At 36.2% G+C, this 64,500-nt stretch overlaps 1 protein-coding gene across 1 annotated transcript; it reads right to left on the reverse strand.

Annotated features, from left to right (window-relative positions):
* Window positions 1–12,960: 12,960 nt before the first annotated feature.
* On the reverse strand, window positions 12,961–60,459 carry LOC148312331 (diacylglycerol lipase-alpha-like). The gene is made up of 17 exons (XM_088277497.1): window positions 60,378–60,459; window positions 60,183–60,287; window positions 58,378–58,479; window positions 55,074–55,239; window positions 53,762–53,845; window positions 51,518–51,653; window positions 50,399–50,497; window positions 48,072–48,175; window positions 46,815–46,914; window positions 44,665–44,781; window positions 42,236–42,314; window positions 40,076–40,298; window positions 37,500–37,641; window positions 36,788–36,892; window positions 35,927–36,051; window positions 29,879–30,011; window positions 12,961–14,652 (listed from the first exon to the last, which is right to left on the reverse strand). The coding sequence occupies exons 1-17, from the start codon at window positions 60,382–60,384 to the stop codon at window positions 13,036–13,038; spliced, it is 3,444 nt and encodes a 1,147-aa protein (XP_088133623.1). The 5' UTR covers window positions 60,385–60,459; the 3' UTR covers window positions 12,961–13,035.
* Window positions 60,460–64,500: the final 4,041 nt, after the last annotated feature.

A 64,500-nucleotide genomic window follows, 5' to 3' on the forward strand; every position in this document is an offset into this window, starting at 1 on the left:
ATGCTATAAGTACCAAATATTTAGTGTCCTATGCAAAATTACATGAAAACAATGAATATATGGAGGTAGAAAGAGAGTATACATGTTTTTTTTTTAAAGACTGGAATAAATCTGTACAGTAGTGTTGAGGATATATAGTCTAAAATATGAGGTGATATTTAAAAAATTAATATAATTCAAATAGCACTAAATAAAATATTACAAAAAATGCATTTTGACTAGGTTAAAAATAAAATTATAACACTAATATATAACAAAAAATAAATAAACGGAGAATCATAAATAATATCACAATTAAGAAGGTACGTAAAGATATTTACTGGGATTTGGTTTCATCACCCATCCTGGTTAATGAAGGGTTTGATTTCATCACCCATCTCGGTTAATGAGGGATATGATATCATTACCCATCCTGGTTAGTGAGGGATTCAATTTCATCACCCATCTCGGTTGATGAGGGGTTTGATTTCATCACCCATCTCGGTTAATGAGGGATATGATATCATCACCCGTCCTGGTTAGTGAGGGATTCAATTTCATCACCCATCTCGGTTGATGAGGGGTTTGATTTCATCACCCATCTCGGTTAATGAGGGATATGATATCATCACCCGTCCTGGTTAGTGAGGGATTCAATTTCGTCACCCATCTCGGTTGATGAGGGATTTAATTTCATCACTTGTCTCGGTTAGTGAGGGATTTGATTTCATCACTCGAACCAGTACCAGTTAACCCTAGATTAGGGACATTCGTAAAATTTACGATGGACATTCAATCTGTGGTGATCACCGAGGCAACATATGTAAAGAATGTAGTGACAACTAGCATGTCTCTTATTTTTTTTACCCATATTTATGTTCGTATTTATATTAAATTCTAAAAAAAACAGATTACAGTTATTTAATTTTTTTAAATAAAATTCTTTTGGTAATATCGCTCACTCCTTCAAGACCGTCATAAATCAAAAATCGTCAATTTTCAGTTATGCATGTTTTCGGAATGCCCAGAAAATGTACTTTATCCCAGCAAAAGAGGCGTATTTTTAACTTAATATTTACCCGCTACAGGGCAGAAAGTGTTGTTTTTGCATTTTGAAGAAAAGGTATTGTTTAATATTTTTTTTAAATAGACTAAACATTTTTCAAATGGAGAAAAAACCTTCAGGTTTTACCTAATAAGATGTGTTGGACAGTAAAAAGTTCAATAAGTGGATTGATATTTATTTTTAATATATTGTGTTTTATTTTTAAACTTTAAAAAAGTTCTCCTGTAAAATCAAGTTTTTTGATTTATGACGTTCTTGAAAGGAGTGAGCGATATGTGAAATTTTTCTTATCGTTCATTTTACATCGAACATTTTACAATAGTCCCGTATTCAAATAAATTCAAACAAGTCCCGTGGTTTAAAGTTAAGGGCTTTGATTTCATCACCCGTCACCTTTAATGAGGGATTTGATTTCATCACCTGTCACCTTTAATGAGGGTTTTGATTTCATCACCTGTCACCTTCAATGAGGTATTTGATTTCATCACCCGTCACCGTCGATGAGGGATTTGATATCATCACCCGTCACCATTAATGAGGGATTCAATTTCATCAATCGTCCCAGTAAATGAAAGATTTCATTTTACTCTCTATCCCAGTTAATGAGGAATGTTATTTCATATTCTGTCCCGTTAAATGATGGATATCAATTCTCTACATGTCCCAGATGATGAGGTATGCTATTTCCCATCAATCCCAGTAAATGAGATTCTACTTTACATTAAAAATGCTTAAACTATAAATAATATCTTGGCTTTGACTAAAAAATACAGGTAAACAGGTTTCAATCAAATAAAATTATAATTTTAAATTGAAATTTTACTTGGTAAATACCGCTATTACTTTAAAAAATCTATTGTGACACGTGTTTCCATGCATTCGGCTTCACTTTCAAACACCGTATGTGAATTGTTGGGTAATGGATTGAATTCTACTTTATTTACATAAATGATATGTTACGCGTTTCGTCCTATAAAGACATTATCGAACATGTGTTTGATAATGTCTTAATAAAACATATTATCATATATAATTATGTAAATAAAAAAAAAACCCTTATCCGCACCCCAATGGTGCATAGGGCACTGTGTCACATAAACGCAGTGTTATCTTGATCATTTAAGGAAAGGTGATCAGCCCTCCGCTTCAGGTACCAGTCCATGGTAATATTGAATAAATATTATATTATATATTAATCCCTTACCGCACCCCAATGGTGCATAGGGCACTGCTTCATATAAACGCAGTGTTATCTCGATCGATTACACATGAAGAAAAGGTGATCAGCCCTCCGCTTCAGGTACCAGTCGAGGGTAATATTGAATAAATATTACAGTGAAAAAATCACTTCTATTTATTTTACCTCCCTTGGGAATCGAACCCGGGACCTCCAGAACGGTAGCCGAGCGTGCTGACCATTACACTGCGGAGGCGGACAAATGTACCTCATGTAAATAAAAGTATAATTAAATCCAGTAACCGTGTTTAATTCTGGATATATTACCCAACAATTCAATATGGAATTGTACCAACTGTCTGCAGTTACAATAAACCGTATGTGAAGCTTAGCCTAAATTTGAGAGTTATAACCTCAGATAATGCAGATTTTCTAGAAGCAATATTTACCAAGTAAAAATTCAATTTAAAATGAATATGTAAAATATTATAATTATTTTTATGTGGCTACTAAGTATCGGTAGGAGCACTCTATCATAAACTTCTGTGAATATAAAATGATTCTTCAATATAATTTATCAGCAATAACTGTATGCATAATTTTTAAAATCTATATAAAAAATTGACCCTTCGAACCACCATGAATCATGTCCAGAGAATTAAAAAAATTACCTGAGATTAGAGTATTACCGTAGAACGGAGCTACTTGGACTTTGATGTGTTACTTGAGCCCAGTAGAAAAAAAAAATTTAGAACTGTATTTGGTCTAAACAATAATAACAATAATGAACGTATGGACATGATTAATTGTTTCACTGACAGGTGATTGTCGTCACGATAGGTTCATTATTGTAGACCAAATAATAATAAATAAGAATAAAACCCTTATCTGCATCCCAATGGTGCATAGGGCACTGTGTCTTATAAACGCAGTGTTATCATGATCGTTTTACACATGAAGGAAAGGTGATCAGCCCTCCGCTTCAGGTACCAGTCCATGGTAATATTGAATAAATATTACAGTGAAAAAATTACTTGATTTTTTCACTGTAGACCAAATACAGATTTCAATCTCTTTTTTATACTGGGCTCAAGTAACACATCAAAGTTCAAGTACTGAAATTGATTAGACTGGAAAATAGAGGGTCGACGGTGTGGACAACGCCAGGCCACACACATATTTGAAGACGCGCCAGGAGCTTGGATGGGAAGTTTTTATGCATCAACTCTATATTCCAAACCTGGCACTAAGTGACTTCTACCTGTTCCTGCCTATGGCCAAACCACTTGGGGGTACAAATATGGCCTCCATAGAGGCCTGTGAAAATTGGTTGTCCAAGTTTTTTGCCAATAGGGACAAAAGCTTCTACAAGAGAGGCATTATAAAGTCGTATTCTTGTTGGCAACAAGTTACCAAACAGAACGGCACAAATTTGACTTAAATCGGACGATTGTAAAACTTTTTATTTGGCATTGAAATAAAGCTGAAAATACAAGATTACTTTTTTCCAAATTAGTTCATGTCTTTAAATACGGCGAAGGCGATACTGGAATGCACATATAAACAGAATGTCAGATGACAGACTTCCACGTATCGCCCTCCAAGGCAACCCTGAAGGACGCAGACCCCCAGGCAGACCTCCGAAAACACGGAAAGACAGCTGGGAGTCGACATCCCAAGAGCGACATGCGGAGGCACAAACAGATATCACTAGGATCTACAAAAAGAAGAAGAAGAGACTTTATCCTCAGCCTAATATTCCCATTCCTTCTCTTCCACGCATTGTGAAAATAAACATTCTCAAAATGTGTGGTTTCTATTTTCTTTTCTTTACCATTTGCTCAGACTGATCCAAGGCAACGTGCGGCCATGTAGAGCTAGTTATGAACAGATACAAACCAAGAAAATGGCGGTACCAGCAGAGAGTTGAGAGAATTGAGAGTCAGGACCAATTTGAATCGGAATCAGCTTGCAAACGGACCTAGCTTGATTTGGAGGACATGCTTCACGAGTGCTTAGAAGCGCCAACGCTGGCAAGTCGGCTCAGAGGTATAGTCTATATTTAATGAACGCCATTTAGGATTGGACACCGTTAGCTTTATAATTGACCAAAGACCCTTCATATCATAGAACCTACATTTGTTTATTCTCTAATAATCTAAAACAATCACATATCCTTCTATAATTACTAATTCAATACACTTGTGCTATTGACTGACAATACCATTCAAATCAGATTAAAAAGCACTATATATATATATATATATATATATATATATATATATATATATATATATATATATATATATATATATATATATATATATATATATAATCCGGTCAAGGTGTCGTTATAAAAAAATTCATTGTTTGATCCCTAAGGGATATGTTTAGCATACTTCTCTCCATTGCTCTTTATATTACCCGGAGTTTTTATATGCTTCCTTTTGTTAGGTTGTTAGTTAAATTTCTTGCGTCCAACAGAGAACTGTAGAAGTCCAAGAAGGAGGCCTTTGTTCAATACTGGACACAAGAAAAAAAGCAGCAGAAAAGAGAAAAAATATACGATTTAGAAATGCGGTATCGGAGGCGCATGCTCCGAATTCCGTGGACAGCTAGACGCACCAACGAGTCCATTCGCCAGGAAATACATTCATATGGCTTGACTCTGGCCAATGTCTGTACACGACAGTACTTTGGACATAATGCGCGTGGCAACTAGGATAGCCTGGAAGGACGGTTGGGATGAGTAGCCTGGAGGAGAAGAGAGGGAGAGGAAGATCCCCACATGATGGACCGATGGAGTTAAGGTGGTTGGAGCGCTACGTGCAGCGCAGTCAAGGGATAGCTGGAGAAGAGGCATTGCTTCTACAAGGGTCACAACCCTCAGCAATGAGGAATAAGACGGAGAATATGAAAGACACAAGATGAAAGCTGAACAAGGTGTCCTATCTGGGGCATGTGCTGAGGAGACAAGTACGAGCTGTTGCACCTAGTGGAGGGTCCACGAGGTGTGGGCAGAGGACAGATCTCCTAGATCAAAATTGAATGCATCAAATGATGTGACGTCCAAATATTACTAACCTACAGTATTTTAACTGAATATTTTTTTTGTATGCTGGATTTTAAGAATGCTGGGAACAGGGTGAATGGTGCACTGAAATCAGTTTTAGCAAATAAAAATCTATCAGCGAAAGCTAAACTGGCAGTACACAACTAAGTTCTAAGTTCCAACCCTTATGTATGGAAGCGAAGCAAGTTGGCAAAAGGAGGATGAAAGCAGACTGAATGCAATCGAAACGCGATCCCTCAGACGAATGTGTGGCCAAACAATGTTCGATAGATGTTCGAATGATGAAATAAGGAAAGAATGCAAGGCTGAGATAAGCATGATCGATAAAATTAAGAAAGGTGTGTTGAGATGGTTTGAACGGTTAAACAAATTTATGAGGCGAATGTAGTAGTTGGAAAAAGAAGCAGAGGAAGACCGAGGAAAACTTGGCACAATCAGGTATGTCAAATACTTGAAAGCGGCCGGGTCAGGAGTCGTAATAATCGTCGAATATGTATGAGGAGATGCATGAATGTAGAACAGGCGAAGAATGTTTGCAAAGACAGAGTGGTGTGGCGTTCGATTCTCTCTGCCTACCCCTGTGGGGAATCGGCTTAATGGTTAGTTAGTTCAGTTTTTTTTTATGTTGATTTTACTAAAATATTATTTTTTTTAAATCGTATGCACCTGATATAACAATGATTGGTTAAAATTTCAATACTATTCGTTGTAAAACAGAAACTGTGTAAAAAATTCCCTCCGAAGATTTGTATAAAAATAGAAAAATACGAAAACGGCATCTAGTTTTATATTAAAAGTGATGAAAAATTGTCAGTCAATAAACCAAGTATGGGAGAGTGGGGTATATTGGACCGTCGGGATACAAAGTGTACCATTGGATTACATTGTACCATTTCATAATTTTCACAGAACATTGTACCAATAGGTTTGCATTACTGTACAAATTCATGATCATGACCAAATTTTAAAATAGCAATTTTTAACTAAAATATACATAATTTTATTTTTGTTCTTCTTCTTACCCTCAATGGTGCATAGGGCACTGCGTCAGATTTACGCAATTTTTGGTTGATCGTTAATTAAATGAAGGCAAGGTGATCAATCGTACGCTTCAGGTACCTGTCCAGGGTAATATTTAATAAATATGTTTAGTGAAAACACACATACATTCATAATTTTTTTGAAAATAAAACATAAATAATTATGTATTTATACACAGTATGGTACATTGAAATGGTCTTTTAATAAATCGGCCAAATGTCAATGTCAAATGTTTTGAAGAGATACAGTGCCCTATGCACTATTTGGTGCGGTTAGTAGGTTAGTTAGTTGCGGTAACTTGGCTTAAACATGAGTTGTACTCACTAGCCATTGGAAACATAGGTGAACTCCGCGCATATTTAGTTGGAAGGACAGGTACTCTGAATAAAGATTGAGACGTGTGACGGGTAAGGTAGCGGTAGTGATCAATATAACACTGTGGCAATATGATGCAGTGCTCTATGCACCATCGGGTACGGATAAGTGTTTAAAGAAGAAGATTTATCCAGATTGGCAGTGACGGGAGTAATGAAAGCTATCAAATGTGAATTAACAGTAAAAACAGGATACAATTTTGTTTGATATTTTCTATAATTTTCATAGTTAGTTCATAAAATAAGATTGCTTTGCAAGAGAGGTCTGTCGGGAAGCCTAAATGTTCCTGTATTCAATTTAGGAGTGCAGTTAGGACACCTTTCGATATCTTTCAATGGTCCAATGTACGCTACTTCCCCCTGACATTATTTAATACACTATTTTATAATGCAATAAAATGATAATTTAAAACAAATTGTTCAAATTCATATTACGTCTAAGTTATTTATTTTAATTTAAAATCCTTTTAATGCTATTCGCAAATAGCTAAGTGTTTTTAGATATTTATATTTTTAATTAGTTATCGCTTTAAACATGCAAAACCGATGCTATTTAATTATATATACATATATTTTTCGACTTCCAAGCAAAGGTGAAGAAGAATATGGAAGTCTGGGCATTTACGGGGCTGACGACCGTCATATGCTGGTTTAAGTGAAAACTTTACACACGTGTAACATTCACAGATTCTACCCATAATTGACAACCACACTACTCATATTTTGGAAACTTCTAGATATATTGATCAAACTAGTATGCGCAAACAATAGCCATATCTATGGTGGGATGAGGAAAGCTTTCATTAAGCAGAGACTCTTTGCATTCGTATGTGAGGTCCGAATCTTGGATTATATTTACATACTTGAGAAACGCTTGAAAATATCATTTTAAATTCAATTAATTTTAGCTTAACATTTGACCAGTTAATTTATTTACAACATTTTGAGTGTGTCCAAATACTTGTTCACAAATCTGGATTATATCCAGATTTATATGACTGCCGCCTCCATCGGTCCGTCGGAACAAAGGCAAAATAAAGGAATGGGTAAATGATCAAGAGTTAGTTCTATGAAAATTGTAAAATGTTTATATTCTTAATTTTTCTCTCTTTTTTGTGTCTATATTATGTTAAAATCGTTAAAAACAATACAAAATGTATTCAAGAAGAACTCCACCGACAAGACACACATTTTAAATATGTTTAAAATTGTAATTTAAATAAATGAATACAATTTATGTTGAACTTCTAAGAATTTGAGTAGTGTGGTTGTCAATAATAGGTGGAATTGATGAATGTTACACGTGTGTAAAGTGATCACTTAAACCAGCCTATGACGGTCGTCAGCCCCGTAAATGCCCAGACTTCCATATTCTTCTTCATCTTTGATGAGATAAGATAAGTATTCCATATCATTGTAAATATTGCAGAAAACGAAAAAATATATATATCTGAAAACGAGTATGTTATAAATTAATTTAATTCCCATCCGTATTTAAAAGCAGCTTCTGAGGAGCGAGTGGAGGTTTGTGGGCGCTTATTAGGTTTGTTTTAACCCTTTAACCGCGTTCACTTTGTTCCTGAGAGAAGCCCGTGCGCGGCGGTATTTCGCCGTTTTTTAAATGATTACTTTTATCATGTATTTAGTTAAGAAAGTATTAATTTTCCCAAACAAAAACGTTCAATGGGATTCATTGTGCCTTTTTGGTACTCTATAATACACTCGTGTCACATTATTCTTGAAATATATCGTAATATAAACAAATAAGATCGTAACATAAATAAATCAAAGCACGCATCGTGTGTCACTCTTACCCACTGGCGATGCGTAGCATCGAGAGTGAGACAGATATAGGGCATGATTATGGCGCGGACTAATTACCGACCGTAAGAAAAATCAGGGATCTGTTCTTTTATTTATCCTTGTGATGTTACAAATTATTAGTCAGATATTTCAACAGATGTCATAAGGCCGAGGATTGACGTATTATTTTATCTAAAGTCCCACACCATGGAAAAATCCCTCCAAGTTGAACTGAGGTTGGAAACTTGGAGCAAAGTAAAAACACATACGGTTATGTCAGCCGCGTACGGGGAATGTTTTGTGAAAACACATCCGTGGATCAGGTTAATAGGATCTGCATCGATGCATGTTTAAAGCGATTTTTAGGGCAAATTTAAAGTTGATATAACTCCTATTTTACGTACATATGTCTTCAATGAGGTTCAACACTTAAACTAAGCATTTACAAATATAGTATATCGTACAAATAACAAGTATATCCACAATACAAAATTTCCTAATTTAATTTCACATAAGATTTTTTACTGATACCATAGTCATACAGTAGAAAGTGACCAAGATCATTGACTAATTGATATCTTACTAGCTTAATATTGCCCTGAAAAAAATCCCAAAGGATTTTAAACTTGAAAGTATTATAAATTGATTTCTTAAAAATGACTAACTGCATGGATGTTTATTTTGTTGCCAAGCAAAAGTGACCTAAATGGCCCTCCTGAATATTTTACGTTTTGTTAGTTGGTCACTTTCTCCTGTACGACTACGATATATCAACACAGATGGAAAAGAATATGCAAGTCTGGACATTGTCGGGGCTTATGACCTATCATGGTCCGGTTTAAGTGATCACTTTATACACACATTGACTATTCTACCCATGGTTATTTTACGTACCAGGGGACGCCTGAAAATACCGCTGTCAATTTTTATCAATTTGATTTTGGACCAGTATTTTAATCACAATATCTTGAGTTGACCATATGAAGGTTTCTTCTAGTGAATTTCTCTGGCTTATTTAAACCATAGATGTCGCCAGTAAAGCTACATGCACTTGATTTCAAGTAAAAATTCCAACTAACTAACTAACTAACCCTCACATTGCTCACCGCAAGGGTAGGCAGAGAGAATATAACACCATACCAATCTGTCTATGTAAACAATCTTCGTTTTTTCCACATTCATGCGTCTCCTCATACATACCTGCCGATTATTCCGACTCCTGACCTTACCACATCCAAGTAGGTACATATTTGAAATACTTGATCTTGCCAAATTTTCCTGGTCTTTCTCTGCTTCCTAGGCGCCTCCGTAGTGTAATGGACAGCACGCTCGGCTACCGTTCTGGAGGTTCCGGGTTCGATTCCCAGGGGGGATCAATTAAATATAATTGATTTTTTCACTCTGATATTTATTGTCCGCCTCCGTAGTGTAATGGTCAGCACGCTCGGCTACCGTTCAGGAGGTCCCGGGTTCGATTCCCAAGAGGGGTAAAATAAATATAAGTGATTTTTTTTCACTGTAATATTTATTCAATATTAACATGGACTGGTACCTGAAGCGGGGGGCTGATCACCTTTCCTTCATGTGTAAACGATCAAGATAACACTGCGTTTATATGACACAGTGCCCTATGCACCATTGGGATGCGGATAAGGGTTTTATTATATATTATTAATATTTATTGAATATTACCCTGGACTGGTACCTGAAGCGGAGGGCTGATCACCTGTCCTTCGTGTGTTAATGATCAGAAAACACTGTGTTTACATAATGTAGTGCCCATGCACCATTGGGGTGTGAATAAGGGTTTGAATTGAATTCTCTGCTTCTATTAGCAACCACATTCGCCTCATAAATTTGTTTCACTATTCTTTCTTTATTTATTTGTTCCACGTGCCCAAACCATCTTGATAAACCTTTTTTAACCGGTTAACTGCCAAAGGCGTCTTAAGACGCATAATTTTCTGTGAACGGAGCGCCACTCATACAAAAATTACGTCTTAAGACGCGCCGTTTTAGTTGGGCTTTTACTAAAGAAAATCCATTATTTAAAATGCACAAATATATTGAACGCATAGTGACATCTATTGAGAATATCTTTGCATACTTAGAATAGAAACAGAATTTGTTTTTACCGCTTTAAACGTAAATTAAAGATTTGTCGTCGGAACAACTAATGGCGCTCAGGGTTGTCCAATAATCCCCGAGTTGCCGTCACTGCCGAATCTGATGACAGTGATTTTAGTGTCGATTCTGATGATTTTTTATTTTTATTTTTTTTTTAATCATAATGTGTGTGTGTGTGTGTATACTTTTAATATTAAACTAACATAAACAATTACTTTTGACATATAATATAGTTTTCATATTTTCTAAGACAAATTTTGTGACAACCCTGCACCATGAACAATTAATTTTTTGATTATGGATAAATGACTGCACGACTGGCGCGCTCTTCATTTATTTGGTAAGTTTTATAAATAAACGTTATTACACTTTCAATAACAATATATTTAGGTTTTATTTTTGTGGTAAAATTGGCGGCGTGCTGGCTACCGCCATACATGTACCTGCCGGCAGTTAACCGTTTAATTTGATGGATAGTGCTGATCTCAGCATTGCATTCTTTCTTTATATCGCCATTCAAACATCTGTCATCTAGTATAAATACGGCTTCTGAAATTTAAGTAGTGTGGTTGTCAATCATGGGTAGGATGGTGAATATAACACGTGGGTAAATATTATCATGGGTAAGTTGACGGGAGCACAAGCTGCTCGCCGGCATTACCATTGCATAGGGGGGCCCAACATCTTGGACATGCCCCAACCCAAGAAGACCGAGAAGACCGAGAAGAAGGCGCAATAATACGGCGGTTCTACTTTCCCCCCTTCAGACTCAGCCGATTGACGATGTTTTATCTTTAAAATGGCACTATATAAATCGTTGGGTAATATATCAAAAATAAAACAAGGTTTATTGAATTGAATTCTAAATTTTTTTTTGTAAACCCTCATCCGCACCCGTTGGTGCATAGGGCACTGCATCATATAAACGCAATGTTATCTTGATCATGAAGGAATGGTGATCAGCCCTCCGCTTCAGGTACCAGTCCAGGGTAGTATTGAATAAATATTAGAGTGAAAAAATCACTTATATTTATTTGACCCCCCCAGGGAATCGAACCCGGGACCTTCAGTGCGGTAGCCGAGCGTGCTGACCATTACACTACGGAAGCGGACATTTATTTAGGTATATGTTGATACGTAACACTCATTTGTGTTTTGATAATGTCTTAAGAAGACGAAACGCGTCACGTATTAACATATACATAAATAAATGTAGAATTCAATCCAATTAACCTTGTTTAACCGGATCCACGCGGCTCGCATAACCGTATGTGTTTTCACAAAACATGTCCCATACGCGGCTGACATAAGTGTGTTCTTACATTGCTCCAAGTTTCGAACCTCAGTTCAACTTAGAGGGATTTTTTCATGGTGTGGAACTTTGGATAAAATAATACGTCAATTATTGGCCTTATGACATCTGTTGAAATATCTGACTAATAATTTGTAACATCACAAGGATAAATAAAAGAACAGATCCCTTATTTTTCTCGAGGTCGGTAATTAGTCTGCGCCATAATCATGCCCTATATCTGTCTCACTCTCGACGCTACGCATCGCCAGTGGGTAAGAGTGACACACGATGCGTGCTTTGATTTATTTATGCTACGATCTAATTTGTTTATATTACGATAAATTTCAAGAATAATGCGACACAAGTGTATTATAGAGTACCAAAAAGGCACAATGAATCCCATTGAACGTTTTTGTTTAGGAAAATAAATCATTTCCTAACTAAATACATGATAAAAGTAATCATTTAAAAAACGGCGAAATACCGCCGCGCACGGACGTCTCTTAGGAACAAAGTTAACGCGGTTAAAAGGTTAATTTTGGATATATTACCCGACAATTCAATATGGAATTCTACCAACTGTCTGCAGTTACAATAAATAAGCTATATAAATCATTCAAGATTATTATTATTATTGTTACACACTGCATAGTGATCACTCATATCCGGCCAACACAAGCCCAGACTTCCATATTCTCCTACATCTATGTTGAGATATCGATATAAACCGAGAATTCGCAAATAAAAATTTACAACATTTTGAGTGTGTCCAAATACTTGTTCACAAAATCTGGATTATCTCCAATTACAGGAGTTATTTTCATATTATTTTTGACATCTCATCAAAGATGAAGAAGAATATGGAAGTCTGGGCATTTACGGGGCTGACGACCAAAGTAAAAAGATCACTTAAACCAGCCTATGACGGTCGTCAGCCCCGTAAATGCCCAGACTTCCATATTCTTCTTCATCTTTGATGAGATGTCAAAAAATAATAAAAATTTATATTTACACAAGGAAAATATTACAAGATTATACAAACTGTCGATAAATTGGAAGATTTTTCACTAGACGTCTCTTTATTATAAAGTTTCGTTCATTTCAAACACTGCTTTCTCCTTTATTAACTAAGGAATCAATCGGATACACATACTTTTTTCTTTTAACGTAGCTTATAGGAGGGGAATGTGTGACGGAACCTCCGATACTGCTGAGAAGAGGTAGAGATTCATTTTTTCTCGACAAGGCATTGCGATCCGCAATAGTCTTGCATTTCTTCTTCTGTTTTGTCTCTCGTTCTTTCGCGACGAGTTTCTCGGACTCGGAGTCTTCTAGAAGTCGTGCGCCCTCGCCGCGGCTCTGCCCGTGCAGGGGACTTCCTTCGGAAGACAGGCTGCTTCCGTAGACCAGCTTGGGCTTGCAATTCCCCGGACTCAAGTGCTGGATGTCGCACGACTCGTAAGAGTGCATCGATGTTTTCGTGCTTAAGAACAGCTCGCTGGACGTTGAGGCGTCTTTTGCGGAGACATTCGCTATAGTGTCTTGGAGATTGCGTTTTAGTACGCTGCCGTTTGCGTTTTTTTTCCCGGTTTGAGGTGTTTTTGCTTCGGCGGTCATGTCTAAGAAGTTCGGGTCGCTTTTGGTGATGAAACTCTCATCAGATGACTTGCTTTCGATGAAGTTTTCCGCAGAATGGAAGCCCTCTTTGACGTTTAAACAGAAGTCATCGGTTTGGTCGACGTCTGTCTTACGGCCCCGGAACGGACTATCGGATCTGTCCAAGGATGGCACGTATTTGAGCGGACTTCTCAGTACGGGAAGAGCAGTTCGTACGGTTGCCAGCTGTCCGGACTCCGCACTGGTAGCCGACTCGAAGCTAGACTCCCGGCTTGAGTTGCTCAGAGACCCGTCGACTCTTCTGCCAAGAAACCTGAAGTTCTGATTCATCTTCTGGTACTTGACTACGTTTTTTATATCGTCCGCGCAGTTGGCGAGGTTGCCCGTGATCTTGGGAGTTCTTCTCAGGACTTTGGGTGTAGACAGCGCGTATTCGGGGGTCGGTTCAGAGTCCGCGTCTCTGGATACAGAAGCGACTGTGATGATGTTAACGCATCTGTCATTGCCCCTGTTGAGGCTGGTACGAGAACTAATGCTGGACAGCTCCGAGAGGCTCTCCGGGCTTGCGAGCGGAGCTAATCCGAACCAATCATCATGGATTAAGTCCACTTTATCTTTTTCTTTTGTGAATACGGCTATATCTCCTTTCTGTTGGGTTCTTCCTAGAGGATACCCGAGGTTTTCCGTTCTATAGTCTCCGTTCGACATGTTGCCAAAGTTGTACACGCCTAGCGGTTGCTTCATATGGCGATCGCTAAACGCGCTAGGTGTTAGAGTCCTCGATGTCCCCGCCGCGTTGAATTGTTCGTCTAATAGCGACGCAAAGTCATAACTGAGGATGGAGTTCAACTGATTTGGCGAGTGGATCTTTGAGGTCATCTTAACAGTGGTCGAAGAACTGTTGTGAATGCTCTCCGTTACGGAGTTTGTCTTGGAGCTGTCTGGGTGTACGTTGACCGTCGGGCTTTGCAGGCTGGTAAAGGAGGTCTCTAGACACAATCGATGAGGAGGAGTGAGTCCTTGAAGATTCAAGGGTCCAGCTGTGAGATGATGACTGAGAGACGTCCGTTGCGGTTTCCGCGGACCCGTCTGAGTTACAACCTGAAATAACGAACATAGTATACATCACAATCTATTTTTTATTTCTTTAGTTACCTTACATTATATTAAATTCAAACTATTTTTAACACTCAATTTGCATCATATATTTATATCTTCTTACAGTAAACAATACATTTATTTTAAAATTCTTTCAGACTCTTTTCATTCTTCATACATTCAGGCATCTCATCACACATTTTCAAACCCTTATACATTATACAATTTTGCCACTCTATGAGCAATATATCAAATAAAATAAAACACTTTCCCAAAAAAAAACTAACTAGCTAACCACCATGCTACTTCTCTGCAGGGGTAGGCAGAAAGAATAGAAAACCACACCACTCTGTCTTTGCAAGCAACCTTCGCCTCTTCTGCATTCACGCATCTTCTCATATACTGACTGCTAAACTTGCTTACTGCTAGAGCTAAACTGTCTGTACACAACGGGGTTCTGGTTTCAACTATGATGTACAGAAGTGAAGCATGGAGTTGGCAAAAGAAATATGAAAGTAGACTGAATGCAGTCGGGATGCCATCTCTCAGTGCGGCAAGACCATGTATGGTAGATGTTCCAATGGTGATATAAGGAAAGGGTGCAAGGCTGAGATGAACACTATCCAGCAAACTAAGGAAGGCGGCTTGGGATGGTTCGGGAAGGATGAGAGTAGACTGGATGCAGTCGGGATGCCATCTCTCAGTGCGGCAAGACCATGTATGGTAGATGTTCCAATGGTGATATAAGGAAAGGGTGCAAGGTTGAGATGAGCACTATCCAGCAAACTAAGGAAGGCGGCTTGGGATGGTTTGGGAAGGATGAGAGTAGACTGGATGCAGTCGGGATGCCATCTCTCAGTGCGGCAAGACCATGTATGGTAGATGTTCCAATGGTGATATAAGGAAAGGGTGCAAGGCTGAGATGAGCACTATCCAGCAAACTAAGGAAGGCGGCTTGGGATGGTTTGGGAAGGATGAGAGTAGACTGGATGCAGTCGGGATGCCATCTCTCAGTGCGGCAAGACCATGTATGGTAGATGTTCCAATGGTGATATAAGGAAAGGGTGCAAGGCTGAGATGAGCACTATCCAGCAAACTAAGGAAGGCGGCTTGGGATGGTTTGGGAAGGATGAGAGTAGACTGGATGCAGTCGGGATGCAGAGTAGACTGGATGCAGTCAGATCAGGAGTTGGAATAATCAGCGGGTAAGTATGAGGAGATGCATGAATGTGAAAGAGGTGAAGAATCTTTACAAAGACAGATTGGTGTGGTGTTCTATTCTTTCTGCCTACCCCTGCGGAGGACCAGCATGATGGTTAGTTAGTTAGTTTTTGTTTAAATATAATTTTATGGTAAATTATTGAAATTTTTACGTAACAGACACGGGCAACCAACTACTATACAGTGCCTGACAGCTCTAGAAATAAAGCCAAAATAAGGTTTATAGTGTCAGTCACCAGTGGCTGACAAGGCGCATTCGGAATGTCCCGTGTAAGGCACCGATGGCTGACATGCCAGTCTACGTGTTAAATAATAAAAAAACACACTAAAATTAGCAAATTCCATTACGATTAGTATACAATCTACTTACAAAACCGCCGTCTAAATACAAAAAGCGCCATCTCCAAATTCAAATCAAATCTAATATACATCTAACATATCTTTGTCTACTATTGTAAAATAATCTTTTTATATACTATTGCTATTATACTATTTTTAAGATATTTTGTACTAAAATATTACTTTTAGTAATTAAATAAAACAATATAAAAAATTGGTACTACTTCATATTTTTACCGTATATGCTATTCGATAATCGATAATTGGACGAGAATTGAGAGTGAAACTTCAAGGGCGCGTCACATTTATTAGGTGCATTTCGTTACACGAGGGAGAAGAAAGATATAACTTTTTACATATCTGTGACATGTAAAAACTTTTTTTTTTTAAAACAGTTTTCGTGAGCACAATGGCAGCGCCATCTGTTCAACGTTACAGCAACGTAAGCAATACTGAAAATTGATCATGGCGGACAGCGTGCTTCTTGACAGCTGCAAATATTTGTATACCCGCAAGCGTTTTGAAATTGAACATTTTAGAAATGTATTTATTCCTCTTTTGTTTCTTTTCCATCTAAACAGACTGAGCCACAGCAACACGCGTAAAAATAAAAACAAAAAATATAAACTAAAAGCGATAGTTTGTATTATAAGTATTACGATAGAAGTTGAGAGAAAAAAATATAAATAATTTGAAATAGTGTAAATTTTTTTAAAATGTTATATGGGGTGGTGGAAAATAGGTTTATCAAATCAAAATGTAAAAAAAACAAGGAAGACAAAGAAGTTGGATCAGGTGAGGAGTTGAGGGGGATAGTAAGTTGAATCCAAGGGGGAATGGTTATATACATTGACAGAATATAAAAGTTTTTAAAAATTTGTCAAATTTTGAGAACACTTCTTTAGAATTTGTTTATTTTTTATTGATATAACAAAGTCTTTCATACAACATTTTGAGTGTGTCCAAATACTTGTTCACAAAAAATTATAATTATCTGGTCAAATTATGAGCTTAAATAATAAAAATGAAAATGGTATTTTCTGGCGTTTCTCACGTGTGTGATTATAATCCAGGATTCGGACCTCACATACTAATATATATGGAACTTCCAAGAATTTGAGTAGTGTGGTTGTCAATAATGGGTAGAATTGGTGAATGTTACACGTGAGTAAAGTGATCACTTAAACCAGCCTATGACGGTCGTCAGCCCCGTAAATGCCCAGACTTCCATATTCTTCTTCATCTTTGATGAGATGTCAAAAAATAAGTCTTTCATGATAACCCTTACTGGTCCAATGTGGAATCTCATTCGTCATTGATTTTTTCCTCTTAGGTCCCGTGTCGGGTGTTATTCCACATTTTTTTCATCATCAGTATTATTTATTTAAATTCCAAGCTTACATTTTTGTCACTCGTATAGATACGAGGGACCTAAGAGGAAAAAATCCATGTCGAATGAGATTCCACATTGGACCAGTAAGGGTTAATATAATTTACTACAGTAAAACCTCGATATACCGTCTGCCTCCGTAGTGCAATGGTCAGCCTGCTCGGCTACCGTTCTGGAGGTCCCGGGTTCGATTTCGATTTCGAGCAGAGGACAAGAGATTTTTTTCCAATTAGTATATAACTGTCTACCTAGATTTTTTTTTTAAATTTTGGGTTACTGTACAAATAGAGAACGAAACACGTACGTATTTTAAAAATGACCTTTAATATATATTTTTTTAGGTTGAAATTTATTTTAAGAAGTTGTTATTTGAAAAAATAAACATGCTTTTTATATGTATGTGTTTAAAAATTGACTAAACAGTTGATTCCGCTATATTGAGACGCATTAAGATGAGGAAATTTAGTTTAATCTAATCTGAATCTAGTGTAATTTAGGTCAATTGACCGAATCTAGTGTAAAACTAATCAAGTGTAACATCATCAAATCAAAAATGCAAAGTTTTTCCTGGTCAAAGATAAAAATTTCCATATCGCTCACTCCTTTCAAGAACGTCATACATCAAAAAACTTGATTTTTCACGAGAACGTTTTTAAAGTTTAAAAATATAATACAATGTTTTAAAAATAAATATCGAGCCACTTATGAACTTTTTACTGTGCAACAGATCTTTTTAGGTAAAACCTTAAGGTTTTTTCTCCATTTAAAAAATACCTTTTATTCAAAATGCAAAAACAGCACTTTCTGCCCTGTAGCGGGTAAATATTAAGTTAAAAATATGCCGCTTTTGCTGGGATATAGTACATTTTCTGGGCATTCCGAAAGCATGTAAGTTAATTTTTAAATAATATAAATATATTTATATATATATATATATATATATATATATATATATATATATATATATATATATATATATATATATATATATATATATATATATATATATATATATATATATATATATATATATATATATATATATATATATATATATATATATATATATATATATATATATATATATATATATATATATATATATATATATATATATATATATATATATATATATATATATATATATATATATATATATATATATATATATATATATATATATATATATATATATATATATATATATATATATATATATATATATATATATATATATATATATATATATTTATATATATATATATATATATATATATATTTATATATATATATATATATAGAACTAACTAACCATCACGCCGCTTCTCCGCAGGGATAGGCAGAGAGAATAGAGCGCCACACCACTCTGTCCTTGCAAACATTCTTCGCCTCCTCCACGTTCATGCATCTCCTCATACATACCCGCCGATTGTTACGACTCCTAACCTGACCACTTTCAAGTATTTGGCATACCTGATCGTGCCATGTTTTTCTCGGTCTTCCTTCTGCTTCTTTTCCCACTCGCCTCATTCGCCTCATAAATTTGTTTTACCGTTCTTTCGTCACTCATTCGTTCCACATGTCCAAACCATCTCAACACACCTTTCTTAATTTTATCGATAATGCTTATCTCAGCTTTGCATTCCTTCCTTATTTCACTATTCGCACATCTATCATACATCGTTTTGTCGCACATATATATATATATATATATATATATATATATATATATATATATATATATATATATATATATATATATATATATATATATGTATATTTATATATATACTAAACAATGTACTACACGGAGTCAACTGTATATGAATGTATATTAATTATAATTTTTTAAACTATGAAAAAAGTGTCTATAAAAATAACTATATAGTAAATACAAAGCATAATTTATGTTTACATATATGTATGTATATAAACGCTATATGTATATATATATATATATATATATATATATATATATATATATATATATATATATAAACATATATAAATAAATAAATATAAAATATCTTATTTTAAGTTAAGTTAGTAGAAAAATATACGAAGCTGTCAAATCGAAAAATGGAATAAAAGAACAAACAATCTGGCTATCATATTCGAATGTGGAAGAGGAGTAACAGAAAGTAAAAAAAAAAGAAACAAAAACGCATCACACGAGCGTGTGCACACGATTCTAGCCTTTATACCTTGTGTCGTTAGGGTCACTTTCGCTCGCTTGACCGCCGGCGCATGTGACGTTTTGAATCCTGTTGCACAAGTCCGCGCAATTGGTCGGGATGTCTTTGTGATTTAAAACCTAACGAGAAATATAAAAAAAATACGACAATGTTGCCATATCTGAGGTGGTTTAGTTTTTAAAATAGATATATATGTATATATTCGGCAATGGCGACATTCAGAAAATAAATACAAATTAAATTAAATGAATTTAAAAATCAACATGTAATATGTTTAATTTTAAAAAGCTGTTTAGACTACAATAAAATACATTTAAAAATATTTAAAATATAATTTTTTAAGTCACAATTAAATATTATTAACAGATATATAAATGTATTAGACATCAAACATTATTCTTATCATTCATTGATTACTTTGTGTAATACCACTTGAAAGTGAACGATGAATGATAAAGAGTGTGTTATTATTGTTTTATTACAATACCACAAAGATGCTTTAAAAATAATAAAAATTTATTAAAAATCAACCACTCTCCTTATCATTCATCGTTCACTTTGTGTAATACCACTTCGAAGTGAAGGATGAATGATATAGATAGTGTTATATTACAATACCACAAAGATGCTTTTAAAATAATAAAAATGTATTAAAAATCAACCACTCTCCTTATCATTCATAGTTCACTTTGTGTAATACCACTTAAAAGTGAATGATGAATGATAAGGAGAGTGTTATATTACCATACCACAAAGTAAATAACAATAATAAATTTGTAAAATAAATTACTTACCTTTTTTCTAATATTGTTAAATTATCTAAAAAAAATATATATTAAAATCAAAATATTAAAATAAGTAAAACATTTTTTTTTAAATCTTGCATTAAGCTTAGCGTCAGCAGCGTGTCATTGTAAAGACTTGTTGTTGTAAACTATACATATATATATATATATATATATATATATATATATATATATATATATATATATATATATATATATATATATATATATATATATATATATATATATATATATGTTAAAATAATTTATAAAGCGCCTTTTTTGTAAAACACTACCTCAAGGGCGATTAATAAAATCATTTCTTTATTATTTTTAAAAAAAAAGGGTTTATCTGTGTTTTTCATATTTATAAAAATACTTGAATTTAATACATTTTCTGTGAGTCTAAGCGGCTCATTATTAAAAATAGGTATCAAATTGTGGTAGAGTGGGTTCCAACCAAGAAACTTTGACTCGAGAGTCCGCGATACTAACCACGGGACCACAACCTGACACTATTTATTTAGAAACTCCCTGGGAATCGAACCCGGGACCTCCGGCTCGGTACCCAAACGCGCTAACCACTGAAATATGGAGACATACTGTCAACTACGGGCATTTAAAAACATTAAAAAAATATATATATCACATCGCAAATGCTTTAAATGTGTTTTTTAAAATTATTTTGATAAATTTATATATTTATTTTGGGATATGTACTCCAAGATTAAATGAACAAGGGAAAAATAAAAAAATAAAAATAAAATTATAAAAATCATTTTAATAACAAAAGCAATAACATAAAATAAATAAATAAAATAATTTACACTAAATATGGCAAATATGGTAATTGGCTTTAGATAAAATACAGTTGCATTTTTATTTCTTGTACTGAAAATCAACATTTAAAAGTTACTAAGCCATTTTGATCATACTGGGTCGATAGATTGGATTTGTATTTATTTTATTTTTATTTTCTTTTTGATTCTAAATAGTGGTAAATAAAAATTAATTCAAAATGGTATATATATATATATATATAGTAAGTATAAATTTAAGTAAGTAAAAATTTAATTCAAAATGGATGGATTTTACCACGAAGTGACTGCCAAATCAAAGAAGACATTTTTATAATTGAAGTTGATGTATTCACAGTTATAATATAGATATCATTGCTTCCTGACCACAATTGTCATTTTTGCAGAATTAAAAACAATAATAAAATGAGCGGCAAAACCATGTGTGATAGATGTTCAAATGGTGATATAAGGAAAGAATGAAAGGCTGAGATAAGAGAGGCATTATCCAACAAATTACATAATACGTATATCGCTCCCTCTTTTCTACGTCATATATCAAAAAACTTGATTTTTCAGGAGATCGTTTTCAAAGTTTAAAAATATAATGAAATGTATTAAAAATAAATATCAAGCCACTTATTGAACTTTTTACTGTGCAACAGATCTTTGTAGGTAAAACCTGAATGTTTTTTCTCCATTTGAAAAATATTTAGTATATTTAAAAAAATAATTGAACAATACCTTTTCTTCAAAATGCAAAAACAACACTTTCTGCCCTGTAGCGGGTAAATATTAAGTTAAAAATATGCCGCTTTGCTGTGATATAGTATATTTTTTTTGGCATTCGGAAAACATGCAAAACTGAAAATTGACACACATTCGCCTCAAAATTTGTTTAATTATTCTTTCTTCACTCATATGTTCCGCATGCCCAAACCATCTCAACACACCTTTTTTTTTTACCATATTAGGTCTATCGCGACCTGTCTCAACACACCTTTCTTAATTTGATGGATAATGCTTATTTCAGCCTTGCACGCTTTCCTTATATCACCATTGGAACATCTATCATCGATTGAACAGCATTGAAAAAATCCATAGTTTAAATGTTATAAAAAATTCAACTGTATTTCTTAAAAAATTAATAAAAAATTCTTATTAATAAAAACTAGAAATAATATAAATAAATAATACTATGTCAATACATAAATGCAAAAACAGTCAGCGTAAGATACGTAAACATATCGCTCACTCCTTTCAAGAACGTCATAAATAAAAAAACTTGATTTTTCAGGAGAGCGTTTTTAAAGTTTTAAAATATAACATAATGTATTAAAAATAAATGTCAAGCTACTTATTGAACTTTTTACCGTGCAACAGATCTTTTTAGGTAAAACCTGAAGGTTTTTTCTCCATTTGAAAAATATTTATTAAATTAAAAAAAAAAATGAAACAATACCTTTTCTTCAAAATGCAAAAACAACACTTTCTGCCCTGTAGCGGGTAAATATTAAGTTAAAAATATGCCTCTTTTGCTGGGATATAGTACATTTTCTGGGCATTCTGAAAACATCCACAACTGAAAATTGTCAATTTTTGATTTATGACGTTCTTGAAAGGAGTGAGCGATATAAGGTTGCAATACGTAAACATATGATAGTTGCAAAATTGAAACTCTCCACTTATATCAGTTTTCAATACATTCGGAAAATAATATAAAAATAATTTTGTAAAAACACATACTGTTAGTAAAATCATGTATGTTGGATTAAAAAAGCCTTTAAAATTGAAAATCATGTTTTCAGGTGTTTCGCGGTATTTTATAAAATTATATATTAGGATAATACAGGGTGGCACTAAATTAATGACCCTATCGGAAGATATCATAATTTTTGCAAATAGCGTTGTACGTCAATTATATTTGACATTTTGCTCACTCCTTTCAAGAACGTCATATATCAAAAATAGTCAATTTTCAGTTGTGCACGTTTTCGGAATGCCCAGAAAATGTACTATATCCCAGCAAAAGCGGCATATTTTCAACTTAATATTTACCCGCTACAGGGCAGAAAGTGTTGTTTTTGCATTTTGAAGAAAAGGTTTTGTGTAATAATTTTTTGAAATATACTTTATATTTTCAAATGGACAAAAAACATTCAGGTTTTACCTAAAAAGATCTGTTGCACAGTAAAAAGTTCAATAAGCGGCTAGATATTTATTTTCAATACATTTCATTACATTTTTAAACTTTAAAAACAATCTCCTGAAAAATCAAGTTATTGATTTATGACGTTGTCAAAATGAGTGAGCGATTTGTGAATTAGACAGCTGCAGTATACATACAGTAAACCCTCCTTACTAAACCGTTATCAGAGGGAACGTTATAGGGGGTAAAAGTTATTTAATTGTTTTTTAATTTATTAATGGCTAATTTTAGACATTTCCGCTGGTCAAAATGTAAAAATACAGTTTAAAACATTAACTAACTATAAAGTTCCCTACGATAACGCAATACCTATCTCAACGTTATAGGGAGGTTGACTGTTTTACGAAATAAATTAAAACATTTAAATAAAAAGAAACATTAAAAAATTTATTGAATATAATTTATATTTGAAGCACTAGCTTTGTGATTTTCCATTTTACAGTTAAAATGTAACTTTGTTTTAAAATAATTATAATTTTTTTCTGTTTTATAGTGATTTTAAAACAAAGTTACATTTTCATTGTATTTATTAATTAAATGTGTTATGTTTCATTCATTCAAACCCTTATCCGCACCCCAATGGTGCATAGGGCACTACATTATAAACACAGTGTTATCTTGATCGTTAACACACGAAAGAAAGGTGATCAGCCCTCCGCTTCAGGTACCAGTCCAGGGTAATATTAAATAAATATTGGAGTGAAAAATCACTTATATTCATTTGACCCCCCGAATCGAACCCGGGACCTCCAGAACGGTAGCCGAGCATGCTGACCATTACACAACGGAAGCGGACACAAAAAAAATGTTATGTTTACATAAATTAATTGAACAAGCGTAATTTTTGAGCATTTCCTTCTAGCAAGGAACACTTAATGACTATGTCGCTCACTCGTTTCAAGAACGTCATAAATCAAAAAACTAGATTTTTCAGGAGAACATTTTTAAAGTTTAAAAATATAACACAATGTATTAAAAATAAATATCAAGCCACTTATTGATCTTTTTACTGTGGAACAGATCATTTAAGGTAAAACCCGAAGGTTTTTTCTCCATTTGAAAAATATTTAGTTTATTTAAAAAAATAATTAAACAATACCTTTTCTTCAAAATGCAAAATCAACATTTTCTGCCCTGTAGCGGGTAAATATTAAGTTAAAAATATGCCTCTTTTGCTGGGATATAGCACATTTTCTGGGCATTCCGAAAACATACACAACTGAAAATCGACGATTTTTGATTTATGACGTTCTTGAAAGGAGTGAGCGATGTGTAAAAATATAAAACAATTAATAATTAAATTTATCTACAACAACAGTAAAACTACTAAACAAGCATTGATATAAGACATAAAAAGCAATAAATGCTAAATATTTATATAAAAGAGTAATTGTGTCGCCTACTTTCAAAATCCGCCAGATCCATGTAAATCGATTTTACAAAAAATACAAAATTCTCCGGGTAACATTTATGTTTTAAAGATTTGTCTATCTTTTGATAACATATTATTCACAACATTTTGAGTGTGTCCAAATACTTGTTCACAAAATCTGGATTATCTCCAATTACAGGAGTTATTTTCATATTATTTTTTGACATCTCATCAAAGATGAAGAAGAATATGGAAGTCTGGGCATTTACGGGGCTGACGACCGTCATTTCTCATGTGTGTGATTATAATCCAGGATTCGGACCTCACATACTAATATAAGAGTTTCTGCTTAATAAAAAAGCTTCTTTACATCTCACCAATAGATGTCTCTTGTGAAGTTCTAGTGATTCAAGAACAAGGTTTCTAAGTTGGTTCATTTATATATAGAACTTTTCCAAGGATTTGAGTAGTGTGGTTGTCAATAATGGGTACAATTGGTGAATGTTACACGTGTGTAAAGTGATCGCTTAAACCAGCCTATGACGGTCGTCAGCCTCGTAAATGACCAGACTTCCATATTCTTCTTCATCTTTGATGAGATGTCAAAAATAACATATTATGAAAAAGAGAATTTTTGAAAATTATTCAGTATTTAAAAAAAAAAACACAAGGCACAAACCGATAATGACGAAATCTTAATTTTTGACCTATCCCCGCTCTCTGATTGGCCGACATGGGTCAGAAGGCAAGTTCCATGAATATAGCGGAAATTGAAATACAACGCTGTTTTTATGTTTTATTTATCTGGGTTTTCAAATATACAATTATTTTAAACAATATAACCCACAGTTGGCATTTTTGAAAATCGACCTATATGGATCTGGCGGATTTTGAATGTAGGCGACACAATTATTATATCGTTGTTAAACTGGCAAAAAACATTGACTCTAAAATCTCTGTTTGAATAATCGCTGTTATTTAACCTTTTAACCGCGTTACCTTTGTTCCTGAGAGACGCCCGTGCGCGGCGGTATTTTGCCGTTTTTTAAATGATTACTTTTATCATGTGTTTAGTTAAGAAACAATTTATTTTCCTAAATAAAAACGTTTAGTGGGATTCATTGTGCCTTTTTGGTACTCTATAATACACTTATGTCACATTATTCTTGAAATATATCGTAATATAAACGAATACGATCGTAACATAAATAAATCAAAGCACACATCGTGTGTCACTCTTACCCACTGGCGATGCGTAGCGTCGAGAGTGAGACAGATATAGGGCATGATTATGGCGCGGACTAATTACCGACCGCAAGAACAAACAGGGATCTGTTCTTTTATTTATCCTTGTGATGTTTCAAATTATAAGTCAGATATTTCAACAGATGTCATAAGGCCAAGGATTGACGCATTATTTTATCCAAAGTTCCACACCATGAAAAAATCCCTCCAAGTTGAACTGAGGTTCGAAACTTGGAGCAAAGTAAAAACACATACGGTTATGTCAGCCGCGTACGGGGAATGTTTTGTGAAAACACATACGGTTATGCGAGCCGCGTGGATGCGGTTAAAGGTTTTAGCCTGAATAAAATACCATCTATTAAACTCAAAGTTGAATTTACTTGTAAAACCACATATATATGACATTTCAAACTACTTAGCGTATTTTGCCAGTTTATAGAACGTTGAAAGCTTCATAATATGCATCATTAAGTCAAAATTGCATACGTTTTATGCCAGTATACGCAGTATAAGCAGTAAGTGTTATTTTAACCTGTCCAGAAGTATGGACATACTTCTTCTTCAAACCCTTATAGTGATTGGCACATTTGGCCACCTATATGACCTGGGTTTTATTCCCAGGGTAGTGTTAACACACTAAGGACGGTATAGGTATTTCTACCTTTTCGGTCGAATGATGCTTAAGAACCGGAAGAGTATTTTTGCAAAAATTTAATTGTCTCTACCCTTACGGTGTATATGATACTTTGCCAGGCAAAATCGGTTGTCTGAATACAGTGGAACCTCTCATAACGAACATAACTCGTTCCAGAATCTTAATCATTAAGCGAAGCATTTTTTGTTTAGACTGGTGCAGATGTCCCGGCTCACAAAGGAATGTCGTGAAAAGGGAACTTTCTTTTTCTGTGTAACTTGTTATGCGAATCATTGCACGTGAAGGGAGCACCTTTTTTTAAAAAAAAAATTGTCGTTATGCAAAAAACTTGTTATGAGAGGTGCTCGTAATGAGAGGTTCCACTGTATATTTATTAGGTGGATCAGGAAATACGCTATTATTTTTAAATAAATAATAATAATAATAATAAAACCCTTATCCGCACCCCAATGGTGCATAGGGCACTGCTTCATATAAACGCAGTGTTATCTTGATCGTTTACACGTGAAGGAAAGGTGATCAGCCCTCCGCTTCAGGTACCAGTCCAGGGTAATATTGAATTAATATTACAGTGAAAAAATCACTTATATTTATTTTGCCCCCCTTGGGAATCGAACCCGGGACCTCCGGAACGGTAGCCGAGCGTGCTGACCATTACACTACGGAGGCGGACTATTTTGAAATAGTCAGATTCAAATCAGTTTGCATTCAATTAACAATAAATATGGCAGTCCAACACTGCAATATATCGTTCCGAACATTTTTAAATTGTTGCTGACGGAGGTTAGAGGTCAAAATAAAATATGGAACAAAGGCAAAATAAAGGAATGGGTAAATGATCAAGAGTTCATTTTATGAAAATTGTAAAATGTTTAAATTCTTAATTTTTTTCTCTTTTTTGTGTCTATATTAGGTTAAAATCGTTAATAACAGTAAAAATGTATAAAAAAAAGAACTCCACCGACAAAACACACAAGGTGGCTTGGTGGGTCTCCGCAATTTATTTTTATATATATATATATATATATATATATATATATATATATATATATATATATATATATATATATATACATGTACACAAAATAAAAAAAAATAAAAATTCACTTTGAGCTATTGTAGAATTAAGCAAAAGTTCAGATCTTCTTGGTCTACAGTGCTGTTTTATTCAACACCCTCCTTCCTAACGAGAAGATGTCATTAGGTGGGGAAGGCAACGAAGGAGATAATGGTACGCGCGTGTGAGGAGAATGGAACCATCCAGACTCCCCCACATCGCACTGCACGGCCAACCCCAAGGCAGACCACTAAAGAGATGGATTGACAGCTGGGAATCGATATCGCAGGAGGCTAATCCCTATTAAAAACAGGCCACAAGGCCTGCAACAAGAAACATAATAAGAACGAAGAATTTCAGCAGTAATATTTTGTTTTTTAATAAATTTTAATATGACAAATAATGGTTTGTTTCCTGTTCCACCTAATAAATACAAATGTAAGTTGCATATTAAATGTAAAATCAAACACTGATTTTTGACAACGTTTTGAGTGTGTCCAAATACTTGTTCACAAAATCTGGATTATCACCAATTAAAGGAGTTATTTTCATATTATTTTTTGACATCTCATCAAAGATGAAGAAGAATATGGAAGTCTGGGTATTTACGGGGCTGACGACCGTCATAGGCTGGTTTAGATGATCACTTTACACACGTGTAACATTCACCAATTCTACCCATTATTGACAACCGCACTACTCAAATTTTTGGAAGTTCTACATATATATATTCGGACCTCATATACTAACTAACATAAGAGTTTCTGCTTAGTAAAAAGCTTCTTTACATCTCACCAATAGATGTCTCTAGTGAAGTTCTAGTGATTCAACAACAAGGTTTCTAAATTGTTTCATATATATAGAACTTCCAAGAATTATAGTAGTGTGATTGTCAATAATGGGTAGAATTGGTGAATGTTACACGTGTGTAAAGTGATCACTTAAACCAGCCTATGACGGTCGTCAGTCCCGTAAATACCCAGACTTCCATATTCTTCTTCATCTTTGATGAGATGTCAAAAAATAATACTGATTTTTGAGTCTACTAAGTTGTACTGTATTGTTAAAAAACACATAAAAATCTATTTATATGTGTTTTTTAACAATAAAATACAGTGGAACCCCTGATAAAGAGCAAAACTCGTTCCGGAATCTTACTTGTTAAGCGAAACACTGGAATGCGAAAGATTTTTAATTTTAAATGGCGCGGAAGTCCCCACTCACAAGCGTGAGTAATGTCGTGAAAAAGGGACTTGCCCTTTCTCTCAGTATGCAAAAAGTCACTCGTAAAGGGAGCAACTTTTTCACATATCGCTCACTCCTTTCAAGAACGTCATAAATCAAAAATTGTCAATTTTCAGTTGAGCATGTTTTCGTAATGCCCAGAGAATGTACTATATCCCAGCAAAAGAGGCATATTTTTAACATAATATTTACCCGCTACAGGGCAGAAAGTGTTGTTTTTGTATTTTTAAGAAAAGGTATTGTTTAATTATTTTTTTAAATATACTAAATATTTTTCAAATGGAGAAAAAAACTTCAGGTTTTACATAAAAAGATCTATTGCACAGTAAAAAGTGCAATAAGTGGCTTGATATTTATTTTTAATACATTGTATTATATTTTTAAACTTTAAAAACTTTCTCCTGAAAAATCAAGTTTTTTTATTTATGACGTTCTGGAAAGAAGTGAGTGATATTTCTTTCGTTATGAGAGGTTCCACTTTACGTCTTAGTACGCTAAAGAAATCAGTGTTCGATTTAACATTTAACACACAAATTAAAACAGATTTCTACAAATCACACGCCAAATCTATAAATAACACACGTTAGCAGTCTAAATTAAGCGTCAGACTAGTCTCGGCAGCCCTAGACGGCCGCCGGGCAGCCCTAGCGCGTGCGCGGGGCCGGCTACACGATCAGGTTGGCGTGCCGGGTGGGCCTGGCCCCCGCCGGCAACTCTACCTTGTTGAGCGCCTCCAGGACCTTGTCCGGCATGTGGTCTTGGATCATCCCGGGCGAGATGAGCACCTCGTCGAAGTCCGTGTTCTCCGCCCAGACGGCCTGGTACACGGGCTCGCGCTTGCGCACCACCTTCCTGCAAATCCACGAGGCATTTCTAATTGGTCAGTTTGTTGGTGATGCAGTGGCGACAGCAATATTTTGAAAATTGATCATGGTGGACAGCGTGCTTCTTGACAGCTGCAAATATTTGTATACCCGTCAGCGTTTTGAAATTTAACATTTTAGAAATGTATTTATTCCTCTTTTGTTTCTTTTCCATCTAAACAGACTGAGCCACAGCAACACGCGTAAAAATAAAAACAAAAAATATAAACTAGAAGTATTAAGTATTACAATAGAAGTTGATAGGAAAAAATATAAATAATTTGAAATGGCAAAAAATAAATTGTAATATTATATGTATGGGGTGGTGGAAAATAAGTTTGACACACCCGCCTCAGCAGCAGTGAGATCTTTATAGGAAAAACGGAGAAAAAGGTGCTGGAGGCAGGGGTCAAGTAGGCCGGGATTAATTGAAACTCTATGACACTTCTATCTTCATCGATTTATTAATTAAAACACAACAAAAAAAAACCCACCAGTATAACCTTAAAACTAGACACTCTTAAAACTTAATTGTCCTTTATACATAACTTAACCTACACTAAACATAATTATAACTGACTTAATTAACGCTTAAAAATTACCTTATATCTAACCCACTTAATGTCACATCGACGACACTAACACTCGCGGGGCGGCGTCGGCAGGACGACGCGGCCAAGGTTTCCTGGAGACAGGCCTGCGGAAGGGGGGGCGCAAGGGGCCGTGCGCGAGGCCGCGAAAGTGGCCCAACACGGGGGCGGTGTGACATCCCTTGTGCTGATGAGGCGGCCGGCGGGAGAGAGAAGAGCGGCGATCACGTCGAGGCGCTGGGCGTAATCCGCGTATCGAAGAGGAAATACCGGATGACTCGCCCCAGGTCACCTACGTGATGCGCTGCGGAGCGTCCTCCTGACGGTCCGCAAGAGGCCGGCAATCAGCCACAATGATGCACCGCCCCGTCTTTACTTCACAACATTCACACACAATTTTTTTACAATTTATCTTCAATTGAACATAGCCTCCCCGGTCTAAAACCGGGGAGCTCGCGAGCTAACACGTCCACCAAGGGCTCCGGACGCCGACTTTTTTATTTAAACTTAGCCTCCCCGGTTTAAAACCGGGGAGCTCGCGAAGCAATACGTCCAGCCGCAAGGGGCTCCGGACGCTGACTTTTTTTTATTTAAACTTAGCCTCCCCGGTTTAAGACCGGGGAGCTCGCGAGGCAATACGTCCAGCCGCAAGGGGCTCCGGACGCCGACTTTTTTATTTAAACTTAGCCTCCCCGGTTTAAAACCGGGGAGCTCGCGAAGCAATACGTCCAGCCGCAAGGGGCTCCGGACGCCGACTTTTTTTTATTTAAACTTAGCCTCCCCGGTTTAAGACCGGGGAGCTCGCGAGGCAATACGTCCAGCCGCAAGGGGCTCCGGACGCCGACTTTTTTCAAAATCGGCCCGAGGATCGTCTCTGGGCTGAGGGCCATAAAAACGCCTAGAGAAAGGGGAAGATAGTTGCCAGGTCGACCCCTGGCATGGAAATTTCCATCCGTCTGGCTCGACCCCGTGGGTCCTTGCAGACAATGGCCCTATACCTGAGCTGACCGTGACTTCAAGCTTCAGGTATATTCGTTGCAATTCGTTAAACAATATTTATTTAAAAAAATAATAATTTACTTTTATCTTTATCGCAACTGAATTTTCGGCCAGACTAAAAATGCCACACATCAAGTTTATCAGACCGAAATGTAAAAAAACAAGGAAGACAAAGAAAAGGGATCAGGCGATGAGTTGAGGGGGAGAGGTAGATGAAACCAAGGGGGAATGGTTATATACATTGGCTGAATATGAAAGTTTTAAAAATTTGTCAAATTTTGAGAATACTAATTTACAATTTTTTATTTTATTTTTATTTTTTATTTTATTTTTTTATGCTGTTTTGTAGACTACGAAAAAGCTTTCGACAGCCCGCATAGGTCTTCTCTTTGGAATATCATAGAAGCATATGGAGTTCCTGTCGAAATTGTGGCCATTATCAGGGCGCTTCACACTAACAGCGAATGCTGCGTTAGAATAGATGATGTGTGCAGTGAACCATTTGAGGTCTCTACTGGGGTGAAGCAAGGCTGTGTACTAGCCCCATTTCTCTTCATCATCATGTTTGACTTCATCCTACGAATGTCAATCCCACCGGATCGAGGAATTGCAGTGAGTCCTGCTCAGAAATTATGCCATTTAGAATATGCGGACGATGCAGTTCTAATAGATACATCGATCGGAGCCCTGCAAGATATAATTGACTCCCTCCAAATAAACTCCGCTCGGTTAGGCCTAAGAGTGAACGCCAAAAAGACCAATGTCATGTGCAACTCAGCCTGTCCGGACCGAGATCAACATCTTACTTATGAGGGACGAGCGCTCGTTCGAGTCGACACCTTCAGATACCTCGGAACACTCATGGTGGAGGATGGTAGTGTCCAGAAGGAACTGAATGTACGGCTCGGAACGGCAGGAGCTATATTCAATAAAATGCGCAATGTCTGGGACTCACTGCTTTACTCGACAAAAACCAAGTGTCGTCTCTTTAACGCCTGCATCCTAGCAGTGTTGCTGTACGGATGTGAGTCGTGGCACCTCACCAAAGCTCAAAGCAAGAAACTAGTAAGTTTTGAAAATAGATGCCTGAGGCGAATACTGGGTATAAAGTGGTATGACTTCGTCAGGAATGACGATGTGAGGAGAAGAACTCAACAGCCCCTCATACTGGAAGTCCTGAAGAGGAGAAGGTGGACATGGTTGGGACATGTCCTTAGAATGCCACCTGAGGGCATCAACCCCTCATGTCTCTTCTTCCAACCCCGAGGATTCCGGCGCCTTGGAAGGCCGCTGACGACCATTCACCGACTATACTCAGCGGAACTTCGAGACGCCGGACTGACCTGGGAGGAAGCCAAGGAGATGGCGCGTGACAGAGTGATTTAGAGACGACTCGTGTTGGCCATATTCTCCAGCTAGGGAGCGAACATGGAAGAAGAAGAAGAATTTACAATTTTTTATTATTTTTTATCGATATAACGAAATATTTTATGATACCTTAACCCTTACTGGTCCATTCGACAGCGATTTTTTTCTTCTAAGGCCCCATGTCGGATGTCATTCCACATTTTTTTCATCATCAGTATTATTAATTTAAATTCCAAGCTTACATTTTATCACTCGTATCTCTTACAACTTTGCAGCAGTCAAATTATCAATTTTGCAGCAGAGGACAAAAGATTTTTTTTCCAATCGGAAGGTAACTGTCTACCTCGATTTTTTTTTTTTTAATTTTGGGGGACCGGAAAGGGTTCACCGGCCTTTTTAACCACTTCTGTGGCCAACCGCTTGGAATAAAGTGGGTCAAATAAAGCCAACTTTTTTTTTTCACTATTATGTTTTTTTTTAACCGGATCCACGCGGCTCGCATAACCGTTTGTGTTTTTACAAGACATGCCCCATACGCGGCTGACATAAGCGTTTGTGTTTTCACTTTGCTCCAAGTTTCGAACCTCAGTTCAACTTGGAGGGATTTTTTCATGGTGTGGAACTTTGGATAAAATAATACGTCAATCCTCGGCCTTATGACATCTGTTGAAATATCTGACTAATAATTTGTAACATCACAAGGATAAATAAAACAACAGATCCCTGATTTTTCTTGCGGTCGGTAATTAGTCCGCGCCATAATCATGCCCTATATCTGTCTCACTCTCGACGCTACGCATCGCCAGTGGGTAAGAGTGACACACGATGCGTGCTTTGATTTATTTATGTTACGATCTTATTTGTTTATATTACGATATATTTCAAGAATAATGTGACACACGTGTATCATAGAGTACCAAAAAGGCACAATGAATCCCATTGAACGTTTTTGTTTAGGAAAATAAATCGTTTCATAACTAAATACATGATAAAAGTAATAATTTAAAAAACGGCGAAATACAGCCGAGCACGAGCGTCTCTTAGGAACAAAGTTAACGCGTTTAAAAGGTTAAACATATTTTGAAACATAATAAATTAGTATAAAACATAAATAAACAATTTTAGGATGGAAAAAAAAACAAAGGAAGAATGGATATATCATAGTCGTACAGGAGAAAGTGACCAATTAAAAAAATGTAAAATCTTCAGGAGGGCTGTTTAAGTCACTTTTGCTTGGCAACAAAATAAACATCAATGCAGTTAGTCATTTTTAACAAGTCAATATATTATACTTCAAAGTTTAAAATCTTTTGGGATTTTTTTCAGGGCAATATTAAGCCAGTAAGATATCAAACGGTCAATGATCACGTTTTTGTAAGAAATGCACTTGGTCCCTTTCTCCTGTATGACTACGATATCACTAGACTGGTGGGGGAATGACCCGAGCTGGATTCGGGCAAATCACTATAAAAAGTTTCGTGTACGGTGTGTCACCAATCACTGTGATCGGAAAACCCCTACCCGAATTGTATTCGGGCAAATCACATAAGGGGTTGAGTTCATTGCTAAGCAATCATGTGATGAGTACAAAGAGCATTCATGCATCATCACATAATACCTCCCCTGACCCCTCCTCTCTTCCTTAAACTTGCTACCTGATTCTACCTATTTATCATTAGAATCTCTTGTATTCTCCATTGCGCTGTATGGAGTGGAAACATGGACACTGAGGAAAAAGGAAAGACATATGCTGGATGTGTTTGAAATGTGGTGCTGGAGGAGGATGCTGCGCATTCCTTGGACTGCAAGACGCACAAACGTCTCCATTCTCCGCGAACTGTCAGTGACAGAAAGACTCTCCACGACTTGCAGGAAAAGGATTCTGTCCTACTTTGGGCATATCGCCAGAAAGAACGAGAAGAGTCTTGAAAAACTGGTAGTAACAGGTACAGTTGAAGGCAAGCGGGCAAGAGGACGGTCTCCAACAAGATGGACAGACCAAATAAAGGAATTAACCGGATCCTCGCTAAACGCTGCCATCAAGTTGGCCCAGGACCGGGAAGAATGGAGAGGACTTGTGCACCAAGTGCCTGACATTCCAGAAGACCACGACGCTCAGCATTGAGCAAGAAGATGAAGAAGAAGAAGAAGATCATTAGAATCCTAGAATACTTTTTTGTTATTTTTTTTTTCATTTTCATCTTTTTGTTTTTTAGTTTTTTGATAAAATCTATTACATTAGACAACAATATGTAATAATTTTTAAAAACGTCTGAGACATTACTATCTGTCATTAGAATCCTAACTGTCCATCAAACCTCCTCCCTCTACCTCCTTCCCTAAACTCCCTTCTTCCTTTGCCCTCCTTATTATCGTCTTTTGGTAATTTATGTTTTTTTTAAATGTCAATTTGTAATTTATGTTTTTTTAAATGTTCAAGTACTATCTACCCTCTGATTGCAAACAGCTATATATGGTATCAAACGTTTTGATCAATATCACTAGTCCGTTTTTGGTCAGTTGGAAGATATTGCTTTTTAGCAATAAGCCCGCCAATGTACTTTTTATTTTCTGTACATGAAGTTTAAATAAATAAATAAATAAATACCGTCACCTCATCTAGTGACCCCAAATACCTCATCCCAGTTAGTTAGCTAGTTAGTAAACTCAACCTTCTTCTTCTGTGTGTGTCATGTAAGGTCCCCCTAACATCGACTATCACTTGAGAGTAATTATCCTTGTCTCGGGCAGCTCTAGACAGTCCTGATTCCCGTCCAGCCTGGTTTATCCCGGAGCCAGGAGATCTACCTCCTGCCCACACCTCGTGGACCCTCCACTAGGTGCAATAGCTCATACTTGTCTCCTCTCAGCACATGCCCCAGATAGGACGCCTTCCGGACCTTGATATCAGTCAGCTAACTCGGTCTAGATGGGTGAATCCACTTACTGTGTGTGTCCCGGATGATGTCTGACCAGATGCAGTATCCTGCCCGGAGGAAATAGCGGTCTGTGAAGCGTTAACGTCCCTCCACTCTCCGGATGCACGTTACCGGATCGAGCTACGTCCTTTGCCTGCAAAAAGAGGTTAGGTTAGGTAAGGTTATGTTAGGTTAGGCTGATATTAGGCTGGATACAACCATTACATAATAAAAAAAAAATAAACATATATATATATATATATATATATATATATATATATATATATATATATATATATATATATATATGTTGAAAAAATCTTCTAAACTCTCTCCTGTAAAGTAACAGATTTGTAGATAGATTACTTTACGTAGGGGCCGTCAATTACCAAATACTTGAACAGTATGAACGAATGAGTGAGAAAAGAACGGTAAAACAAAGTTATGAGGTGAATGTTAGCGGAAAAAGAAGCAGAGGAAGACCGAGAAAAACATGGCACGATCAGGTATGCCAAATACTTGAAAGTGGTCAGGTTAGGAGTCGTAACAATCGGCGGGTATGTATGAGGAGATGCATGAACGTGGAAGAGGCGAATAATTTTTGCAAAGACAGAGTGGTGTGGCGTACTATTCTCTCTGCCTACCCCTGCGGTGAAGCGATGTGATGGTTAGTTAGTTAATTTTTATGTTTAAATTAATAATAAGGATATTGTTAAAATGTCTGATTTATCCCAAGGGTGTTTCCCGCTTTTGGGAACAGTCCTGGAACCCTTCTCTTGAGATGTCCTTCAGCTCTTGCCCTAATCTCGGGAATCCTCTCAAATCCTCTTCCCTTCAAAGGTCTCCTGAGACTGGAGAACAAGGATTCATAAATAAATAAAGATAAATACCTGTTGATACTTGGCCAGCCCTGTAGCCCCGCTGGCCGACAGGGCCATGGCAGACCTGGGCTTCCTGTTGCAGCAGCAGACCGCACTGCATATGATGGTCTTCCACTGCGAACAAGGACAAAATAATAAAGGAGAGTTCTCACATCACTCAAACCATTACGAGAATCACAATATCACGCGCGGAAGAGTATTTAAAAGTATATGTACAATTTGAAAGTTGGTTAAAAGATGTGGGCTGGTAGTGTGAATATCTGTCCGCCTCCGTGGTGTAATGGTCAGCGTGTTTAGCTACCATGCTGGAGGTCCCGGGTTCGATTCCCAGGGAGGTGAAAATACTGTAATATTTATTTAATATTACCCTGGACTGGTTCCTGAAGTGCATGAGTGATCGCCTTGCCTTCATGTAAGTAATGATCAAGATAACACTGCGTCAATTCGATGCAGTGCCCTATGCACCATTGGGTGCGGATAAGGGTTATAAGTAAGTAAGTGTGAATACAATGACGGTATATGTAGTACTAATATGAATGTATTTTTAAAATTCTAACTTTTTTATAAAATGCAATATAACTTCCAATTTGATTTTATTTTTATGGCATCCAATTGTTTTGCGAAACGTCCATTTTGATTTGTTAAATGCCCAATTTGATTTGCGAAATGTCTGATTCGAATCGAAAAACCTGTTTGTTATGAATACAAGGGGAGGGCTTACTTTGGGGTCTACGCTGCGCTGTATGGCGTTGATGAGATCCGCCCTCAGGGCCTCCAGCTGGTGGAGCCCTATCCGGGGGACCACATCCTTTCCCAGCACCACGGAGGTCGTGAACTCCTTGCTGTACTGCACTGCCGGCATACTGAAACATTCCAATCAAAACACACACCTACTTAGTGACGTCATTATGTATGTATAAATATGCACTTATGAAATATTATTAAATATATATTTCATTCATCCAAACCCTTACCCGCATCCCAATGGTGCGTAAGGCACTGCATCATATAAACGCAGTGTTATCTTGGTCGTTAACACATGAAGGAAAGGTGATCGGCCCTCCGCTTCCGGTACCAGTCCAAGGTAAAATTGAATAAATATAAGAGTGAAACAATCACTTATACTAGTTAACGTTTTTTGGACATACTTCTTCTTCAAACCCTTATCCGCATCCCAATGGTGCATAGGGCACTGCATCATATAAACGCATTGTTATCTTGATCGTTAACACATGAAGGAAAGGTGATCGGCCCTCCGCTTCCAGTACCTGTCCAGGGTAATATTGAATAAATATAAGAGTGAAAAACTCACTTATATTTATTTGACCCCCTCTGGGAATCGAATCCGGGACTTCCAGTACGGTAGCCAAGCGTGCTGACCATTACACTACGGAGGCAGACAAAAAAATCTAGGGGTTAAAAGCTGTCCCACCACATTCCCAGATCTGATACAGAAGCATCTAGGCTTCCTGACAGACCTCCTCTAATAAAGCAATACTTTGTTTCGTTTTATGAACTAAGTTGCGAAATTTATAGAAAACGTGAAACAAAATTGTATCCTGATTTTGCTGTGAATTTACATTTAAAAGCTTTCAATATCCCTGTCACTGCCAATCTAAATAAATACATACTAGTTTACAACATTTTGAGTGTGTCCAAGTACTTGTTCACAAAATCTGGACTATCTCCAATTACAGGAATTATTTTCTTATTATTGGTTCATAAAATTGGTTCATATATATAGAACTTCCAAGAATTTGAGTAGTGTGGTTGTCAATAATGGGTAGAATCGGTGAATGTTACACGTGTGTAAAGTGATCACATAAACCAGCCTATGACAGTCGTCAGCCCCGTAAATGCCCAGACTTCTATATCCTTCATCTTTGATAAGATGTCAAAAAATAAATGCTAGTTTGTAAAACCACACCACATTTTCTAGAAGTACCCCGGTGTAGGCAGTGAAAAGTATTAGTATTTAGTAACTTCAGTTAGTCAGCTATTAAATTTTTCAATTCAATTTATTTATTTATAGTCAAAATACACATTACAAACTTAAATTAAAATCGTATACATTAACGAAAATAGAAAATAAGCAAGAATACTATTGCTATTGTCCGCCTCCGTAGTGTAATGGTCAGCACGCTCGGCTGCCGTTCTGGAGGTCCCGGGTTCGATTCCCAGGGGGGGTAAAATAAATATATGGGATTTTTTCATTGTAATATTTATTCAATATTACCCTGGACTGGTACCTGAAGCGGTGGGCTGATCACCTTTCCTTCATGTGTTAACTATCAAGATAACACTACGACATGACATAGTGCCCTATGCACCATTGGGGTGCGGATAAGGGTTTTATTATTTTATTTATTACTATTGCTAAAGGTGTAGAAGAATCCCGCTTCGGAAAACTCTTTCAGACACATGGAACAGATCAATATCCAATGAGATATTGTTCAACATAGCGGTAGCTCTTCCTACAGGCATAACCATCGGCAGGTTGGTCCTGTGTATAGGAATGTGAAACAATCTATGCCGACGCTGTCTTCGGTAACTATCGGGAACATACAGACCGATGTTCCGGATAATTTCAGGATTATCCATCATACCGCGCAACAATGGATAAAAATGCGTAATCTAATACACATTCCTTCTAGTCTCTAAACTATTGTAGCCAAGCATACCCTGGAGAAACTCAGTGCCCCAGTGTAGGCCAGCGAAAAGGATTAGTATTTGGTAAGTTCAGTCCGCCTCCGTAGTGTAATGGTCAGCATGCTCGGCTACCGTCCTGGAGGTCCCGGGTTCGATTCCCAGAGGGGGGTCTAATAAATATAAGTGATTTTTTCACTTTAATATTTATTCAATATTACCCTGGACTGGTACATGGAGCGGAGGGCTGATCACATTTCCTTCATGTGTTAACGATCAAGATAACACTGCGTTTATATGATGCAGTGCCCTATGCACCATTGGGGTGCGGATAAGGGTTTGAATGAAATGAATCAAGTTTAGTTAGTAGAGCCAAGGATAATAGCCGTTTTGTAGGCAGACTCTTCTGTCCTGACATACACTCCTCGCTTCCTTCGCATCCATACATCTAGTCATACATGCCCTACGATTTCGCAGGCTTTTGACACCACCAGATTTTAGGCTCTGATTGATCTGATCGTGTCTTTTTCTCACATTCACCACGTATATCGCTCACTCTTTTCAAGAACGTCATAAATCAAAAAACTTTATTTTTCAGAAGAACGTTTTTAAAGTTTAAAAATATCAGTGAGTCAGATAGATCCGATTTACCTGAGCAGTCCGCCCGGGGGGCTGTAGCTGTAGCAGGCGAGGTCCGGGTAGCGCGGGCGCAGCAGGATGGCCAGGATGGCGGCCGTGCCGGCGCCCAGCGAGTGGCCCACCAGCACCAGCCGGTACCGGGGCGTGCCGCGCTCCACGCAGCTCTCCAGCGCGCGCTCCAGCAGCCGCTCCCGGCACAGCTTCTTCAGGATGTACTCCGCCGCCTGGACCATGCCTGGACAAGAGGGATCTATCAAAGAGCGTCTATGACCTCATGTGATCTGGCTATGTCTTGCAAATAGCATCAGTGACCTACTCAGATCTGGCAAGGACTTGAAAATAGCTATCGTGACCTCTTCTGATCTGACAATGTCTCGCAAATAGCATCTGTGACCTCATCTATTCTGGAAAGGTTTGCAAATAGCATCCAGAAAAGATCAAAGAGCATCAGTGACAGCAAATATAACGTTTAATATTATATAACGTCTCGCAAATAGCACCCAGGAGTCTTGTCCTGGGTGCTATTACCAAATATAATGCTAACTATCAAATAGTATCCGTGACCTCATCTGATCTGGCAACGTCTCACAAATAGCTTCTGTGACCTCATCTGATCTGGCAACATTTCACAAATCAATTGCATTTATTAAAAAAAAATATTAAAAATATTTGTATTATATTTGGCAGTCTGAGAATAAAAAAAATTCAAAAATTATTGACTAAATATTGGGTGTGTCTATCCATATCTTTGTTCATAAATCTAGGCTTAAAATTATTATATAAAATAACTAAATGGATAATATAGTAAAACAAATTTATATGGTAAAAATTGACCAATAGATTATTTAAATGCTAGATAGTTATTGAAATATATATATATTGGGTTGATGCAAAAGTTTTGACCGTTTTTTACATTTTTTTATTTTTTAATTTTTTTTATGTAAATTATTTATTTAATAAATTATGTAATTTCCATCAGTTCTTATAACCTTTTCCCATCTTTCTATCAACTTATTAATACCAGTAGTAAACAATTCCGTGGATTTTGATGCGAAAAATTAAGTAAGGGATGTTTTTACCTGCTGTATTGTATAATTTTTTTCATCATTTAAATTTTTTTGCAGTGATCGGAGTAAATGAAATTCAGAAAGAACAAGATCTGAAAAATACGGTGGATGCTTGATAACATCCCAATTTAACTCATTTAGCTTGTGTTGGGTCATCATAGCCACATGTGGTCGCGCGTTGTCGTGATGAAACACTACCCCTTTTCTGTTTACCAATTCTGGTCTATACTTTTGAAGGTCCATGTTCAATTTGGATGATTGCTGACAATATCGTTCTGCTGTACTTGTCTTATCATGTTCCAAGAGTTCAAAATACACAATACCGTTATTATTCCACCCAACACAAAGTATAACCTTTTTTTATGGATTTCGGCCTTCGAAGTTGTTAATGGGGCTTGTCCAGGAATAGCCCAATGTCTTTTTCTTGTCACGTTGTTGTACACGACCCATTTCTCATCTCCCGTCACCAAACGATGCAAAAAAGGTTCATGTTTTTGTCTCGCACTCAAAACAACGCACGTTGAAATACGATCCAATAAATTGGCAGTCGACAATTGATGAGGTATCCAAATGTCGTACCGCGAAACCATTTCCATACGCTTCAAATTTCTTAATACGGTTGTTTGGTTGACTCCCATCATTGACACAATCTCCCTGAGGGTTAGACGTGGATTGGTGTCAATTATGACTTTTAACTTGTCGTCATCAGACTTCAATGGCCGCCCGGTATGTGGTTTATCAATGAGTGAAAAATCTCCAGATCGGAATTTTGTAAACCATCTTCGTACCTTTCGAACTTTGATGACATCTGCTCCAAACACTTCACAAATGTTTTTGGTTGCCACACTCGCGGTATTGTCTTTACGGAATTCATAAAGTAAACAATGACTAAATGCACTTTATCGAGCGACATTTTGAAAAAATACAAGGGGTCATAACTGTACTCTGGCTAGGCCAAAACTGAATAGAAAGTAGAGGGAAAGCATCTTTTGTACAATGAAATTATAAAAAAGAAGATACTATTCATAATTTGTGAAAAAATTTTTTTTTACCTGGGATCATAAAAAACGGTCATTACTTTTGCATCAACCCAATATTTGCATACCTTTATGACCAAACCAGTCTTCAATTGGAGGGGTTAGAGGCAATGGTTCACCTTCTGCATTCAAGTCTGTCATGATATCCTGAAATATTACAACAAACATTTAACCCTTTCCGCTTTGACCATTTTTTCTCATAATTGATCAGCTACTCTGATCAAAAAAATGCGACGTTTTTCTACCAGTAAGATAAATATTTTGGCTCCCTAATTTTGGGACACTCTGTCTGGCAATTCGTATGACCATTCGTTTTTATAACTGAACTTGAATGTGTAACGTTCATCGTTTTCCACGGCAAATAAACTATAAAATAATTATTATAAACACATAAAATGCAATTTCTGTTACTTAAACTACTAACACTAATATCACAATTTTTTTAAAATAAAATAGCTCCACAAAACCAAAAAATATGGTCACAAAAAGTGGGAGTGTCCTTGGAGAAATGTCATAAATGAAGGATAACGACTGACTGTCCCAAAAAATATTAGCATATGACAAATATTCTATGACCCCAAAATGATAATCTATTTTTCCTAGATTATATCTAAGTAATGGAAAGTTTAATTGAAGAAATGTTGGTTAATTCAATATGTTGCGATGATTGACCGCATTTATCTCAAATATTTTTTGGTAGAATTTACTTGGGTGATGGAGAAATCAATGATTAAAGTTATACCTGCGCCGGGCCAGACATTGTGGCCCGCGGAGCTGCCTACTAGAATCATACGGGACAGAATGTCTGGCCTACAGAGTGGTAAGAGATAACCATGTGTTGAGAATTGATATATCGAAAAAGAAGAACAAAGAAAGAATGACTATTTTAGCAAGTCTTCTTCCTGGCTACATCCCAGCTTATTTTCCTTGTAGTCTGTTGGGGTCAGCTCTCCTCGTCCTCAGGCTGTAGGTCCTTCTGTCATGGACAACGTCATCTAGGCCATGCCTTCGAATCATGTTATCTCTGCAGCAACCATGAATTCTTTGGTCTTCCTCTAGATGTCTTTTGAGGAAGATCCACGGCGATTGCCTGGTTCACAATATGATCAGGTTCTCTGTGTCCTATGTTCCCATACCATCCCAACTGCCTTTCCCCTACCTTACTATTGATGCCTGCTACAGCCAGACTTCCACGAATGCGTGAACTATTTATTTTATCTCTAGGGACACTCCCACTGACCATCTAAGCATTCGCATTTCAGCGGATTCTAGTATTTTGGCAATTCAATTCAATTCCATTTATATATTTCAATTAATATATACATTACAAACAATAAAAATTTAAATCGTATATATTAAAATACATTAAAATAAAATATATACAAGAACTATTGCTAAAGGTGTAAAAGAATCCCGCTTCGGAAAACTCCTTCAGACACATGGAACAGATCATTATCCAATGAGATATTGTTCAACATAACGGTAGCTCTTCCTACAGGCATAACCATCGGCAGGTCGGTCCTGTGTATAGGAATGTGAAACAATCTATGCCGACGCTGTCTTAGCTAACTATCGGGAACATACAGATCAATGTCCCGGATGATTTCAGGATGATCCATCATAAAAACAACAATCGATAAAAATGGGTAATCAAATACACATTCCTTCTAGTCTCTAAACTATTGTAGCCGAGCATACCCTGGAGAAACTGGGTCGGGTAGAGCCGAGGATAATAGCCGTACTCTCTCATGTAGAGATACCTCAGAAACTTCTTTTGGACTTTCTCTACCATAAGAGAGTACTTAAACTCGGCAAGTGTGGCAAGTAAAATACGCTGCCCTCCTCAGGAGAAGCCGAACTGCTGACTGTCGTCAACAGGCCTTCCGTTCCACTAGAAGAGGGTTGGGCATTTTGTCTCCTAGCTTGGTTCATGGTACCAATGTCCTTCACTAGTTGTATCATGTATGATACCACCTCTCGTGAGAGTTCCTTATGAACTATCACGGATCCGATATCGGTTAGGTCGAATAGTGATGTTGAAAGCGATTTTTATATTTAAAGTAGTGATAGTGATGATAAAATCAACAAATCAACAAACAAAACTGGGAAAAACTAAACAGTTGTTTTTTTACCATATAAAATAAAATTTCACCAAGAAATATCAGAACTAAATATAAATCTAATTGATCTTTGCCTTCCTTATTAACATCAATTTGTTATTTTCATAAATATTTAATAAAATATAAAGTTGCTTAACTAATACAGCAGTAATTTGTATTATGTTTTTTTTTCAATGTTCAAGACTATCTACCCTCTGATTGCGAACAGCTATATGGTATCAAACGTTTTGACCAATATCACTAGTCTGTTTTTGATTGATTGGAAGATGTTGCTTTTTAGCAATAAGCCCGCCAGTGTACTTATTTCTTTTCTGTACATGGTGTTAAAATAAACTTTTTTTAGGCCAGAGAAAGAATTAGGAACGATTGAAGAATACCTTCATGCTGAGTGTTCCGCGTATGCTCAACACAACCGACTTTTTCTCGTGATCTACCGCTATGAAGAATGGCGTCTCCGCAACGTCCACATGATATGTCACATACACAATGTCCACCTGCAAGAATGCCCATAAAATTAAGACACATCGCATAAACAACTAGCCAACTCACTAAAATAACCATAGAGTAAAGAACGCCACACGACTCTTGTCTTGGACTCTTTGCAAACGATCTTTGCCTCTTTTACATTCATGCATCTCCTCATACATACCTGGTGATTATTCCGATCCTGACCTTACCACGCCAAAGTATTTAAAATACTTGATTGTGCCAAGTATTAATCGTTCTTCCTCTGCTACTATTTCCTATACATTCACCTCATAAATTTGTTTCACCGTTCTTTCCTTGCTCATTCATTCCACATGCCCAAACCATCTCAACACACCTTTCTTAATTTAATGCATAATGCTTATCTTAGCCTTGCATTCTTTCTCTTATATCACCTTTTATTTGAAATACTTTATCACGCTACATTTTACTAGGTCTTCCCCTGTTCCTATTTCCAGCTACATTCACCTCACAAATTTGATTTGCCGCATGTCCAAACCATCTCAACACATCTTTCTTAATTTTATCGATGATTGCATTCTTTTCTTATGTCACCATTCCAACATATTTATTTTTACTATTTTTTCCTCTCTCATTTGTTCCACGTCTCCAAATCATCTAAATACACCTTTCTAAATTCGATGGATGATGCTTGTCTCAGCCTTGCACCCTTTCCTTATATCACCATTGGAACATCTACCATACATCTACCATACGAGAGATGGCATCCCGACTGCATCCAGTCTACTCACATCCTTCCCAAACCATCCCAAGCCGCCTTCCTTAGTTTGCTGGATAGTGCTCATCTCAGCCTTGCACCCTTTCCTTATATCACCATTGGAACATCTACCATACATGGTCTTGCCGCACTGAGAGATGGCATCCCGACTGCATCCAGTCTACTCTCATCCTTCCCAAACCATCCCAACCCACCTTCCTTAGTTTGCTGGATAGTGCTCATCTCAGCCTTGCACCCTTTCCTTATATCACCATTGGAACATCTACCATACATGGTCTTGCCGCACTGAGAGATGGCATCCCGACTGCATCCAGTCTACTCTCATCCTTCCCAAACCATCCCAACCCACCTTCCTTAGTTTGCTGGATAGTGCTCATCTCAGCCTTGCACCTTTTCCTTATATCACCATTGGAACATCTACCATACATGGTCTTGCCGCACTGAGAGATGGCATCCCGACTGCATCCAGTCTACTTTCATCATTCTTTTGCCAACTCTATGCTTCACTTCCATACATTAGGGTTGGTGTGGTATTTGGATAGAATAAATAATAATTAATGATAAAATTGAAACTTCCAAAAAACACAATGATAAGTATTACTTTATTTTTTGACATCTCATCAAAGATGAAGAAGAATATGGAAGTCTGGGCGTTTACGGGGCTGACGACCGTCATAGGCTGGTTTAAGTGATCACTTTACACGCGTGTAACATTCACCAATTCTACCCATTATTGACAACCACACTACTCAAATTCTTGAAAGTTACAGAACTTATACACAGATATATGAACCAATTTAGAAACCTTGTTCTTGAATCACTAGAACTTCACTAGAGACATCTATTGGTGAGATGTAAAGAAGCTTTTTACTAAGCAGAAACTCTTATATTAGTTTCTGAGGTCCTATGTTAGTATATATCTTAATATGAAAATAACTCCTGTAATTGGAGATAATCCAGATTTTGTGAACAAGTATTTGGACACACTCAAAATGTTGTAAGTATTACTTTCACAATGCGTGATACTTCAACTGTTTATATATAGCGTCTAAAGTATACATCTACAACGCAACGCTATACTTCCATACATTAGGGCTGGATTCCATCGTGTACTGCCAGTTTAGCTTTCGCTGATAGGCTTTTATTTGCTATAACTGATTTCAGTGCACCATTTACAATATTCCCAGCATTCACTCTCCTTTCCATCCCTAGAAAACATACTTCTCAAATATACAAAATCATCTACCTGTTCCAAAATTACTCCCTTAGAAGAATGAAAAAGTAATCAACGCGATAACTTACATCTCCAACTTGTAGAAGGTGCCTTAGAGCCGTGTAATTACATTGGCAACAGTTGTCGTGGACAACGGTGGCGCCGCCAACCGTTGAAGAACAACAACATCTGAAAACAACCATTATATAAAATTTACTTTTATATTTTTGTAACAAAAATGTTAGTAATATTAGTATGTAACCACTCACCGAAATTTATATGTCTACCGGATTCCGGATACCGAATGAGATTTTATATTGTGATATTTTTTACATGCGTTGACACTTGAATTTAAGTATGTATAATTTAAACAGGATTTTAAAAAAAAATTACACATCATCGAATTTTTTTGCCTGTTATTTCCGAAGTTCATTAAAGAGATCCGTTATATCGAGGTTTTAATAATAAATAATAAACCCTTATCCGCACCCCAATGGTGCATAGGGCACTGCGTCATATAAACGCAGTGTTATCTTGATCGTTTACACATGAAGGAAAGGTGATCAGCCCTCCGCTTCCGGTGCCAGTCCAGGGTAATATCGAATAAATATTAGAGTGAAAAGATCACTTATATTTATTTGACCCCCCCCTTGGGAATCGAACCCGGGACCTCCAGAACGGTAGCCGAGCAGGCTGACCATTGCACTACGGAGGCAGACGGTATATCGAGGTTTTACTTTAGTTAATTATATTAACCCTTACTGGTCCAATGTGGAATCTCATTCGACAGCGATTTTTTTCTTCTAAGGCCCCATGTCGGATGTTATCCCACATTTTTTTCATCATCAGTATTATTAATTTAAATCCCAAGCTTACATTTTTGTCACTCGTATCTATTACAACAGTACGTGGAGCAGACGACAAAAGATTATTTTCCAATTGGAATGTAACTGTCTACCTAGATTTATTTTTAATTTTGGGTTACTGTACAAATAGAGAAGGAAACACGCACGTATTTTAAAAGCAACCTGTATATATTTTTTTAGATTGAAATATATTTTAAGAAGTGTTATTTGAAAAAATAAACTTGCATTTTATATGTATGTGTTTAAAAATTAACTATAAAGCTGATTCCGCTATATTAAGACGCGTTAACATCAGGAAATTTAGTTTAACTAACTGAATCTAGAGTAAAACTAATCTAGTTTAACAGAATTTACCCTAGATAACTAAACATTAGTCCACGCAACGATGCCCTTCTGGGTTCAAGTCAAGTACACTTACTTCCCTGCACCCCGCACCTGCCAAATTTTTAATTTTGGGGGACCAGAAAGGGTGCATTTTACCTGAGAGACGCACACAAACCGCATGCGCTAGCGGCAGAACTGGTCAGAAGGAACATTGGCCAACCGTATGCACCCAGCGCGTAGTGCATATAATGGACCACAGTCTGAAATCAATCGAAACAAATTACATTTTGATATGTGTAATTACATTTTAATATGTGTAAGACGGAGGATATCGTGAGGCGGGGACGACAACGAAGGCGATACTGGAAGGAACATATAAACAGAATGTCAGAAGACAGACTTCCACGTATCGCCCTCCAAGGCAACCCTGAAGGACGCAGACCCCCAGGCAGACCTCCGAAAAGATGGATAGACAGCTGGGAGTCGACATCCCAAGAGCGACTTGCGGAGGCACAGACAGATCCCTAGGATCTACATAAAGAAGAAGAAGAAGACGTTTTGATATCGCAATACATGTGAAGAAGAATATGGAAGTCTGAGTATTTACAGGGCTTATGACTTGTCTATCGTAAGCCGCTTGTGCACTACACCGAATGTTACCGTCCGGCTGCGCGGATTTCAAAAATGAAAGCGACTACGACAGTTTAGCGTGGTCAAATTTACGCGCAACGTGTTCACGCACCGATCAAGAGCACCGATCCGAAGAAAGATGGACAAAAGCACAAGCCAATCCAAGCCAATCATCCGTTCTATATGCTAACTGACGTGCCGGACGGTAAAACTCCTTGTAATTCCGTGTAGTGCACAAACGCCCGTGGACATATTTAAGCTTTATTATGTCGTAGGTGTACTGGCAAAAACGTCAACTCAAAAATATGCAATATTGACTCAACGATGCATATTATAAAGTTTTTAACATTCTATAAACTGGCAAAATACACTTAATGCTTTGAAATATCATATTCATGTGGTTTTACAAGTAAATTCAACTTTGAGTTTAATAGCGGGTATTTTGTTCAGGCTAAGAGTTTTGAATAATAGGGATTATTCAAACAGGTTTATTGTTTATACTGTTCAAATTCAAAACACGTCCAAATACAAATCTTAATTATCTGAAATTAGTATAGATCCAATCCAGGATTCGGACTTCACATGAAAAAGCTTCTTTCATCTTATATGAACCAATTTAGAAACCTTGTTCTTGAATCACTAGAACTTCACTAGAGACATCTATTGGTGAGATGTAAAGAAGCTTTTTATTAAGCGGAAACTCTTATATTATCTTTGATGAGATGTCAAAAATAATATGAAAATAACTCCTGTAATTGGAGATAATCCAGATTTTGTGAACAAGTATTTGGACACACTCAAGATGTTGTAAATAAATTGTCTGGTTATATTATAAGCTTAAATAATAAAATTGAAAATGGTATTTTCTGGCGTTTCTCATGTGTGTGATTATAATCCAGGATTCGGATCTCACATACTAATATAAGAGTTTCTGCTTAATAAAAAGCTTCTTTACATCTTCTTTCATCTTACCATAGATGTCTCTAGTGTAATTCTAGTGATTCAAACACAATGTTTTGAATTTGAACAATATATATAAAAATTTGAATTTGAAGAGAATTTGAGTAGTGTGGTTGTCAACCGTGGGTAGAATTAGTGAATGTCACACGTGTGTAAAGTGGTCACTTACGATCCTATGATGGTTGTAAGTCTCGCGAATGCCGAGACTTCCATATTCTTCTTCATCTATGTTGAGATGTCAAAAAATAATATAAAAAATAACTCCTAAGTGGAGATAATCCAGATTTGTGAACAAGTATTTGGACACGGATTTATACTCGGTGAAACCAAATGCCGCCTATACAATGCCTGCATTGCTCCTGTTCTCTTATACGGCTGTGAAACATGGCACCTTACTTGTAACGGTTACTTACTTAGTACACGGCTGCTCTGGGCCCTTGGGCCCAGAGCAGCCGTGTACTAAGCTTTGAGAATAGGTGTTTGCGGAGAATCTTAGGCGTGCGGTGGTTTGACTTTGTGAGGAATGAAGAGATAAGGCGTAGGACGCAGCAAATCTTGGTCACAACTGTCGTCAAGAAAAGGCGATTCAGTTGGCTTGGCCATGTACTCCGCATGCCTCCTGAGAGCCGCCATCAAGCTTGCCTCTTTTACAAGGCATCAGGTCCCCGACCACTGCTGACAATTCGTCGGCAGTTCTCGTCAGAACTTCGGGATGCGGATCTGACTTGGGAGGATGCAAGGGAGCTGGCAGCCGACAGAAAAGCCTGGAGACAGTTTGTGGACTCCATATGCTCCACATAGGGAGCGGATATGGTTATTATTATTATTATTATTTGGACACACACAAAATGATGTTTACGCTAATAACTTAAGATGTTTCCGCGATAACATACCTGGAACATTTCAAGTTCCGCCGGATCATTCAGGGCTAGAAATCTAGTTCTGGCAGTGACTGGAACGCCAGATAGGAACTCGTATACGTCATTGGTACGCTAGAAAAGAAAAGAGAGACATATGGTTAATTCTAAACCCAGCTATGATACTTCTACAACAAAGCCAAGATATCAAATTAAATACTTGGAGGTCCCAGGTTCAATTCCCAAGTGGGGTGGGTAAATAAATATAAGTGATATTTTCATTCTCATATTTATTCAATATTACCCTGGACTGGTACCTGGAGCGGAGGGCTGATCACTCATCATTTGAAAAACGGCGAAATACCGCCGCGCACGGGCGTCTCTTAGGAACAAAGTTAACGCGGTTAAAAGGTTAAATGTTAAATCAAACGAATGTCATTCGTTTGAAAATGCCACAACTAGTCAAATCAACTGTCACAATATTGATATTTGTGTTTTTTTTTTTTGCCGCCAACTAAAATGCTATACCAGTCTGTCTTGGCAAACAATCTTCGCCTCTTCCACATTCATGCGTCCCCTCATACATACCTGCCGATTATTCAAACTCCTGATGTTTTCTTTGCCATCTGATATCATGCCAAGTTTTCCTCGGACTTCCTCCGCTCTTTTTTGCAACTATATTTGCGTCATAAATTTGTTTTAATGTCCGCCTCCGTTAGTGTAATGGTCAGCACGCTCGGCTACCGTTCTGGAGGTCCTGGGTTCAATTCCCAAGTGGGGTGGGTAATATAAATGATATTTTCATTCTCATATTTATTCAATATTACCCTGGACTGGTACCTGGAGCGGAGGGCTGATCACCTTTTCTTCATGCGTTTAGGGTATTTATCAAAATATTTATTTTATGATGCAGTGCCCTATGAGATGTGGATAAAGGTGGAGACTGACCTCCACATTTGGTCGTAAGGTAACACGTTACAATGCGAGCGTCAGTACAGCGAGCCGAGCGCTCCATCCATAGTTTGGGTTGCTCGCTGATGTTCGCCGCGAGCGATGTTACCACGTTACGTTACGACGAAATGCTCCGGTCAGTCTCTACCTTAAGGGTTTGAGTAGTTCTTTCCTCACTCATTCGTTCCAATAAATTGTCGGTACCTGATTCACGATGATCTTCTGTTCTATTTTCTGGAATTGTCTTAGAAGAACGAGTCCCGCCACCACATCCGAGGGTACCACGTCCAGCTCCCGGAAGAAGTCGCTCAGAAGTCGGGCAATATCCGTGAAACTACTCCTGAAAAATTAGGAAACAGAAGATGAATCTCTCAGTATTTGGGTACAGTACAACATTCGAGTGTACCTATCTCTGTCAGTTATACAGGGTGGCACAAAATTAATTAACCCATCGGAAGATGTTAAAATTTTTGCAAATGGCATCGTACGTCAATTATATTTATTTCATTTCATTAATTGATTCGGCAGTCGCTTTGTGGTAAAATCTATCCATATTTAATTTACGTTTTACTTAGTAAATAAAGCTATTTCTTCAAATCTACTGTGACCGTGTTTCAATGCATTCCGCATCATTTTTAATCAATGTTTTACTTAGTAAATACCACTATTTCTTAAAATCTACCGTGACACGTGTTTCCATGCATTTCGCATCATTTTCAAACACCGTATACGGTGTTTGAAAATAGTGTCACACGTGTCACAGTAGATTTTAAGAAATAGTAATATTCAATAAGTAAAACATTAATTAAAAAATATATTTATTTGGGAATTATACAGCTTGTACATGAAAAAAATAGTTAGATTGACGTTGATAAAAGCCAATTGTATAATTCCACATTTATGTTATGAATACTATTGAATATTAAGAGAAAAGAGTGTGTGTGTGTATGTGTGTGTGTGCGTTTGTATGTGTTAGGGTGGGAGTAAGGGTATGGTATAAAATGGTATATGCAGGAAGGAAAACGAGAGGAGAAGAATTAATAAGAGAGTTTTTGACATTTGTGAACTAGACAGCTGCAGTACCGAAGAACGGGGCTACTTGAACTACGGTGTTACTTGAGCCCATTACAAAAAAGAGGTTTTAAATCTGTATTTGGTCTACAATAATGAACGTATAGTGACAATAAGTGTCACCTGTCAGGGAAACAATGAATCATGTCCATACGTTCATTATTGTAGACCAAATACAGATCTAATTTTTTTTTGTACTGGGCTCAAGTTACACATCAAAGTTCAAGTAGCCCCGTTCTACGGTATACAAACAGATTGATAATTAGAGCACAAACATGTATCAGCACTGGCGGCAGTCACTTGACGGTTATCATTTTATTGCTTTACAAAAAAAATTCTTAAGATCCAAATAAAGATTTCCAACACTCAATATGATTTTTTTATTTAATATAAAAGTTTTTAGATAAAATTAAAAACAAAATTGGATGGTTAATTTTGCGCCATCCTGAATCTATTTGTATAGCTCACAAATCGCTCACTCCTTTCAATAATGTCATAAATCAAAAAACTTGATTTTTCGGGAGACTATTTTTAAAGTTTAAAAATATAACACAATGTATTAAAAATAAACATCAAGCCACTTATCGAACTTTTTACTGTGCAACAGATATTTTTAGGTAAAACCTGAAGGTTTTTTCTCCATTTGAAAAATATTTAGTATACTTAAAAAAATAATTAAACAATACCTTTTCTTCAAAATGCAAAAACAACACTTTCTGCCCTGTAGCGAGTAAATATTAAGTTAAAAATATGACTCTTTTGCTGGGATATAGTACATTTTCTGGGCATTCCGAAAACATGCACAACTGAAAATTAACGATTTTTGATTTATGATGTTCTTGAAAGGACTGAGCGAAATGTCAAATATGACTGACGTACCTCGCCATTTGCAAAAATTATAACATTTTCCGATAGAGTGGTTAATTTTGTGGCATCCTGTACACAATACAACATTAACTCTTACATCTCACCAATAGATGTCTCTAGTGAAGTTCTAGTGATTCAAGAACAAAGTTTCTAAATTGGTTCATATATATTAACTCTTACCACTCTGTAGGCCAGACATTCTGGCCCGTATGATTCTAGTAGGCAGCTCCGTGGGCCACCTGGCCCGGCGCAGGTATAACTTTAATCACTGATTTCTCTATCACCCAAGTATATTCTACCAACAAATATTTCAGATAAATACAGTTAATCTTAATTAACATGGTCATACGAATTGCCAGACAGAGTGTCCCAAAATAAGGGAACCAAAATATTTATTTTAATGGTAGAAAAACGTCGCATTTTTTTGATTAGAGTAGCTGATCAGTTATGAGAAAAAATGGTCAGAGTGGAAAGGGTTAAAGCTATGTGAATATAATGATTTGAGTATACCTATCTCTGTCAGACGGCTTCATGCAGCAAAACAGGATTCGACATCGATGATCCCAGCTGTCCTGATAAGCTCGGAGCACCTTTCTGGAATGATTGCACTCGCAATTAAAATACATTAATTCAAGCACCTACAATAATTTCTTTCATTTTTATTATAATAAAAATTAAAATGGTATTTTCTGGCGTTTCTCATATCGCTCACTTCTTTCAAGAACGTCATATATCAAAAATCGTCAATTTTCAGTCGTTCATGTTTTCGGAAAAAGGCATATTTTTAACTTAATATTTACCCGCAACAGGGCAGAAAGTGTTGTTTTTGCATTTTGAAGAAAGGGTTTTGATTAATTATTTTTTGAAATATACTAAATATTTTTCAAATGGAGAAAAAACCTTCAGGTTTTACCTAAAAAGATCTGTTGCACAGTAAAAAGTTCAATAAGTGGCTTGATATATTTTTTAACACATTGTATTATATTTTTAAACTTTAGAACATTTTCCTGAAAAATCAGGTTTTTTGATTTATGACGTTCTTGAAAGGAGTGAGCGATATGTGTGATTATAATCCAGGATTCGGACCTCACATACTAATATAAGAGTTTCTGCTTAGTAAAAAGCTTCTTTACATCCCACCAATAGATGTCTCTAGTGAAGTTCTAGTGATTCAAGAACAAGGTGTCTAAATTGGTTCATATATATAGAACTTACGAGAATTTGAGCAGTGTGTAAAGTGATCACTTAAACCAGCCTATGACGGTCGTCGGCCCCGTAAATGCCCAGACTTCCATACTCTTCTTCATCTTTGATGAGATGTCAAAAAATAATATGAAAATAACTCCTGTAATTGGAGATAATCCAGATTTTGTGAACAAGTATTTGGACACACTCAAAATGTTATATATAATCTAATAGTAAATAAAAAAATTGTATTAACATCTAAGTATTTCGGCTCAACACAGGCCATGCCTGAAGAGCCTTAATACATATAATAATAATAATAATAAAACCCTCATCCGCACCCCAATGGTGCATAGGGCACTGCTTCATATAAACGCAGTGTTATCTTGATCGTTTACACAGGAAGGAAAGGTGATCAGCCCTCCGCTTCAGGTACCAGTCCAGGGTAATATTGAATAAATATTACATTGAAAAAATCACTTATATTTATTTGACCCCCCCGTGGGAATGTAACCCGGGACCTACAGAACGGTAGCCGAGCGTGCTGACCATTACACTACGGAGGCGGACATTAATACATATGGTAAAAAAAAATATAAATGTATTTATTTATAAAATAAATAAATAAATAACCCACCTCTGTCTCCAATTCCGGTCGGTGCTGCCGGACCTGCGCTGGTTGAGTCGACTCTCCGCGCGCTGGTATCTCTTCAGCTTGACCCACGATCGGCCCGCCGCGTCCCACGAGCACCACACGGTGCCCAGGATCGTGCCCAGGACACACCAGCCGCTCACCACCACGCCTGCAAAAATAAGACATTCAATATTTCAGTTTGAAAATAAATCTTTTGTAACTTTGTCTGAGAGATTACATATTAACTGTCAAAATGGTGGTGAAAATTTGGTCTAACATGCATGCCGCCTCTGTGGCGGCATTTAAATATTAGGCCAATGCATACATGCCGCTTCTATGGCGGCATGGAAGTAACATGCTATATCATACATGCCGTCTCTATAGCGGCAGTTGAGTAATAGGCCAATGTATACATGCCGCTTCTATGGCGGCATGAACGTAACATGCTATATCATACATGCCGTCTCTATAGCGGCACTTGAGTAATAGGACAATGCATACATACCGCTTCTATGGCGGCATGAAAGTAACATGCTATATCATACATGCCGTCTCTATAGCGGCACTTGAGTAATAGGACAATGCATACATGCCGCTTCTATGGCGGCATGAAAGTAACATGCTATATCATACATGCCGTCTCTATAGCGGCACTTGAGTAATAGGACAATGCATACATGCCGCTTCTATGGCGGCATGAAAGTAACATGCTATATCATACATGCCGTCTCTATAGCGGCACTTGAGTAATAGGACAATGCATACATGCCGCTTCTATGGCTGCATGAAAGTAACATGCTATATCATACATGCCGTCTCTATAGCGGCAGTTGAGTAATAGGTTAATGTATACATGCCGCTTCTATGGCGGCATGAAAGTAACATGCTAAATCATACATGCCGTCTCTATAGCGGCACTTGAGTAATAGGCCAAAGCAAACATGCCGCTTCTATGGCGGCATGATAGTAACACGCTAAAACATACATGCCGCTTCTATGGCGGCACTCGAGTAATACTGCAAAACCAAACATGTCGCATCTTAAGCGGCAATTGAGTATAATGAGAGCAATCAAATAATACTGCAAACATTACATGCCACTTCTATGGCGGCACTCGAGTAATGCGCCAAATTATATATGCCACCTCGTAATAGCCATATCATACGTGCCGCCTCTACGGCGACACTATAATTATATTGCAAAACCATACACGCCGCCTTTATGGCGACATATCGCTCACTCCTTTCAAGAACGTCATAAATAAAAAATCGTAAATTTTCAGTTGTGCATGTTTTCGGAATGCCCAGAAAATGTACTATATCCCAGCAAAAGCGGCATATTTTTAACATAATATTTACCCGCTACAGGGCAGAAAGAGTTGTTTTTGCATTTTGAAGAAAGGGTATTGTTTAATTTTTTTTTTAAATATACTAAATATTTTTCAAATGGAGAAAAAACCTTTAGGTTTTACCTAAAAAGATCTGTTGCACAGTAAAAAGTTCAATAAGTGGCTTGATATTTATTTTTAATACATTGTATTATATTTTAAAACTTTAAAAACGTCCTCCTGAAAAATCAAGTTTTTTGATTTGTGACGTTCTTGAAAATAGTGAGCGATGTATACACTTATATTCCAATCTTTTATTCAGATGGTCTCATAAAATACAACGACATTAAAATGCAAAACTGCCTACAGCCAATTCCGGAACAACATCGCCGCGAAAAGTTCAATACGTCATCCGGAGAATTTCGAGATAGTTCACTCGGAAAATTACGGTTTGCCGCCAGGAAAATGCCGCCAGATTGATAATTAATCTAATTTTCGCGCCGCCGTGATTCCGTGGCATTTTTTTAAGGTCAAACGTCAGGCTGGGTCGAGGTAGGACGATGACAAATGGAAAAGGCGGTGAAAATATCTACTGCCAACCAGCGATACTCAAATATGCGAAAAATATTAAATATTAAATAATTTTTTGACACCTCATCAAAGATGAAGAAGAATATGGAAGTCTGGGCAAATGCCCTGTAAACACGGGGCTGACGACCGTCATAGGCTAGTTTAAGTGATCACTTTACACACGTGTAACATTCACCAATTCTACCCATTATTGACAACCACCACTACTCAAATTCTTGGAAGTTATATATATAGTATATATGAACCAATTTAGAAACCTTGTTCTTGAATCACTAGAACTTCACTAGAGACATCTATTGGTGAGATGTAAAGAAGCTTTTTACTAAGCAGAAACTCTTATATTAGTATGTGAGGTCCGAATCCTGGATTATAATCGCACATCGCTCACTCCTTTCAAGAACGTCATAAATAAAAAATCGTTAATTTTCAGTTGTGCATGTTTTCGGAATGCCAAGAAAATAACTTAATATTTACCCGGTACAGGGCAGAAAGTGTTGTTTTTGCATTTTTGTAACGTGATCATTTAAACCAGCCTGTGACGGTCGTCAGCCCCGTAAATGCCCAGACTTCCATACTCTTCTTCATCTTTGATGAGATGTCAAAAAATTATATAGTCAGACATTACTTTGCATTACATCCCGATCAAAATAAATGCCATTTAACTGTTTACATAAGGATTCAATGGATTCTAATCTTAGATCGGTTTTTACATTAACATAATGTGTTTGAATTCTCGGAAACACAACGAAATTCCCCGTAAATGCCCAGACATCTTATTCTTCTTCATCTTCGATGAGATGTCAAAAAATAATATGAAAATAACTCCTGTAATTGGAGATAATCCAGAAATTGTGAACAAGTATTTGGACAAATTTCTACCGGATTAATTCCTCCATTGGAGACTATACCGGTATAAGAGGGTAGGAAAAGTAATTCCGGAAGTCTTTGGGAAGTCCTGACAGGACAAGAGGAAGAATATATCGCTCACTCCTTTCAAGAACGTCATAAATCAAAATACTTGATTTTAAAGGAGAACGATTTCAAAGTTTAAAAATATAACACAATGTATTAAAAATAAATATCAAGCCACTTATTGAACTTTTTACTGTGCAACAGATCTTTTAAGTAAAACCTGAAGGTTTTTTCTACATTTGAAAAATATTTAATTTATTAATAAAAATAATAACACAATACATTTTCTTCAAAACGCAAAAACAACATTTTCTGCCCTGTAGCGGGTAAACATTAAGTTAAAAATATGCCTCTTTTGCTGGGATATAGTACATTTTCTGGGCATTATGAAAACATGCACAACTGAAAATTGACGATTTTTGATTTATGACGTTCTTGAAAGGAGTGAGCGATATGATATACATAAGTAGGACTTACCTAGGAGGGCTTCCTTAGCTACAGGAACGGGACAGTCTACATAGTAATGCGACAGCCACCATACGCTGACGGACAGCCACCCCACGTCGCAGGCGAGAGATACTGGAATGTAGATACATAATACCATACCATACAACAGTCTAAGTCATATATATATATATATATATATATATATATATATATATATATATATATATATATATATATATATATATATATATATATATATATATATATATATATATATATATATATATATATATATATATATATAAATGGAGGATGAAAGTAGACTGAATGCAGTCGAAATGCGATCTCTCAGAAGAATGTGTGACAAAACGATGTATGATAGATGTGCGAATACTGAAATAAGGAAGAAATGCAAAGCTGAGATAAGCATTATCGATAAAATTAAGAAAGGTGTGTTGAGATGGTTTGGACATGTAGAACGAATGAGTGAGGAAAGAACGGTAAAACAAAAATTATGAAGCGAATGTTAGCGGGAAAAGAAGCAGAGGAAGACCGAGAAAAACATGGCACGATCAGGTATGCCAAATACTTGAAAGTGGTCAGGTTAGGAGTCGCAATCGGCGGGTATGTATGAGGAGATGCATGAACGTGGAAGAGGCGAAGAATGTTTGCAAGGACAGAGTGGTGTGGCGCTCTATTCTCTCTGCCTACCCCTGCGGAGAAGCGGCGTGATGGTTAGTTACTTAGTTTTATATATATATATATATATATATATATATATATATATATATATATATATATATATATATATATATATATATATATATATATATATATATATATATATATATATATATATATATATATATATATATAATGATAAAACCCTTATCCGCACCCCAATGGTGCATAGGGCACTGCTTCATATGAACACAGTGTTATCTTGATCGTTTACACACGAAGGAAAGGTGATCAGCCCTCCGCTTCAGGTACCAGTCCAGGGTAATATTGAATAAATATTACAGTGAAAAAATCACTTATATTTATTTGACCCCCCTGGGAATCGAACCCGGGACCTCCAGAACGGTAGCCGAGCGTGCTGACCATTACACTACAGAGGCGGACAAGGCGGACAAGGCGGACAAAATATATATATATATATATATATATATATATATATATATATATATATATATATATATATATATATATATATATATATATATATATATATATATATATATATATATATATATATATATATATATATATATATATATATATATATATATATATATATATATATATATATATATATATATATATATATATATATATATATATATATATATATATATATATATATATATATATATATATATATATATATATATATATATATATATATATATATATATATATATATATATATATATATATATATATATATATATATATATATATATATATATATATATATATATATATATATATATATATATATATATATATATATATATATATATATATATATATATATATATATATATATATATATATATATATATATATATATATATATATATATATATATATATATATATATATATATATATATATATATATATATATATATATATATATATATATATATATATATATATATATATATATATATATATATATATATATATATATATATATATATATATATATATATATATATATATATATATATATTTACCAACTGTACCAACTGCCACTCCAGGTATATAAATATATATGTATATATATCGTAGTCTAGTATATATATATATATAAACATATTCACTTACCTAATCTGATGTAAATCAATTTTTGCATAGGAGCTCTCCTCGCTGTATCCAAGATGCTGCCCCGCATAGATACCGCACATACGGCCAATTCCACTAGCGCTGTCACTAAAAGAAACAGACAGATAAAAATATTAATATTACCTGAGCACGAGGAAACCCCGACAGTCTGCAAAGACGAACAGAAGACAAACTTACCTGCCATCAATACAAGATGGCCGACGAGCAGAATTAGAAGAAGAGGAGCGCATTCCGGTGTCTTCTGTAAGGGTGCTCGCAAACCCAATACCACCCCAAGCACTATACACCTGAAAAATAAATAATAATAAATCTACACTCAGTTATAAGGCAGTTTAGGTTAGAAAGCCGTACCATGAAAAAAACATAGGAGAGATGTGAATTTTTAATAAACTCTTTCATAGGTATCCTCTCTTACAGTCTCTTTTAGAGGTAGTTCTATATATCGCTCACTCCTTTCAAGAACGTCATAAATCAAAAATCGTCAATTTTCAGTTGTGCATGTTTTCGGAATGCCCAGAAAATGAACTATTGTATATCCCAGCAAAAGAGGCATATTTTTAACTTAATATTTACCCGCTACAGGGCAGAAAGTGTTGTTTTTGCATTTTTAAGAAAAGGTGTTGTATAATTATTTTTTAAATAAACTAAATAGTTTTCAAATGGAGAAAAAATCTTAGGTTTTACTTAAAAGGATCTGTTGCACAGTAAAAAGTTCAAAAAGTGGTTTGATATTTATTTTTAATACATTGTGTTATATTTTTAAACTTTAAAAACGTTCTCCTGAAAAATCAAGTTTTTTGATTAATGACGTTATTGAAAGGAGTGAGCGATACATGGTCTTGCCGCACTGAGAGATCGCATTTAGACTGCATTCAGTCTATATTCTAGAAAAAATTGTACACGGAGACATGTGCAGCTTCTCGCGCAGCCGGTCGCGTACTAAACTAACCAACTAACTAACCATCACGCCGCTTCTCACACAACTCTATCTTAGCATACATTATTCGCCTCTTCCACATTCACGCATCTCCTCATACAAACCCGACGATTATTACAACTCCTGACCCGGCCGCTTTCGATTATTTGACATACTTGATTGTGCCAAGTTTTCCTCGGTCTTCCTATGCTTCTTTTTCTGACTACATTCGCCTCATAAATTCGTTTTACAGTTCTCTCATTACTCATGCGTTCCACATGGCCAAACCATCTCAACACACCTTTCTTAATTTTATCGATAATGCTTATCTTGTATATTTGAGAGTACTCTATTAACCCGTAAGCTGCGGATCGCATCTATTGTCGTTTTTTATAGAAGTACCGTTGACTGCGGATCGCATGCATAGTCGTTTTTCAACTTTACGTACTTATATCAACACCTATGGATAATTTTTTGCACTTAAATTTGGTTCGAGGCATGGATGAATAAGTTCTCTTTGATTTATTGTCATAAAATATCAAAATTATTTTAATTTAGTGTCAACTTTATCGTGAATACTTCCGGTCGGCTCGCGCTCCGCAGATACGACAGCCGCGTCTTCTATACAGCCGCCATACTTTAGGCCGCGAGTCCGTAAATGTTAATATTTTTGTGTAAATACACCATAAAAACATAATAAGTAAAGTGCATTGTGTACTGTGAACATCTATGATGGATATCCGAAAGTTTCACTACAAAAAATAGGCAAAAATATGTTTTTTTTTGTCAAAAATATTGTTATGTAAAATAATCCAGCACGGGACGGAAAGTTTGACACTCGAAATCGAGCAGCTTAGAGGTTAACGCTACCCACCCCATATAACGCAAAAAGTTGGACAACATTAAGTGTTGAAGGATATGAAGCCATAAAGTTTCAAATCCGATTACTCCATATGACCATACATGGAGTGTACAAGCAAAATATTCAAGTCAATGCTTGATAATTATGCTGTCAATAACATTTTAATTATAGACACAAAACATCCTACTTTCACATGTCGCTCACTCCTTTCAACAACGTCATTTATCAAAAATCGTCAATTTTCAGTTGTGCATGTTTTCGGAATGTCCAGAAAATTTACTATATCCCAGCAAAAGCGGCATATGTTTAACTTCATATTTACCATTTTTCATTAATGTTTTACTTATTAAATACCACTATTTCTAAAAAAAAATAGTGGTATTTACTATGAAAAACATTAATTAAAAATGGATAGATTTTACCACAAAGTGACAGCCGAATCAATAAATATTTGCCCGCTACAGGTTAGAAAGTGTTGTTTTTGCATTTTGAAGCAAAGATATTGTTTTAATTATGTTTTTAAATATAAGTACTAATTATTTTTCAAATGGAGAAAAAACATTCACGTTTTACCTAAAAAGATCTGTTGCACAGTAAAGAGTTCAATAAGTGGCTTGATATTTATTTTTAAAACATTTTATTATATTTCTCCTGAAAAATCTTGTTTTTTATATATGACTTTGTTGAAAGGAGCGAGCGAAATGTCAAATATGATTGACGTACGACGCCATTTGCCAAAATATAACATCTTCCTATAGGGTGATTAATTTTGCGCCACCCCGTACAAGACACACGTTGCAGTGCGCCCTTATGGACATTGTACCGCCGACGTCAGCTTTGAACTACGTTCAATTAGTATAGGTACGTAGTTCATTGATCTTTGACACGTAAATTGCATTTTAATATTCATTAGGTGATCTTATTGAAGTCAATGGGCGTGCTGTGAATCTACTGGCGATAACGGTTCAAGCATTGAATAAAAATGACTAACTGCATTGGTATTTATTTTGTTGCCAAGCAAAAGTGAGTTAAATGGCCCTCCTGAACATTTTACGTTTTGGTAGTTGGTCACTTTCTCCTGTATGACTACGATATATGTAAAAATTGATAAAATTGTGTATGTATGTATATATATATATATATATATATATATATATATATATATATATATATATATATATATATATATATATATACATATATATATATACATATATATATATATACAGTATCTACTCAATGAATTAGGGCCACGCAGAATTTCGCGCAATTTCTCAATTCAAACAGGAATAACTCAGAGAAAACCTTGAATAAAACAACATTGAAATTTATTTACACGTGAACACTTTATTACGCTTAAATTATGCATATATTTTCATATAAATATAGTAAGTATTTAGTATTTCCACCTTTGGCAGAAATAACTGCCTCAATTCTTTTTGGCATACTTAAAATGCACTGTTTTATGATGTTTTTTATTTCTTCGTCTTCTGACCAAATTTTTTGAATATTTTTTTTTAGACAGTCTACTGTCGGAATTAGAAATGAGTATACCTTATTTTTTAACATGCTCCATACGTTTTCTATAGGATTAAGGTCCGGAGAATTTCCAGGCCAGGGGAGCAAAGGCAGATTTTTGTTAGACAAAAATTTTATTATTGATTTAGCCCGGTGGCAAGGTGCCCCATCCTGCATGAAGGTATATGGACCTTCTGTTGGGTCGAGTGTATGGTAGAAGGGCAATAAAATTCGTTCGAGGACCTGCTTATAGGAATTTTGGTTCATTGTTCCTTCCACGAAAAACAACGGCCCAGGTAAATTGTTAATAATACATGACCATATCATTGTTGCAGGGGGGTGTTTGATAACTTTTACCACACAGGCCTCATTGTAACGTTCCATTGGTGTTCTCCTGACGAATTGACGGCTCTCTGTCACGGCTTCTAACCGGCACTCATCACTAAAGATGACCTGAAAAATAATGATAATTTAAGTTTAATTCAAATATATAAGTTTATTTACTAAAATGATATGTTGAAAATTCAATTTAAATAAATACCTTTTTCCAATCATCTACCGAGTAATTTCGATGTAGCCTGGCCCATTTTAATCGATCCGCTTTCATTCGTGGTGTCAATTTTGGTACTTTTACAGGGCGCCTGCATTTCAGATTTACTTCGTAAAGACGTCGCCTCAGTGTTGATACCGATATATGTATACCCTCTTCTTTCAATTTTATTTTTAATGTTTTTGCTGATGCACTACGGTTTTCTTAGGCACTTTGAACAATTTTTCGATCAGTCCTCGGTGTTGTTTTTCTAATCCTACGACAGTTCTCTCGCCGATTGCTGGTGGCGGGTGACTGATTTTTTATTGATTTTGAAATTCTGTCCACTGTTTGACGAGAAACGTTTTCTTTTTTTGAAATTTCTCCATTAGATAGTATTTCTAATTTCAGTAGCACTATAACACTAGACTTTTTGTCCTCAGAAATGTCTTTACTTTTTCCCATTTTGTCCTTT

Source organism: Brachycentrus maculatus, unplaced genomic scaffold (genome assembly GCF_059751285.1).
Source record: "Brachycentrus maculatus isolate JH-2025_06_01 unplaced genomic scaffold, ASM5975128v1 h1tg000043l, whole genome shotgun sequence".
Classification (NCBI taxonomy): Eukaryota; Metazoa; Arthropoda; class Insecta; order Trichoptera; family Brachycentridae; genus Brachycentrus; species Brachycentrus maculatus.

Excerpts from the sequence above, each read along its gene's own strand:
- LOC148312331 (XM_088277497.1), bottom strand. Across the intron at positions 51,654-53,761 it reads AAGCCGTCTGACAGAGATAG|GAGTAGTTTCACGGATATTG; the intron begins GTATACTCAAAT and ends CTAATTTTTCAG. Across the intron at positions 36,893-37,499 it reads AGCGCAGCGTAGACCCCAAA|TGGAAGACCATCATATGCAG; the intron begins GTAAGCCCTCCC and ends CCTTGTTCGCAG.